The sequence below is a fragment of the Amblyomma americanum genome, chromosome 1, assembly GCF_052857255.1.
Source record: "Amblyomma americanum isolate KBUSLIRL-KWMA chromosome 1, ASM5285725v1, whole genome shotgun sequence".
NCBI lineage: Eukaryota > Metazoa > Arthropoda > Arachnida > Ixodida > Ixodidae > Amblyomma > Amblyomma americanum.
The window spans coordinates 487,410,905-487,482,826 of NC_135497.1; the positions used below are offsets into that span (position 1 = coordinate 487,410,905).

The 71,922-nt window shown below is 48.7% G+C and overlaps 1 protein-coding gene across 1 annotated transcript; it reads right to left on the reverse strand.

Moving 5' to 3' along the window:
- Positions 1 to 19,529: 19,529 nt before the first annotated feature.
- LOC144127482 (E3 ubiquitin-protein ligase Siah1-like) lies at positions 19,530 to 55,360 on the reverse strand. Its single transcript, XM_077660479.1, has 8 exons — positions 55,303 to 55,360; positions 36,818 to 36,949; positions 34,624 to 34,727; positions 28,441 to 28,804; positions 24,685 to 24,744; positions 23,540 to 23,702; positions 20,981 to 21,109; positions 19,530 to 19,631 (listed from the first exon to the last, which is right to left on the reverse strand). Exons 2-8 carry the CDS (start codon positions 36,928 to 36,930, stop codon positions 19,530 to 19,532), a joined length of 1,035 nt encoding a protein of 344 aa, XP_077516605.1. The 5' UTR covers positions 36,931 to 36,949; positions 55,303 to 55,360.
- Between the last annotated feature and the right edge of the window lie 16,562 nt (positions 55,361 to 71,922).

Consider the following 71,922-nt stretch of genomic DNA (forward strand, 5'->3'; position numbering starts at 1 on the left):
GCAGCAGGCAGAACATTGACAACAGCAAGGAAACACTTTGTGGGGGAAAATGTGTCTGTGGAAGTGCCGCGTAGTTCTCAGCGGCAACGGACAGTGCCCGTGTGGTACCGGGGACTATGTAACCTGCATTGCTTGTTGTGTCTTATTTTTTCTGCTTGCCTGAAACAGTTTGGAAATTTTAGCTTTGATTTCTTTTGCTCGTCATTTAGGGGAGGAAAGATATTGTGTACAGAAGGCGCTACTGTTAGTAAGTATCAAGAGCACCATCTACATTCATCTGTATATATGCATCGTTGGTTGGAATAAACGAGGGAATTTGATGGCACGCCGCCGCCCATGGAACATCGCGTGTTTCCTCACTCTGGCGTCAATAACTCGACGCCACCACAGCCTAGTACACGAATTTTTTTTATTTTTAACAGTACGTGGTTGTTGCTACGCAAATGTTCATTATTGAGAGCAACAATCTTGATTACCCGCCCGTATGTACTTCAATTAGCCAGAACATAAGAGTTCTTCCTTCGCGATATGTCTACAGAACTTACGTAGTACGTGAAAGGGCCTATACCCATACAAAAAAGTCCTATAGGCGTCTACGGAAAAAGCTATGTCCGTCAATGGCTTTTTATGAACGTCTATAAGCACCCACAGAGGAAAATCTATGCCACTAAAGCTATAGCTTTGGAACCATACAATTGTCTTAAGCTCTCTATAGAAAAATATATCAGCCTGTATAGACAGCTATAGACAGAAATAGGAAAGGTCTATAGCTATTTGGGCCAAAATTCTATAGCCGGCCATAGGACATTTTTGTATGGGTAGTGGCTTTCTCGTACATTGTTCTGCCTACATCGACATTCCCTTTTCCGTGGAGCACTACCATGCCATTCTGGGAGCAATTCTTTCTTAAATTATTGCCTTTAATCAAAGGGCGCACAAAAACACTGACATCGTCATGCTTTGATTGTATCGCAGGCAGGACTTGTGAAAGGCTTTGAAGGATGCAGAATTTCTCAACAATTTAGGAATGTGCATACCGCGTTCCATCCACAAAGCGCACCAGTCTACCAATCATTGATTCGAAAGGGAAAGCCGAGAAACCCCACAGGAGTCCCCACTGCTTTACATGATCCACCATGTGTAAAAGATCTGTATTGTATGACATGTAGTGCTTTTCGTAAAAATTTTAGTATTTATACAAGAATGCCACCATTTGTTTGTTCACATGTTCTACTTTCTCGATCGGAACCGAAGATTGGAAGCAAAAATGCATTATTTTAGCAAACTTTATGAAAATTCTTATAACATTTTCAGAGACAGGAACTCTCTTAAAACAACCGGATAATAAAACAAGAGCCAGTATCTTCATTCCGATGCTTTCCAAAATTTGAATTCCGACAATGGTCGCGGAAGTCTACTTATTTCCCTGAATTGAGCGATCTGCCTCAGCCTGCCATTTATTTGGTGTAAATGACGACAAAGAGAGTATTCGGAGCGTGTTTTGTGACTTACACAAATATATTTTGTGGTTCTAACGAAGCCGTTGCACAAAGCATGCGTGTAATCCACGAAAAAAACTAGGAAAGCAGAATTATGCTAGAAAAAAGAATACTAGCCCTATTTATGCCTTGACGAGGCTGGCCTGTCCTCTCGGCATCTGCGGCATGCTCAGCAAAGCAATATGCGTCCTCAGCTTTACCACAGGCTCTTGATGCGGGTACACCCTAGCGTGCCCGCTCCCTTTTTGCACCACTTCATCACCGTGCTCACACCATGCACATCCATACGCTCCATTAAACTACCGCATGTTCACTAACGAGCAACGTGCAACGCTGTCGACACTGCATGGGCCTGGAACGACGAGACACGTGTTAGTAACCCGATTCTCATTTTCTAGGTAATGTCTTCTGAAGAAAGGGTGTTCATTGTTTTCATGAACGGCTTAAAAATTATTCATATTCGGTTTTCCTGTTTCGAACCACAAACCACAAAGAATTAGATTCTGAAGCCTATCTTTATATGGTGACTCATTAACTTGCAGCAACAAAGGCGACATGCACTCCCCTGAAGTTTCAAGCAAAGGAACGCCATCTGTGTTCCATGTCACAGATAGATAGTTCTCAGTTAAAGGCAAGCTTCTGTAAAGTGCACTCTGTGTAATGTCGTCTACATCGAAGGAAGCCGCTGGACGGCGCTTGAGCAGTTTTTACCTAAAAGAAACTCCGTGATTTGTGTTGCAATATCTAGAGCATAAAAAAATTTCCCGTTTGCAAAAAAAGTGGGACACTATGACTGAGAGCACACTACTGAGAATCGACATCAGTATCTTTACACGGCAGTGTAAGAAGGTACCTGAAACACTCAGGACAATGCACGTGTTTAGTGCGTTTGCGCTAATGCAACGATGAAAATTTTTCAAAAAAAAACAAGTACTTCGTCTTCGAGAACCTTGTGTTTTGAGGCATGTGGACATCAATCACATTAAGGAGGCTTTCTCTGGCTTCCTTACAAGAATGATGCTTCAAGCTGTGGGCCAGGACCATGACGAGGCTCTAGGCTTTAGAAAGTTGGCCCTCAGGGTACAGCAGCTGTTCCTGCATAAAACAATTTTGAAGGAGACTTTATAAGTAAAAAGGGGGCTAGCGCTGATAATGGACAGCCAGACAACTGCCTGACAAAATACATCTGCACAAAATATATAAACTTAAGCGACAGAAAAAGTGTCCAGTAAAATACTGCATTGTTGTTATTTTACGAAAGATAGAGGATTGATATTTTGATATTGCTCAGGCTAGCACCAGCGCATTATAGGTAGAAGTGCGGTACCAGCCATATCATCAGACTGTGAAGCATCGACTTCGGCGTCTCTTGTCATCCTCATCAGAGGATGAATCCAGGCTTTCATTCGACGCGAACATTTCCATGATCTCGTTGTGAGGTGGCAAAACATCGACGCCACTGTCTTGTGAATTGGTTTCTTCTCCTTGTCCATCTCTGTGCTGGATTTCTTGCCTGTGGTCAAATAGTGGCGTGTCCGCAGTATTTTCCGTCTCGCCAGTGCTGTTAAAGTCGTTCTGCTCTGGCGCCGTAACAAAGTAGAAATGATCTATTCGTTCCTACACGGAACGTTTGAGAGCATTGCAATCGCGGCGCGCAAGTGGGCATGGCACGTGGTATGTTTTTGTATTTCGCGGGTATCTGCAGAGCGAAAAAAAGCCGATACGTAATAGATGGAAGGTTACAACCTGTTCAGTTGGACGTTTCGTAGACCGTTCCGCAACTTTCTCAATCGTACTTTCCGCCTATCTTCATTGCTAGCGAAGTTGGTTAATTAATCTCGACTAATTATGCTATTAAGCGCAGTACAAAATACTGTGACTTGCTCCATACAATACCCCGCAAAATGCATTTGGTCGCGTTGTCTTAGAGTGCTTCTGCATGTTTTTAAACACTGGCTAAAGTTATCTAGAACACCCTTTATGTATGCCCTGTATTTCTTCACAAAGTTGTTAGTGTGCATTTGGGAGTGTCTTGCCTTATCCTCGTCCTTGTCTCGGTAGAGCAGCTTTTTACGTCCACTCGGTGTCCGCCTGTCTGTCTCCCTTCCGTCCGATCTTTTTTCGGTCGCGTGAGCTTCTTTCTCTCCCCTTCGTTGTGGGGAGGCGTCCGGGGTCTTCTTTTTTTGTGAACAATCGGTGTCTTTGGCATGTCCGGATTCCTCAACTGGTTTCTCTTTTTTTTTTCGCAGGCGCGGTGCGCTCACATCGGAGTCAGCATTCCTGAGGCCACTAATTCGGAGAAAGTGCATTTTCTCCGAGGGTCGAATCAGTCAGCGCAACGAATCGAAGGAATGTTTTTATTTGGCTGGGCGAGCAATATGCTCGTCGGCGGCATGCTGACACTAGCTAGCGAGGCGCTGACACGTAATCTATGAAAAACACTTTCACCTTGTCTCTTCCACGCTGCATCACCATTGCAGTATTTCCCGCTGAACTTAATCTCAGCGCAAGAATATTTAAAAGCACTGCAACTCAATTTAATCTAGGCGCCACACAGATTAACCCAAGCGAGAGAGTGGCATTTTCCCACCACCGTCCCGCTCAGAGTTAATCCCGTTCTTCAAATTTCGAAGATGCGTTATCGACGATTGGTATTTAACGTAGCGAGACAAAATGATCACATGATAATTATGGTCATCACTTTTTTGGTCCACTACAAAGGGATGGGTATTTATACCACCGTAGCTAGCTGCCGTTAGGACCATACAATGGCGATATGCCACGGTGCGAGCTGCACGACAGTCCCGGTGCGTAATGGCTATCGCTTTCGCGCACTCTCACCAAGTGCCGGATGGTATAATAACCGGCCGACGTGTATTGGACACTGCTGTTCTCATCCGTACGTAGTGCAGAGGATGTCATAAAACTGGCGAACTCATGCTGTATATATGCCGTTTCGACATTTGTCTAGTTATTGTCTGTTTTTCATTTAACATTTAGAATAGGGCGATGCTACCGAATAGGCTCAAAACATTCATTATCATCATTATTTTAATAGGGTAATCGCGGGAAGCCAGTGCGCAGAAGCTGGATAATTACTGGAGGGGCGTTATTGTCCTACATCTGCGCACTGTGGCCCCCCGCTGTTCCTAGTGCTACTGCAATTATCGCCATGCAAAGGAGTGAAGTACGCTTCATGAATTTCGCGCTTTTTTATGACTAGCCGGTAGCGTCACCCTATTCTAAATATGTTTAGTCTCTAATGCATCTTTTTCTGCAAAACCCATTTTGTACATCGGATCTCGTTTTTCTTTGCGAGAATTCTCAGTAATATTAAAATATAGTTAATTTTACCGTGCGTTCAGGAAGAAGGAATCAAGACTCAGTAAACGATGAATATTCAGAAAATATCCACAAAAGATCACAACGTCCAATGTCCATTTATCGATATGTTCTGCATGTTTTGAGGACTATTCGATTCAGTTTTCAGGTAGAGGATATTCAGAATATATTCCAATATGCATGATGTTCATTCAGCCCATTGAAAGTTTTTTAAATGCGCTAACAACTTACCAGAACCAGACATATTTGCTTCTGGGGGCACGAGCATGCTGAAATTGTTACCTTTGGATTTTAATCATTCCTGCTTTCCCAGTCCTGCATTTTCAGCAATGAATTATTTGAAGCACTCAGCTATTGCACGCTTTCATGCTATTTTATGCATGCGAATTCATTTACGACACGATTATTTGAAGAAATTGCTCAAGTTAGACCGACAGCCACAAACCCCGCGATTTCAAAACCAGAACTATATTTAGAACTCTCTTGACTATGGGCAGCCTAACGGCCATGGGCATCGCCATTACCCGCGTCGTGACTCGTTAGCCCACCAGAACATCGGGAGAACAAACTCTGCAGAGCTGCGTATGCGCGCACAGAGCAGAGGTGGAAAGCAAGACCTACTGAACTAGAGACCTGCACACTTGGCGGTGTCCTATGGGGCTGCCTGCGCCAACTTTCGTTAACTTTTTGCCGTTGAGGGCTCTTGGTTGACCTGTTTGTTAGCCATGATCATCATCATCGTCTGCTTTTCAGAAATGATTTCTGTCCTCTCACTGCCTCCCTGTGCATTTGTCCTGTCTTAATATTTGGAAACCTAGTAATGAACGATGCAAATATGACATTTCTTTAAATCCTAGCGGTGAATATTCTGTTTGCGCGCATGCATACGTGAGATTTTCATGCATCTTTGCTAAGGCAATGGATGAATAATGAATACTCATAACGTAGACGAATGACAAAACTATTACATCCTTGAAGTAAAATAACCGACACCATCTTGCTCAACAGGTTAATTGTAGCGCCACGCCGCCCGTAGCTGCCCTTCCCTAGCGGCAAAAGGCATGAACTAGCTGGTGCGCGCTTGAACAGTTCCAAGTGTGCAGGTCTCTTGTTCAGTAGGTCTTGGTGGAAAGGAGGACACAGAGGACGAGTGTTTTTGGTAGACGGATGTGACGCCACAGTTTTTCTTATTTTGTTTTTCCCCGCCAATAACTCTCTAACCTCTCAAACCCAGACGAATAACGAGCACTCCGAGAGTCTGGCGCGCTTTTCAGAGAACGTGTCTATGCGCTAGCTGCATTTTCGTTTTTCTCTCGTGGATGTGCCCGCTGCTCTTTGACCGAGCTCTCCTGGTAGGTGCGAGCTCGGCGAATTTTACTTTCAGTTTATGGTTTAGACAGTCCTACCTTCAGCCTTCTCCATACTGAGGTGGGTGCTGTGACAATACTTTGTTGTGCACACGCGATGTTGTTGCGTACTTGCCCGCCAACTCTAGTTAATTTGTTCTCCGTCGCTCCCTCATCGCCCAGCAGCTTGTTGACAGAGTTGGTGCACGACAGCGCAAGTGTACGATTCCCTTGATGCGGCGCCTTTGGGTGTAACGATTTTGCGACAGCCTCCGGGTGGCGTGTTTCCGTTTGCTAGCCGCTGCAGACAAGCCCAATGTTGCCCACGCCTGTTTCCGACAAATGCAGTGTTGTCCAGCTGTTGCCTGCTGTTGGAAACATACGCTGCAGACGCCTCACGTCTGGCAGGCCCAAGTTGTATTGTAGCAACGCTAGCCTGGCCTGCATTTGTGCGAATAGGTGAGTGTCACCGGAAGTGTGTGAAATTCCTGGCCTTTCACAATAAGCAAGCCGACATTCCTGCTGGCACTATTGTTTTATTGACGGTGATGTTTCTGCGTAACCGTCGTTTTGTGGAGTCTTTACTTTTAGTCCCTGTAAAGTGCCTGCTGGAGTGGTTTTTGTATGATGCAGGTTTTCAACGTATAATTTTGTGGCTTCCTGCAAAAATTTCCACGACAGTCCGTACTCATTTCGCCGATTATTCGTCTTAGATTGTGCCACATTTTTTTTAGAATTGCTGAATCGTCAAACGTTCATATCTATCTCACACCTCTCATGAAAGCTGCCGTTACGGGTGACGTTGTCGCATGATTGATTAGCCGAAACAGAAATAAAGGAGCTGAATTGACAATTGTGTCAGGTAACCTAGAATAGTGCATTGGGCTGTAAGATCATTTCTTTAGACACTGTTGCAGTTTCATGATGGCATATACTTGCTGTCTTATCTTAACATTGGACACAGGAATGGAAAAATCCCACTAAGCACAACTTCCCCTAACTGAACTGTTCATAGTGCAAACAGTAGTCATTATTATTAATGCATCCACTGATCTGTGTATAATATGAGCTTGATGGGGCATCCACATATATTCTGTAATCTGTGATCTGGTAGGTCCTAAACATAGGTGATAGTGCTTCCGAAAGTGCAAGCTTTTCTCACTTAGAGACCTGCTTTCCATGCTTGGTTTATGTGCTTGCTCCTTTTCTCCAATGCATAATGACTCTTTTGCTGTTGTGTACAGTGAGTCCGCTTTGATTGCCTGGAGCTTATCTAGTGTCCTCAGAATAAAAAAAAGGTGGCTACTTCTCTGAACATCAATAATTTTTTATTTAAGAGTTACTTGCACCACTCCATAGGGCATTGCAGCAAGGAGTTAAAAAAGTTAAAAAGGGAACAGACTACTCATTGAAATCGTGGAAGAAAGCACCATTGCATAAAGTATGAACAGTACTCGAAACAAAGCTGTTCTACTCTGGGATAGGTAAAAGGAGAAGTATGGAAAACATCAGCCTTTAAGGAAAGCTCTTTTACCTTGAAATGCTTCAATATGTGATTAAGTGGTTGGATGAGTGTATTTCTCATAGTTTACAGCAGTTTTAGAAAGTAAATATTGTAGATAGACTTTAATTCAAGATTTTTTCTCGTGGTCGCTCTGCTGCTTCTATATTAGTGTGCGTTTGCTCTGTCTTTCTGAGTTGCTCTCTTTAATTTCCTGGTGGAAATCAAGCCGCAGTGTTGTGACTTTTTTGCTGTTTACTAATAAGTGGTCATGTATGCAAGCCCAAAAAACACATCCATATTCTAGTATTGATCAAACTTGACTGTCAGCTGTATTCTGAAATCAATTTGCAAATGGTCTAATCTCTACTGTAATAAACCCAGAACTGATGGCTGCCTTGTTCCCAATGTAATTCACATGCTTACTAAAGGCCTGAGATAAAAAGCACACTTAAACATAATTTTCCTGCTCGCTCCTAAAGTAATGTAATTAACTCTGTACCTATCGAAGTGATTACAACACGTCCTTGTAAAGGTGATGCGAACAGTTTGCAAAGCTTTTAGCAAAGTTAATGAATCACAGGCAATTTTTGAATTACACAATTGGAATATCATCAGCACCAAATACCTTGCCCTGATTAACATCTTGGAATAATATACCAATCCAGTTAACACAAAATTTGACCTCCAGCATGCGGTCTAGCTTAGCAGGCAGCCTAAATCTAACAGTATGTGAGCAAGACGGCATGCAGATGACGAATAACCACTGCAAAGTTTTGTTAGACATACGTTATTGTTTTATCAACGACTAGTGCAGGTGTGTGGTAAATAAATTAGTAGAGGAGGAGGACCCAAGTAGAAACTGTCGGGGGCATCTCTTGTTATTAAATGTACATATGACGCATATTAAACATATGATAGATAGCAACTACATATCAGAAAACAGGTGCAGTGGGAATTAAAAATTACAGCAAAAATTTGATTAAACATGCTCAGTTTTACAAACTCTTTAAGGAACATGGAAAAAAGAGAACACAATACTATGCAAAATCACTCAAGCATGAAAGCCCTACACAATAAATACAGGGTTCATTAGTATGGCAAATGAAAGTATTGAAAAAGTACACTTTTTCAACCTTTTATGGAATGATGCTTCTGTACTAGATGATGTGATGATTGTTAGTAGAGAGTTGCAGGCAGTGATTGCTGAGATAAATGAATAGAGAGGAAACTTTAGAATATCATCACTTTTCAAGTCAGGTATAGAGCTGTGGTCCTCACCAAAAAAAAAAACTTCCGGGCGTAGTGTACAGTATACTGTGCAGAGACTGTAACCATGTGTATGTGGGTGAAGTTGGAAACTTCGTTGAAAGGTTGAAACAACACAAGTATGTTGCAAACATGAAAGCTTCGTCAAATGCACGCGCCGAAAATACTGAAAGCAAGCAGCATCATATAGGTTAAGCAACGCGTGCATTTTTAAAGCAGAAAACAATCTCCAGAGCAATCCATATCTAGAATCCTTAATGATTCAGACAACCAAGCACACTGTTAATTGCTCTGACGGGGCACTTACTAGTGCATACGCCCGCTGCCTAGGGCACATTTTCAAGCTTAAATAGCCAGCCTTTCAGGTCTGCACCTGTTTGTGAACAAGGCTCTCTTGTGGGAGCCGAAATGTCATTTAACATTTCAGTTTATTTTGTCCGGTGTTATGCCTTCTCCATGTACAGCCCCGACCAGACAGGCTTCCGTCCAACCCTCGACTTCATGCGGCAAGCATGTAGTTTCTAGAAAGCCCAACAGGGAACCTAAACTCAAGCCTCAGCATATGTGAGTTCATGCTCTAGGTCATCCTGCTAGGATTGCAGCCACTGCAAAAATACGAAGTTGCTTCCATACATGATGTATAAAGCATTATCTAACATAATCTCTAATCCTATGTTTCAGTGTACTCCAGAAATGCAGAAACAGGACCCCGAGAGACTGCCATAAACTACATGTTAGGTCCAACAGGTTTGAAGCTTAAGAATCCAGTTATCTAAATGCTTCCTGCTACATTTTATTCCATTGCAAGGAAAGTAACCTCAAACACTATGTGGACTGCAGCTACTAGCCTGCTAAATATGCCTATTAACTGAAACAGGTGCAATCAGACTTCACAGCCTTGGCAAAAGAAAAATAGAAAATTGGAAACGGGTAGGTAATGCAGGCAGCACTGCAGCAGAAACTCTCTTATAACCAAAGAGTAAACATGAACGTTCATCTTGAGAGGCACTGAATGGAACTGTAAAGTGAGAGTGGGATTGATTTGGGTCCTAAGTCTGTGTACACAATGCTGTATCAAAAGTATCGTTACAATAGGATGCATATATTCTCAAAGACCGAATAGAAAATTCCTGTTGACAGTGCGAGCATAGAGCCTCTTGTTTTGTGTTGAGTTTCAGATTGCTAACTGTTTTGGGGCAAGGAGAATGTTGGGGAATGGAAGAATCTCTTGGAATGCACATTCACAATGTAGTCCAAAGTGTTTAATGGAAACACTCAAGACGAAGTGCTTTTCAATTAGGCAGTAATTACTTTTGAGTTTCTACTTGATCGCAGTTATACGGTTGCATAGCAAAGCTAGACATCTTTCTCAGAAGCTTTGAAGCTGAACGGAAAATCGTCTTAGTCTGGGGATTGAAGCAGGAACCACTGCCTGCCTGGGCAGTCACTCTACATTTAAGCTAACCAGGACGCCTAGCAGATGCCATGGTGTGGTCGAATTAATCAACAACCTGAAGTAAGAACGGTGTTAGTCTCGCTCTGAGCTGTTGATCAGTTAGCTCGCTTTACCAAAATGGTTTTGAAGCTTCATACACCATGAGACACTACGCAGGAAATAGTTCGGGATAGCCCTCTGCCTTTCGCTTCTGACAGCCTATGCAAAAGTTCTCGAGGCAGCATGGTCACATTGCGTTAAGTGTATGTCTATTGAGTCTTCTTTACGTGCTTTAAATTAATCAGGAGCCCTCCACTAAGGCGGCCCTTGTATCCGGCAGGTTGTTTTGGGATGTTAAACTCTACAATTTCCAAATTTTCTACGCGCGGTACGCTGGAGCCGTAGATGGAGCAGAAAGAAAGTCAAGAACAGAGGAAATGCATTGATCATTACGCTGATCAGAAGGCATGTCGTAGATGGTGAGCGAAGGCGCAGCGGATTCGAGAGCAGAGAGGCTGGCAAGCTTGGCCGGTAGCGGGGATCGGGACAAGGCATCAGCGTCATGGTGCTTGTGGCCCGCCCTACATACGACGCCTATGTTATATTCTTGGAGACGGAGAGCACACCGAGCCAGACGACCGGAGGTATCTTTTAGAGAAGAAAGCCAACATAGGGCATGTAGCTGGTTACCACGTCAAAAGGACAGCCATTATGATAAAGTCTAAACTTGCCAAGGGCCCAGACATGACCAAGCTAAGACACCTTAGCCAAGCCCTCTTTAGTAAACTTCATATACTATCTGGTGTCTGACTAGCGAGGTGGAGCTGCAATAAACGTTTTTCCAAGCACTTTCGTCCTTCAAACTTTTGTCACCGATACTACATATGTGAATAGTGGCGTGTGGCGTCCGCGAAATATACGGTGCAGCACTGCTGTATTCTTGTAAACGCGCCTTATCTCAGCCTGAATTCTTAACCCGTCCTTGTGAAACGTGATATGACGCCTGGAGAAAAGGGGTTGAGACTGCACAATTAATAGCTTCGCCATATCTTCCATTTACCTCCATGAATGCCAGCACCTCCGTTCAGCCGCTGCAGTACTTATTGTGCTCGGCTTCTGACACGAAAGACGCGGTTTTGATCCCGCGGCGGCTGTCGCATTTCGATGGAGGCGTTAATGCTAGAGGGCCGTTTACTGTCTTATGGCAGTGCACGCTAAGCAACCGAAACCAATCTTGTTTCGGGTAGGAGAGAGCATTTGATTGGAGGAAGAGTAACTAGACCTACGGTATACATATGTAGCTTGTAAATTTCTGCTTGAAATATTTCTCATGCCTGCAGATCTGCTACTGCCGGGATGCAGGCGCTGTTGCGACTCCGACAGAAAAAAATGGTGCCGGTTTTAGGAATAACATTTTCATGCTTCAAAATTGAGACTGAAGTTGGCGCACTTGCAGGACAACGCACTTCGATGACAAAAAAATTGATAAAGTCGCCTGCAAATTGCATTCTTTGCAGAGTTTCGGTTTTGATTTTGCAGTTGGCAGTTTTGTCTAAAATCTGTATTATATTTACTTTTGCTGTCAGCTTTCATTGTTTCATGGTGCTATTGTGGTGTCCTTCTTTAATAATTCTGAGCCATGCTTCCAGCGCATTTCGTATCAGTTGCAGAAGTTCATTTCGTAGGTAGCGTTGTAGCGCCATCTGCCTGCGAAGGCCTGCCCATCGACATCAGCATCATTCTTCTGCGTGCCGCGGGTCGTTTGTATCTGTGGCTGGATTGGTGCGGTTCTTGCGTTTGTTGTAACACTAAGTGCATTTTTAAGCGCAAGCAAAAAGTTATGCTGCAGTGTTCAAGTATGACACGTTGGAGCCAGTTCCGCTGAGCTCCCTGTGCTGCGTAGCTACCTACACAGCCTTCGTTGGTACTGTACTAATTTTTGGTAAAACAGCAGTTGAGGTACCTTAAGGTGACTTTTCCTTTCAGGGGCTTTCACTGTTGAGTAATCCTATCGGACAGAGTCGAGTTCATACCGCGTAAATGTATGTACCACCAGCAGCAACGGTTATTTGGGTGCGTGTTCTCAGGAAAGAAAAGATTTATTTATTTATTTCAATACCCTAAAGGCCCAATGCGGGCATTACATAGGGGGGGGGGGGGGGGGTTCATCAAAGAAAACTTGACAAATATACAACACAGCATATAAACGGCTGAAGACAGAAATAAACAAGTCAAGAAGCCAGGTACAAGTTAATTCGAGGGGGGGGGGGGGGTGGAATGGCTAAGAGCAGGTGCTGAAAAAATGCACATGTAGCAAATCCCACAAAACAAGAAAAAACTCGCGCCTTCAGAAGTTACAAAACATGGCATCTAACATTTCACGGAACGTTACGGCCGACACGCACACACTGAAGCAAACGAAAAAAACACATCATTCTATATTGAAATTTTCTCAGTATGACCAAAGAGCTGTTCGAAATGATGATGTTCTATCGATAGCCGCAATGCTAAACGGAAGCGAATTCCACTTTTCAATAGCTAGTACCAAAGGTGAGTATTTGTGTCGTTCTGCCCGAGTGAAAATGAGTTTAGTCTTCTTCATATGATCTACACGAGCCGATGTGTGTGGTGCCGGGAGAAGATGTGAACTTGCAAATGGTGTGTTGCTTTGGTAAAGATTATGAAAAAAGATAAACGGCTCAATTTTCTGCGCATGACCAGAGGCGGGAGATGGAGCGATATTTTCAGTGCTGTTACACTTTGATACCGAGAGTAACGGGAAAGGATGAATCGAGCAGCCTTGTTTCACACAGATTCCAACATGTTAACAAGATAGCTATACTGATGGTTCCAGCTCACTGATGCGGGGGGCTTCCTCGAGAACTAGTGTTTTTAAAATGCTACCAGCGTGTGGCGAATGCAAGTCCCCTCGTTCAGACACTTCGAACGGTTGGCTTACGTGGCGCTTGGATACTGTGCCTGAGTTCCCGTGTTCGAACTCGACCGCGGCGGCCACGTCATCGATGGAGGCGAAACGCAAAGGCGCCCGTGTGCTGCGCGATGTGAGTGCACGCTAAACATCCCCAGGTGGTCGAAATTATTCCGGAGCCCGCCACTACGGCACACCTTTCTTTCTTCTCTCAGTCCCTTCTTTATCCCATCCCTTACGGCACAGTTCAGTTGTCCGCCAAGATGCGAGACAGATACTGCGCCATTTCTTTTCCCCAAAAACTATTGTTCTTCCCGGTACACTCCCACCTCGCAAATTTTGCCTGCCGAAAGTACCGCCGTATGACGCCATTCAGACTTGATCACTTCAGGCCTCACCTGTTCAATTAAGTGAGTTCACACACTTAATTTTTTTAGAAATACTGAGCGCAGTGCACGAGCTCAGCCACTGTGTCCCTCTGTAGTAAACGGCTACCGCACAAGGGGGAAGAAATCGAAGGATTTTAACGTAGTTAAACTAAGTATATGTGCGAAAGCACGTGTTTAGCCTGTTTTTGTCTCATGGTTCTGCTTTTCTAGGTTGTCGGCACTTCTGGCGACGAGATTAGTTCTAGAGTAGTGTTAGTTGATGGAAGACGACGACATGCAATGCAGAGCGTGAGTATGTGTTTTAACGCGAGCCGTCGTCGTCTGCAGCAGCAGCATAGTGCTGTCGTGCACAGGCCAGCGAAATTAATCTGCTCGCTCCGCCGCGGGTTCGAATGCCAGTCGTGGCAATATTTATTTTATTATTATGTTATCAAGGTCATTCTCAGGGTCAAGCTTCACACTAACTCTGTGAGCCAGTTAGACCTCGTGAAGTAGTTCTTTCACACTAAAATATTAGCCCTCATGAGCCAAAATGACAGCGACAACGTTTACAATTGCTGTACAGTTGACGCCTCCATAACCGTAAAAAGACACTCCATAAGCACGATTCTGACCAGTTCTGCTCGATTCAGCACCTCAAATGAGTATGAGCGCGGCTACCAGTTCAGTTTTACATAACTAGTGTTAACAGAGGTCATCAACATGCTTCAGCAAAACATATGTACTTGATAACCTCTTCTCTCGCTTTCTTTTATTTACTGTAAGTATTTTTCACCACCACTGCCTGCTCATAATGACAAATGCTACAACTGGTTAACATGTCTTGTATTTGGCAACAGCAAAGCAAGACAGACTATTACAATTGTAGCGATGTCTGCCAAGCAAGTTGTGGTACTATGTATTGCTAAACTTGGCATCACCGTTTGCTGATATTGTGAAATAACATTGAGTGGCATTTAAGTCTTGTTGCGATTTTTTCAGATCTGTCTTCTGTACATTAAAGTTTGGGCACATGAGTGCAAAACAGAATTGTTGAAAATGCTTTTCATGTTAAACAATTACTTATTGTACTGAGTACTGTGTAACAAAAAACTACCTGCTGAGACTGTGTACAACTGTAGAAAAATGTCTGAACAGTGAAAAGTAAATCACTCATAGTGTCGTGGCGCAGGGTTTCACTTGAACCCGGGATCCGTTGGTTAGTGTGTCCGATCCTTCGGGTTGAAGAAATATGCAACTTGATGCTTGGGAAAACGAAAAGCAAATGGGTTTACTAGCAATTTTCAAGAAACTTGATTGCATAATTTAGAAGGAAACAGAAAGAGCAAATAGTCGAGAATTATAAGTTCATAGCGTCGAGCAACTGGATGAGCCTTGTCGTCAGGACCCAGAGCGATCGTTCGTATTCAGGACACTAGTTAAATACACTGAGGCTCCACCCCTTTCATCACACGATTCGATCGGAAGAGTCGCCACACATAGCGCGCTGAACCCAGTGGGAATGGGCGCGGAGGACATGGAGGTCCGCTGCTACTTCGTCCAAAGCAGTCAGTCACGGTAGTTTCGGGAATGCGCTTTTGCCCGCTTCCTTTCGTCGTCTTGTCCATCGTGGGTCGTATCTCGCGGTCCGACACAAGAGGAGTGTGCGTGGGAAAGATTCCGCTGGTAGTTTTCCCGGTACATCTTTTGTTTTCTTTTCCGTAAGGTCAACGAGGGGTCAAACAATGTGCCCCAATCATAGTACTAACAATGCTTAACAGCAAATTAAGAATAAGAAAAGGAAGATTAAAAAAAAACTGTTTACTTTTAAGAACAGACAACACAGTGTCCCTAAAAATATCTGGGAGAAATGTACGCAAAACGACGTAGAAAACCTTTTTGAAGTTTTCTGCCAGCATCTCGCCTTCCCCCTCCCCCACTACACAAAAAACAAAATTTGAATCATGTTACGAGTAATTCAAAAATGGGTACAAGTGTTTAAGTTCGTTCTAAATATAGATTTTTTTAAGTATTTGCAAGATACCAAGTTATCATGAGAAGTACTGAATATAAAATATTCAGTCTGTGGTCGAAGAAGCACCAAAAGATATTGACACAAGAACTAGGGGGATGTGCTGATCCTGTGCCATTGTCTTGTGGTGATGCTGGCGCCATGAAATACCAACAACTCACCAATGTAAGATTCCTCTCTCTTGTATGTTAGTTCTGTGCATGTTTGACAGAGAGTTTTTCATGGCCACTTTTGTTATATCCTATCATCCAGAAATCTGGAGTCACACTCATGACCTTGTGCTGCACTGCAATTTTCTGTTTTGTCAGCCTCAAAGGTTTGCAGATTGTGGCTGTGTAGAAAAAACTGCATTCGTGTGCTGCTGCCTTTGGTACCAATTGCCTGGCATTACGCCACTGAATGGAGCGTGCATGTTCCCTCATGATTGCCTTGGAAATGTTGTTATGGGTTATGGCGCATGTATATGGGTTTTTGTGCGCACTCAAATTTCGTTGAGTGTTGTCAGGATCATAAATGCCAGAAGGGCGGGTAGTTATTATATCAGAGCAGTGTGAATGTGAAAAAACGTACTGCAGTGGTTAAATGAAAACTAAAAAACTGGTACGATTCAAAGCTGCCAAAACCGCTCACCAGTTCTTGAAACAAAATGAACATACCACAACTAAATAAAGCTTCTGTTTGGGCGAGTTGGTAAGGATCTATTCGGTTCAGTGGTTGTGTTGCTTTTTTTCCTTTCATGTGTCCCGTCTTCCCGCACTGTTAAACAATAGCATAACTACTACACTTCACAATTTTTTACCTAATGTGTTTGTCTTAAGTGGCTTACAGAAATGGCTCAAGCTTGCACATCTACAATGTCAACAGGCAGGCATATCAAGCTCCACAGAATGTTAAATTATGCAATAACTTGAACGGTGTTCTGCGAGCATTGCAAAATAGAAAATTTCAAAAATAACTGCTTAACTATGTTGTTGACTTGGTTGTATTCAAATCAAATGCTGTGTAGCCCACCCCGGTTATGCCTCTAAGAGAAGAGACAGCAGTATGTGTAAATAAATAAAAATACTCGAATGCTTCCTTCACAAAAATTGATGCCATGCAATGACACCATTTGTTAGACATCAACTGATAATCCTTATCCCATGCTTTGTAGCATTTCCAGCCTTTGCAGCGTTTCCATTAGTCAGCCAGTTTGTAAAGGCGTTTTTGTTATTGTTTAGGCCATGTAGGTGCCGATTAAATCAAGGTACTGTGTTAGTGCATGAATCTGTCAATAAAAGACGCATGCTTATTACTGAACAGGTTCCATTTGATCTCCACTTAACGTGTTGAAAAAAATTACAAGAAAGTGCTCAGTAAAATCTGTCAACTTAGCATTTATGTCGGCCACGTTTGCTCGGTTGTAGCACTTTATTTGTTTGTTACGAGTTGCTTTTTTGTGGGGCTTGAAATTGAGCTTTCCCGTTATTATGCAATGATCAGAAAGGCCTTCTAAGATCGTAATATTGGAGGAAAGGTTTACTGGTTAAGATAAGATCACGAACATTGGCAGAACAACACGTGGGTTCAGAAATATGTTGCAATCAGAAAACACGGCAATTCTGAGCTTAAGTATCATTAACTGAAGCTGTTAATGAGGACCAAGTTGGAAATTTAAAATCCTCTAGTAATAGTAAGCCTAAATTAGGAAATCGAACAGTAACTTCGCTTAACACTCTACAGAATTCTCTTGAAAATCAATTGTTCATGTCAGGAGGGCGGTAAACACCAATGATGACATCCGTAGGACCGCCTTTCATACGAACCCACACTGACTCCAGGCACGACATTTCGACACTGACTCCAGGCACGTCTTTCCTACGGGCATTGTCGTTCGGCGCCGCAGGAGAGAGCGATCAAACACTTGAGGACGTAGTACGTGGCGTCTCCAGACAGCCGTTCAGTGTTTTGTTTCGTGCACTCTTGTGTTCCGTTGGCGCACGAGACGCTTTGTCCTCCTCGCGAGTACAAAGGTGGTTGCACTACAATGCGTATTTCTCATGAATGTAAATACGTGTAAATACAAGCAAATAGACTTAAATTCTGTAAATTAAAACGGCTACAAATACAAAGAGTTATATCTAAACAGCAGCAGATACGTGCAAGTAAGGTATATGGTATTGCTGCAAATATTTGTAAATATATGCAAATAAACGTCCCCTGCTTTTCTATAATTATTGCAGCGAAGTTCCTCAGGTCGACATAAACCAGCTTAAAATTCCTAACACTTCACAAAGAACAGTAAGTAGCAGCCGTACTGGACATAATTAATCGGTGCCATTTTAGTGCTGCTGCGACGACACCTAGTCTGCGTCACGGACCACATCATTTACCCGTGCAAAGCAATTTTCGCTAACTTAACCATGGTGCCACGAAACGAACGAACGTAACAACTTACAACAATCTATTCGTCTGGCAAGGAACCGCATTAAGCGGCGCAAAAACTGAAGCCCCGCCTCAATTCTGCCAGCCGTCATCAAGTGATAGGCGGAGCGAACACCTCGGCCCACATCTGCAAACGGCGAGCAAAGCTGCTGCTCCAGCCGATTGTCGTAGGAAAAAGCACCGCGACGCGGGTGAAGCTCGAGTTACTCAAGAAAGGGTAGGAAGCAAAAGTCTGACAGACGCGGGTTAATGAGTAGGAGAGAGCTATCATCAGAGCTCCAGCACGCGCGATCATGCGCAAAAATGGACGCAAACAGGCGTACCATCTGGGTTGCGCCGCATTGCGGCAACTGAAATCAGGCCTACTGGCGGCTCCCATTTCGAAGCAGGCGATGTGGCTGGCATTGTACCCTGCGCATGCGATTCCAGCAGACACTTTTCCCGCTACGCTAGGTCAAGGTGTGTGACGTCACGGAGGGAGTAGGCAGCACCTGGGATGCCTCCTTTCCTCCTCTCTGCAACGGCCGTGACAGAGCGCACATCTGCTGCTCTCCACGCCAGGCATTGCATCGATCACACGTAGCGTTCCGCTGAACGCATCAAAGGGGCACCGGCATTTTATGCAGAACCCACATTCATGACCGGCGCATGCGATGCCGGCAGACGCCTTTCCGTTCGACCAAGGGTCAAGGTCAAAGTCAAGACAGTGGCTGTAACAGCCGCTGGTGTCGCGAACGTCATGTATGGAACCTGAATACCCCCAGCTATGCTCATGGTTTGACCTCTAGCTACATTCAAGGTCAAACTTGCGGCCCCGCTGACGGCTCGAAAAAGCTGGCGTAGTGAAGCTTTTCGATTGAAAAGTATTTTAAAGCAAATGCTTCATTAATGCATGCTCTGCGACTTTCGGCGACCGCTTGGCATGTGAAGCTGCGCCAAAATTGCTGAAGAGCAGGACCTTCGAAAGCAGGGGAAAGGTGCCTAACTGGCCCCCTGGGAAAGTAGACACCTCAGTAGCGCTTTAAGATACGTGGCGTGGCGGTGGTCACAGATGTGGGCTGCATGCGTTGGCATTGACAAGGTTGTGGCATAAACGCGGCACTGAGGCTATAGACCGTCCGCGTTCATTGGCGTTGGCAACGTTCAATAATGATTTTTAGGAAAGAGCACAAAAACTGGCTCCCTGGGTCAGTGGACGCCTCAATCATGCTTTGATGTACGTGGCCGTGGTGAGAGAAAGAGATGTGGGCTGCATGCATTAGCGCTGCGACGTTGTGGCAGATGCGTGGTGGTGGTGTAAAACACTTATTTTACTATTTACAAAAGAGCTATTGCTTGGACCGGGTCTGAGGTTCCCGGCCTTCACAATCACTTGGAGAGATCTCTAGTCCGGCACCACTGTGGCCTCCGCAGCGGCCCGCGCTTCTGACACCAGGGCTCGTTGGTCCAGGACAGTTGAGCAGCCGAGCAGGGCAGCCTCCCAGTCCTTTTGGGTGGGGTTGGAAAGTAGGATTGGCAGGGCAAGCCCACACCATGTGATACTCGCCAGCAAACACTTCCCCACAGTGTGGACACTCGCCCGAAAAGGCCGAATTTAAATGTTTAAGCACTGCCCGGCACAGTACCGTGCTGCTGTAGAGGAGAAGCCAGCGCTCCTCCGCCTACTTGAGGACTTCACAAGAGGGTGGGTATCCGCCGTGAGTGGTTTGATACAGGAGAGAGATCTCCGGAAAAGTAATAGCCGGATTTAAATCAGGAGCCGGATCAGACAGCTAGAGCAGCGATGCCCGGTGGTTAAGTGCGCGGGAAATAGCGTCCAATACCTTATTTCCCTCTATCCCCGCATGTACGGGGTCCCAGATGATGGTGTGCCTGGTTGGGAAACCCCGGTACTCACATCTATGTAAAATTTGGAAGGCACGATCTGGAATTGGTCCCTGTTCAAAATTGCGGCAAGCCCCCCTTGGGTCGGTGATAGTGACTCGGAACGCTGGATCCGCGGGTGCAAGCGCGATAGCAACTTCACGAAAGACAGGGGTGTTTCGGTGGACGACGACCGCCGGATACCAAACCCCATGGAGTGAACCAGCCGTGTCCGTGTACGCGGTCGAGCACCATACTGATCGCAAACGGCCTTCATGGGCATCCTTTTTCATGTTATTGCGGAGGGGGCGAACCTGCAGGGCGAAGCGCCAGGTCACGGGCCGGGCAACCCGCTTCTCCTGTTGGGTTGTGTAACTGATGTGGAGGCGGGTCAGAAGGCGGCTACCCGCACCTGTTTTTCTTAACCGCATGTATGATTGTTGAGATGAGCCTCGTGCAGCTCCTCAAAGGTGTTCGTCATTCGCAGGCCTAGGAGACGTTGGTTGGAAGTTGCAATTGGTAGGTCGAGAGCTCTCTTATAGATTCTGCGGTGAATCACTTCGAGAGTGTTCTCATCGCATATGCGCAGTGGAGATACGGTGCCGAATACAGGATTCGGCTGGTTACGAATGCATTGGCCAGCCGCTGGGCGTCTTTACATCGCAACTCCCTCCCCTCGTTTGTTTGATACCCGGCGGACTATACAGCCCACCTGAACCCCCACTTTGCGGACCTTTTTCAGCGCGGTGTCAATCTTGTGGTTCCTGTGTATGTATAGTCCCAATACTCTGATTTCCTCGTGTTCAGGTATCGGGCGACCAATCAGGGAGAGGGCAATTTTGCTTTTGCACTTTAAATTGGGACGTATGTGCACGAATTCGGATTTGCTCGCGGAGCACTCAAGGCCGTAGCGGCGTGTAAAATCGTCCACAATAGCCGCTGCTTGCGGAGGTTGGCCTCGATTTCTCTAACCGATCCATGTGTTCCCCAGAAGGTGATGTCGTCCGCGTACAGGGCATGCTGCACACCGGGGACTTCACCCAGCAGAGTAGGGTGCTTCTTCATGGCCAAAGTGAAGAGAAGAGCCGAGAGGACTGCTCCCTGTCGAGTCCGTCGCGTACCAAGTTGATACAGGCCATGTTCACTGTCTTAGAGGCGGATATATGATTGCCAACCTGTGAGGAATTGCTTAACGTATTGGAATGTGTGGCTTCAACAGTCCACTTGTGGCAGGTGGGAGAGGATAATATCATGCATCATATTGTTGAAAGCACCCCGCTAGTGCAGTGCGAGGACCACCCTGTTGTCACTAGGTTGCTTGACAGGATCAAGAATCTCCCTTGAGAAGTTGCAGCAGCGCATATTGTGCGGACCGGTGCGGGAGGAACCCGTACATGGTGTCTGCAAAAGCGTTGTGCGTTTCTTGGTAGGTGGACAATCTGCCAAGGATTATGGCCTCCATCAGCTTCCCCCCACAAGTGATAGAGATGAGCCGGAGGTTGTCGGTGTTGTGAGCTTTGCCTGGTTTAGGTATGAATGTGACGAGAGCAGTCTTCCAATCCACCAGGAAGGCGTATGTCCCGTCCAGATGGTAATGAAATATTCGAGCAGCCGCTCGTAGGCTGGTTTGTGGAGGTTATTTAGAAGTTTCGCCGTCACCTTCTCCCTGCCTGGGGCTGTCCCTCGGTTCATTTTGGCCAGGGCCGCTTTGAGGTCGTGAAGCTGGAACGTTTTATCCAACTGTGCGTTCTCAGAACCTCTATACGAGTACGCCGGACCACGCGAATCCTGGTCTGTGTACAGATATTTATGTCGGAGCGCGTCAGCCAGTTTGGCTGTGTCTCCGTTAAAGGTGTGAATTGTTCGTTGAAGATTTTTGGGGGTTTCGGTGCGGGTTTCGGTCGGATCAATGCACGTGCTCCGGTTCGACATTTGTCGAGCAGTGGTCTACGCAGTTCGAGTCGGCAGTTTGGCCGCATATCTGCTGCTTGTTAGGTGAATTCCGCGTTGCGGATTTTGAGTTGCCGATTATGCTTCTGCAGGCATCATCGGCGGACGAGGCCGTGCCGGGCCTCCCAGAGGTGGAGGTTGTTCTCCACCGCCGGATTCGCCTCTGACAGCTGAACGTGCTGTTCGGTATCGTTGAATTGGCAGATGAGGTGCGGAGACCAGGTAGCGCAATGTTGGTCCGCTGTAGGGGTAGGGTTATTGCAGTTGGATCTGAATTTGGTTCAGTCAAGAAAGGTTGTTTTAGTGTGAGGTCTTGTAAAGGCTTTGGTGCGGATTGTGCTCGCAAGAATGCAGTGGTCGCTACCCAGGGTTTTCACGGTGTTGTGCCAATCTGCATATCTAATATTTCTGCTAAATATGAGATATGAGCATGTGTCGCGTGCCACAGAGTGTCCAATGCGAGTGCGTTGTGCAGGGTCCGTGTGAAGAGTAAGGCACAAAGTTGACGCAAGTTCCGCTAGCTTGCGTCCTCATTTTTATTCACGCATGTACCCCCATAAGAGGCTGAATCATTGAAGTCCCCAATGATTATGAGCGGGTCCCTGTTCACCACCTTTAACGCGCGACTGAGTAAGTCTGCAAATGTGACGTTTGGAAGTTTGGGAGAGCTGTAAACGTTGAGTGCGTGTAATGGGGGTCCTGTTTGAGTAGCGGAAGGATCGTCACCATCACATACGAGAAACTCGCTTTGAAATGCAGGTCCACCGGGGAAGCTGTATAATTTTTATATACGCAGAGGCAGCTCTGCTCATCCTGCTGATATACTGAGCAACTTGTGAAGATGGCTGCGTCCCCCGGCTCTTGGAGGCCCACTACACCAGGAAGACTTAGGAACGTTGTTAGGAAAAGCCGGAGGTCGGCCCCCTAATGCGGGCCTTGAAACCTCTGCAGTTCTACAGCAAAATTTGTACGAGTGCCAAATTTCTGCGTGAGTATACCAAAGCGATTTCGCAGTGCCCGCCATGATCATAACTAGAATATATGCTTAACAGGAAGGGGCCCGCCTCTGAGCCGGGTGCCCCAATGACAGCAGGTTCTGTCACATTGGGCAGGTTGAGGGCTGGCTCCCATTCCTTTTGGGTTACTTTTGGTCTACCAGTCTTAATATTGCAGATCCATATACGCTTGAGTGGGCCGGAGCACGTGGTAGTTAGTTTGGTCATGTGTTCGACTATAAAGGACAGAATTTTGTGTGGAGCCGCCTGTATGGTGGCTGTGATTCGAATTTCTAAGGCGGAGAATGCGGAGTTCGTTTGGGGCTCCAGTGCGCTAACCCTCGCCTCAAGAGAACACTACGTGGTTGCAGTCAGCGCGTTTGCCGGTGTGTCGCTATGCATATCCTCCACCGCGGTGGGAGTGGGCCTCTGGGCAACAAAATTTTGACGCGCCTTAGTCAGGGCAAGACGCTTCTGTAGGCTAGCGATTTCCTCTTTGAGGGCTGAAATTTCGCATTGCTCGGCCGTTTTTGTTGGCGGTTTAGAAGGGGGGATGAGGAGGGGCTTCCCTGCCCTTGCCGCTCACCTGGGATCCCTGGATCATGGCTTGCGTCCACGTCCGCGAAGAACCTGGTGGGGGAGCACCCGTTCGTTTCTCCACGTCGGCTCGGGGCGGCGGTGGTACTGTCAGAGGCAACTCCGGCTTGCGGGTAGATGGACCGCCTGGCTTGCTCGGGGGCTTGTCCTTGCTTTGGCGGGCCGCCGTTTCCGACGTTTACGCCAGCCCTTCTTGGGCGTCGGTGCCTGCTTCGGGCGCAGCGGCTGGGGGGTTCGGTACTTTGCAACACACGCGCGGGCCCCCGTAGTATGGAATCAGCCATACAAAGAGCATTTCAAAACACACTCGTGAGGGACCCGTACCCCCTCAGCGAGCTAGCCTTGCTGGACGCACACTCAACATCTGTCCTGTCTTTCGCCGGGACAGGCGTCCCTGAGGTGACCGACAACACCGCAGTGACCGCAGGCCCGGATGGTGCGCGAATATTCACGGGCTTGAACGAGCATCGACTCGTAATGAACGTAGCGCGGCTCCTGCTTTCTGGAAAAGGTGCTTCGCGCTTTTTTCAACGTCCCTATCTTGGTACCTCCAGAATTTCGCCATGGCACCACTGGAGAGTTCAGCGGACGGGTTCCGCTGTGTCTGTGTTGCGTACGGTGACCACGCCGTAGCAAACGTTGCCGCCGTCTTGCGTCAGGTGGCCCGTAAGTGGGACTCTATTATTCTGCATACAGATCTCGAAGTCCCCGATAATCTTGTCTGCAATTTCAGCTTTTTCATTTTTATGAGATTCAAGTTCTGGTCCCGTACCGGCAGAACTGTGATGAATTGCGAAGAGTCCGGTCCGAGGTAGGCTATGAACGCCCTCCCGTATCCGTTCTCCTGAAATACCTCGTTCAAAGGTACTCGAGTTCTCGGCTTGATGCCAAACACTAAGTCTTCGGGTGCCGGTTTGGGTAATGCCTGCGACCTCCACGTCTTAAGAAGCCGGTCTGTGCGGCCCCCTGAGCGTTGAGCGGACGCCGGCGAGTTGTCGGATCGGGAGCCGGCGGCGGGAGTGGCAGGGAGGCCGCGTCGACGGACGCCGGTTTTAGGGCATGGCCCTGCGCTCGGCAAGCTACCGCGGCAGCGAGCGTGGCGTACTTCCAGCTTGCTCCTGTCGGCTCACCCACGTTCTGGGGATGAACGGTGGTCCATGCCTCCGGGTCATGGCATCTCTGGCTGGGGACTTGCTGCAAGGCCATATGGCCGCAGAGCAGGGGCTCCGCCCAGCGTTGTCCAAACTTCGCTGGGCGAGAATTCGTAAAAGGTTGATCCCACCTCGGAAAAAAAGATATTCGCTGATCCCCTGTGTCTTCCGGCGGACGCAGGTGCAGGTCTTGTTGGCCTGGGGTGGAAAAAATCCGCGGCTCCAGCCCGCAATCGCCAGAGCCGATGTGCACCTGCTGAGCGCTCCCCAGGAACTTTTATACTCGCGCGCGCTGCAACAATAGGCCGCAGCGTTCATTGGTGACCTACCACTCGCGATCAACCATCAACTGCCAGGGCAAACGCGCTGCCTAGCCAGTGTGCAGCACGCAATCAATTTAGAGACGCCAATTCGCCTCAACATTCCTGATACACCACAGCTATCGCTCTCTATCTACTTTCAGCAGTAGTTAAATTGCAGTGTTTCGCCTAATCTGTTTTTTTGGTCTAAAGCGAAGTAGGTGTACCGGCTGGCACCTGTTTCAGTGGATCAGTGGTGACAGCGCTCGGTTACTGATCCGGAGCTCCCAGGTTTGAACACCAGTCGCGGCGCCTGCATTTCTGTGGAGGCGAAACGCATGGGCGCCCGTGTGTAGCGCAATCTCAGTGCACGTTAAAGATCTTCAGGTGGCCGAAATTATTCCAGAGCCCTCCATTACGGCATCTTTTTCTCCCTTTATCCCTTCCCTTAGGGCGCGGTTGAGGTGTCCCTCGATATGTGATGCAGATACTGCGCCATTTCCTTTCCTCAAAAACCGATTTCCTTATTTTCTTCCCTGTGAGCACCTCCTGCGCAACCGCAGTAATGACGAACTGCTTGCTGACATGTCATCTTTCACCGTTCATGGGCACGATAAGGAACGTCGCAGGGTCGTGTGGGTTTCTCGTGCTGATAAATTCGGGCTCATCTTCCTTCACTGTTCATATTGGCTATCACCGTGAAATCCTTTGTGTAAATTCTTCGCCTCCCGTAAGCACGAATATACTGACTGCCCGTTACCACCCACCAGAATGTGATACCTCTTTTACCCACAGTCTGCACTAGGTCCTCCTTCAATATAATTTCCGCCCTCCCCACTTCAACTATTTACGTTGTGGCGATTTTTGCTTTCCCGATGTTGATTGGATCAGCTTATCTGCCTCCTCCTGCCTGTCCAAAAATATTTTGACCTGTCTCTTATGTTTAACACTGCCCAAACAGTCAGCATGCCAACTCGCAATAATCACACACGGGATCCATTTTTTCCACCTATGCAAATTTGATACAGTCAGTGCAAAAGGTCAGTGGTGTGAGCGATCACCAAATGCTGTATTCGACTTTTCCTTCCCCACCCCTGTCAGACAATCATCCATCAAGTACATACGAGACTACACACTGGCCGGCATTTCTGGTATCAACAAACAAAAATATTTTGTTATCGTTTTCGCGAATCTGCCACTCTAAAATCTGTGACCAAAAATTGGTTGTTATACACGGACGAACTTTTATCTCTGATTAACATGTCCCTCACGTTTCTATTCGTTTCAATACAGGAAACACTGGTATTCCAACGTTTTAAGAAAGCTATCCTGAAACAAGTTAAAGTGCCTTTTTCTTGCAGCCATTCTGAACATAACTGGGAAAAATACTTTAATTTCCTGAAGCAGAACACAAACATTTTAAGACGCTCAAAGAGAAAGTTTCATCAGCAGGACCTACTCTGCATCCCCCGTGCCAACCCACAAAAATTTTGAAATATATTTTCCTCGGCTGCGTTTTTATGGAGAAAAAACGCTAAGGCGCCCATGTGCTGTGCGATGTCAGTGCACGTCAAAAGATTCCCAGGTGGTCGAAATTATTCCGGAGCCCTCCACTACGGCACCTCTTCTTCCTTTCTTCTTTCACTCCCTCCTTTATCCCTTCCCTTACGGCGCGGTTCCGGTGTCCAACGATATATGAGACAGATACTGCGCCATTTCCTTTCCCCCCAAAACCAATTAATATTATTACTCCTCGCGAAGTTAAAGGCACAACATTTCCTTATTTAATCATGACAGCTCCCCTGTGCCGACTCAACAGCGGTCCGGTGTCATGAATTTATACTTCTCTTATATTTTAACATGTATGCCTGCCTTCAGCACACCTACGCTAGCTCCTGTAAACTTGTCCAAATTCCTCCCATTCATATAAGTCCCGAAGGAGTCGTAAAACTCATTTAGAACCTGAAACTGTCAAGTAGCCCTGGCCCCGACAATATACCTGCAAAGGTACTTCAGTCCATTAAAATTATTTCCAGCCGTCTCTGAAAGAATATATTCACCCTGTCCTTAGCTAGCAGTTCGATACCTGTTGGCTGGAAATTAGGCAGAGTAGCCCCAGTGTTCAAATCAGGAAACCGCTCCAATCCATCCAATCATCACCCCATTTCATTAACTTGCCTGTAAGGTCACAGAACACGTCATTTACTCAAGCCAACTTGATAATTTTTTTCGAGTCAGCATGGTTTCCACTCTGGCCTTTCATGCGACCCCAACTTTTTGAATTCACTTCTGACCTTCACTTTTACTTTAACTCATCTTTCCAAACCGAAGTCGTTTTACTGGATTTCTCCAAGGCATTCAGTCACGTCCCCCACCAAAGAGTAATGTTTCAATTGCCTGTGTATTCTTTAAATGCCTGTGTATTGGTGCACTGAACGTATCCTGAATTAAGTGTTTCCCCATAAACCGCTTTCAATATACAGTCATCGGAGGGTATCATTCCGCCACTCACCAAGTAACCTCGACCGTTGCTTTTCCTAATCTTCATAAATGACCTCCCCTCTGCCATAGCATCACCCATTTCTCTGTTCGCCGACGACTGCATGTTTACCATGCATTTCTTCTCACGATGACCAGCTAACCCTTCAAAACGAATTCCGCAAAATTGAAAAATGGTGCTCAGATTGGATGGTGAAACTGAGCATAAATAAATGCAACTTCATGCACGTATCACGTGGTTCCGACATTTCCTATGCATATTCTCTAAACTCAACTATCATATCACAACTTGAGTCTAGGTGACCTGCTGATCAATAAACTAACATGGAATGAGCGTGTCACAAAACTAGCTGCTGACACTTCAAGAACGCCGGGCTTCACTAGAAGGTAACTTTCACTATCACCGCCATCCATTGGTAAACTTGGTACGAAACATTAATTCGCCCGAAGCTCGAATACGCATCGGCAATTTCGTCCTCTCATCAGGTGTACCTATTAACGAAATTGAATCCTTCCAGAAACGCACTGTCTGTTTTATACCTTCAAATTATGACTTTTGCTACAGCATGCAGTATTAATTAAAGATATTTCTCGGTATCAGACAACTAGCCCTTAGATGCAAAATTTCCCGCATTTGTCTGTTCGTTACCACAACTGCCCCAATCTCCGTGATTCTCTACTAGTGCCACCATGCACACATCATCTTGTCTGTTCAACTTTATCACCATCCGGAGCTTACATGTATCTACTAATGCATTTAACGAATCTTTTTTAACAGCTGCAATTGGCGAGTGTGAAGAGTTTCCTGGACATATTGTAATCGAGCGTGATCCTGTTAGATTTAAACAATGTCTGACATGTCATTTGACTTCATAAATTCTTACTTCCTCTTCTTTTTATTCTTGGAGCCTGTATCATTAAATGTGTGATTTTATACAGACAGGAAGATGGTCACTTCGATGACCAGGTTCCCGCTCTCGGCGAAACGCTGGGCCATGCTGGTGTCGAAGACGAGGCAGTCGCTTCTCATGCTGGTAGCCTGGACACCCTCGTGTGTGCTGCGTGTTGAGGCCTCCCAGGCGAGCCGCCGCTTGTGGCCGATGAGCTCGAGCCGGTAGGTGAAGTTTTCGGCCTGTCTGCGGGATCCAATCAGCTGCACATCGGCAAAGAACTGCTGGTGGCCGTCGTACCTCTCCTTCTTCTCCAGCACCAGGATAAAGTGGTGGCCAAAACATGACTGCACTACAATCCAACTGGCGGAGCACGGTATGTTGATGCTTTCCATCAAGAATGCAAGGTGCTCCCCTGGCAGAAAGATGGAAAGGAGAACACTTTGTGGTGCATCATATTCTCTGAATTTCGGACTTGTTAACAAACGGTTCAGATCTCATGGGTATTCACAGACTGAAGCCTATCTTGTAGAGCAAAACATTTTTCAGTATCCACATTAGAGCACTGCACGGGCCACATTGCGGGGCCCGAGCTGGAAACTCAAAGCTTGAGCCCGGTCCGGGCCCATGGCATCAAGCCCGGGCCCAGGCCAGGCCCGCTACATTAACACTTTAGTGAGCCTGGGCCCGGGCCACCATGCTCGATGCAAGGCCCGGCCAAGCCCGGGCCCGTTCTCTGAGCAGTTCAAGTCGTAAATTGTTCACCGAGTACAGATAGTAGACATTGGTAGCGTGGCCAGGCAGCCATCCGGTGAATCCAGCAAAGCGTTGACGTTGCTACCTTTGTCACGCTTGCCTAGCCTCATTTGGCGTACGGTAGCAGTTGCCATGTTTACCGTACTGTGGTCTTAAACTTCGCCTATCTCAAGCTTCGCAAGTAAAAAAGCGGCCAGCAAAGGTGCTCAAGCCGCAGTAACACTGGAAAACATTGCCTAGGCAAATACAAAAAGAGAACATAAGGCGGGCTCGGCCGCTTTCTTTATTGAAGAGTGATCTTGTCTGTGAATAGCCCCGAACTTAAGAGAGTCAAATGAAAATGGTTGCACAAACGCGCAATAAACTTTGCGTTATCTCTATATCTTTCATGTCATTTTTTAACTGCCCGCTTTGTCTAAATAATCAAACGAACTCAAAGCCGTAACCATGACATTTCCTTTTTTAATGAGCACGATTTCGGGTGCTGAATTAAGGCCACACTGTTCACTTTTCTATGGTGAAGAGAAGTAATAAAAGCGCCTCTTTACTGGGTAGTAGATTTGTAGAGCCGATTTTCCCTAAAGCAATATGCTCTTCTCAACGGCGTTTCTCGTAGGGTAGAGATGTGGTTTTTGGGAGGCGACAATCAAAGATCATCTTGGGACAGCTGCCCGTCGACAGTCGAACGAAGGCCCTTCTCCAGCGCTTCTTATGAGGCTTCATTTGTTCAGACGTGAGCGGTAACACAAAAATGAACAGATGGAGAGCACCTTCTGAAAGATGTGATGGCGTGTGCTACTGATAGCTGAAACAGCAAAGTCAGCGGTACTGTCTAGATTAGTAGGCGAGCGCACTCGTGCAATAAGCGGTCAGTCACGTGTTAAATAGCTTCAGTAAGAACGCCGCTTAGTGCAGCCCACTGCTGGATTTTGCAATTTATATTCTTACCTTTTATATCGTTCAATGCGGCAAGGCGTGCGCGTCCGAATTTCTTTAGGCATAACACAGTGAGTGACGCTGATTAAAGTCTGTCTACAAATGAGCTGAGCTTTCTCTTCTTCCGCGTGGGCAAAAGAAAAAGGAAAAGCAGTGGTTTTTTAATAAATAAACCACTTAAAAATTTAAGCTCCAGGAGTCTTTCATATCAAAGATGTTTAGGGTAACAGTGGGAAAAAACATCGTCATTACTTGTACTTTTTTCTCCTGTGAGGAATATGCCTCTATAGCAGATGCCAAAAATAAATAATTGCAGAGTAATCTTCTGCTCATTGAACACAACCGCCCTATTTAATATGTGTCGTAACACTCTCGGTGTATTTCACCCTTCAATAATGAACCAAAAGCCGTACGCAGCTGCGGCCCAGTGGTTGAGAATCCGCCTCGCATGCGGGAGGTGCGGGGTTCGATCCCCAGTGCCACTGGGTACCTCCTGGTGATACAATCGGTATAAGCTTCCTCTGGCCTGGTGTTCTGCTTATTCAGGGTTAACTGATTGGGAAATCGGTCTTTGACCCCACCTTGAGGAAAGAAAAATATCTTCTGCCATGGCGCTCTTTGGCCGTAGATTCCCTTGCAGCATAAAATAAATCCCTATCATCATTGTACGCAGCCCCTCTATATACGAGCCCGAGCCCGGCCTGGCACGCGCTGTCAAGCCCGGGCCCGGCCCAGCAAGACAGCACATTTTCCGGGGCCAGCGCTGTAGTCCACATGCGCCACTTGTCGAAGTACAATTACACCTCGATGTAATGAAAATCGATATTACGAATTACTGGCGACATCAAAGCTCGTAAATATTTTTGATAAACACATGTAAGTGTTACCCTATACATCAAACTGCCCTGCGCTAAGCTGTGCCGGAGTTGAGTTGAATTGAGGTGTTGAATGCTACAGGTTGGAATGGTACAGCTGTGGGTGCTCGGATGGCAGGCAGCAGGTTTTGCCTCACAACACGTGACGTGGTGGTGCGACTAGCATTCCTGCCATAACAGCACTGTATCTGGAACTTCCCAACAGCGCCACAGAAGATGTAGTAGCCTGAGCATTTGATGGCCAGTCGGTCGGCACCTTTTGCATGTTTCGCATCGGTCAATAGAACCCGCTGTAGCTTTTGAGTAGCCATCCTACGCTCACATCGACTGGCGGTGAAGATGGTGACTGTTTGGGGGGGGGGGGGGGGGGGGGGGGATCTCAGAATATTGACAAGGAATCTGAAATCACCGTACTAGAATCCAGGAACTGCATGAATCCGAAGCAAGCAACCATCTTTTAATCTTCTAAGTGCGGTGGTTGAAACAATTTTTCTGTAGTTTCGAAAAATTCGCTGCGATTTTTGCTAAGAATCATTAATACGTTTTCTGAAACCAAGGACAGAGAAAGATACAAAGTTGAAAGCACAACACAAAGAGTGGAATAAAAAGGGAAACCTGTGCCCTCATAGCACGATCCCCATGTTCCTCACGATCCGCAAGCAATCCTCATGTTGCTTTTCCCATGCAACTTCTTGCAAAGCTAGCGTGACGCTCCACAGAACTTAATTTATTACCAAATAACCGATTTATCGAGTTACCGAGTAACTCAGGTAAGTGTCCACACTTTCGGTCAATGCCACGCATGAGCCAAATTATGCTTACGCTATAATAAAATAGAACTGGATGAAAACATTGTTACATAGTGACATTAAATTCACTCCAGCCTACCATCCACTCCTTAAAAGTTGTGCAAGCGCAAAACAAGACCCCTCCTGTGCGAGATAATGAGTGAACTGTGACACAAACGCTAGACACACCACCACTGGTCACACGTGTAATGAGGCAAACCTTGCAGCTTGTTAGCTGAGGAGGCACAGCGCTCGTCCACTTGTTTTATCGGTTTAACGAAAAACCGCGCCAGATATATAAATAAAGAATTGCATGTGTTTGTTACATCGAGGTTTGACTATACCTGGCTACAGCTTTTCTTCACAACGAAGGAAAGGCTACAGGGATGAAGCATTCGAACTGTGTCATTCCACCAAATAGTTCGGCCCCCAAAGGTGCCTGTGGCTGCCTGGGGCGTTTTTCTCTCCTCCGCGCTATTTTCACCTCATTGATGTGGCATCTGGCGACATCAATGGAGGCTTTTTGTAACTAGATATGCCTAGCAAATTTGCTAAGGTTTCCAAAAAATCTGTCTTCCTTGGCTTTCAGCATTGAAAGCTGGCAGTTGTGTTAGAAATGCCCTATAAACGCATGCAAGGGCCACACCCTGCTTTTCCGAAAGAAACATTAAAAAAAGATCCCTGTAAGGGCCACACCCTTTCCACAGCCCACACGGGAATAATTTTTGAAATGTACAGGCCATGGCCTCCGCGATCCGCTCGGCTGCGAGCAACGGTCCGCCCGCATTCTGGCCGCGAGCTCCCGCTATCTACTTGGCACAAATGCCACCAGATCCAGCTTTTTGTGGTTGTAAAAGGCATGGAAGTTGTGGTAAAATGTTAGTTCAACGTAGTTGTGGCTTTTGCATGCAGCCGCCGAACGTCACAATTTTAGCACGATAGGCAAGCACCTCAATAGCTACATGGCGGTAAGTTCGCTCTCGAACACGGCAAGCGTGCGGCGGGCAGGAAATTCAACGTGGCCGAGAAGTGCGTCCGACGATGGTGCAATCAAAAGGATGCATTGAGGAATACAAGCTGCTAATAATAATAATTGGTTCTGGGGGAAAGATAATGGCGCAGCATCTGTCTGATATATCATTGGACACCTGAACCGCGCCGTAAGGGAAGGGATAAAGGAGAGAGTGAAAGAAGAAAGGAAGAGGTGCCGTAGTGGTGGGCTGCGGAATAATTTCGACCACCTGGGGATTTTTAACGCGCACTGACATCGCACAGCACACGGGCGCCTTAGCGTTTCGCCTCCACTGAAACGCAGCCGCCGCGGTCGGGTTCGAACCCGGGAATTCCAGATCAGTAGCCGAGCGCCCTAACCACTGAGCCACCGCGGCGGGTCGAACTCAAACTGCTAAGAATGCACTTTCCGTGGCAAGCCATTGCAAGTTTCTCGAAATGGAAGAAACAGCTACGAGTTGACAAGGGACATGCTGCGGGACTTCTTGTGGGATGAGCGTGCACCAGAGGACAACACCAGCTCAGTCTGAAGACTCCACGCGCGACGACTGAACGTAGAATAAATGCTGCTCATTCCTCGATTGGTGCATTTTTACTCCATAAAAAAAATTCTTAACATCGCGCGTATGGGTCGCACCCCAAAAACTGGCCCTCGAATCTAGGAAAACGAAAGAGCGGCCCTTACATGCGTTTGTACGGTAAGCATTAAATAATGAGCATTGACAATATAGTGCAATCCACTTATAACGATACCACATATAATGATATAGAACGTCATGAGAGAAGGAGCGCGAACACAACACGACGACGAAAACACAACACACAGCACGAGCTCTCGTGCTGTGTGTTCTGTCTTCGTCTGTCGTGTTGTGTTCGCGCTCCTTTTCTCGTGGATTGATACCTACTCGCCCAACTTTCCACCCTTGTCAGATATGCCACTGATAAAATCAAAGTTTTAGATTTATCAATTCTCCCATTGCCCCTATGTAAAAATAAACCGTATATAAAGATACAATTAGTGGCGAAATAACGGATACAAAGATAGGATTCTGGCCGGCCTGATAGTGTTTACCGCTAAAATTTGTCTGAATTAACGCTTGATAAAAATAAACTATTTTGAAGCAAATGAGGCAAAAAGTTCGCGAACGAACTGGCGTTGCGAAATCCGTGCGGGAGCGTTGCAGACGGCCTTGGGAACCAATCGATGTCGTAGTCACAATTGCTAGAGGGAGTAGCTTGCTTGGCCATCGCTGCGCAGCCGTCGGACACAAACGTACTAGTTTATGGCCGAGATGACTGAGAATTTATTTTTTTAGGTGTTCGCTTTTCTTGCGCGTTCCCGCGCTTCGCTCTGTCCGCAGCGCTGTCCTTGGCAGTGCGCCAAGATGCTCTAGGCCGATAATACCGCGGCCTAGTTATATCTGTTGATGGGAGCTCCGGAGGTGGCTCCCTCGCCGAACTTGGCAGAGTGCCAAGACGCTGTGCGCCCTTGACAGGAGCACAGGTGGTGGTGACTACATGCTTGGGGTAATGCCTATATGCATGGAGGAATACACGGGTGTGTTCTTTTTGCTTTTTTTGGCTGGTCCAGATAAAACGATGATCGGTTACAACGATCGGATTTTCCGGTTTTCCCATTATCGTTGTTAGTGTATTGCACTCTATACTGTCCTAAAAGGGGAGCAATAAGCAAGCATTATATTTCGCTCCGTAGGAAGAGAAAATTAATTTTTGCTCCATAGTTCCCACTCCATAGCCAGAAAAAGTGGAGCAAAGCTGCCGTAGCCTGCCACTAAGCAAGTGACAAACCTAGCCAAAAGTTTCTAGCCATGCAGGCATGATGACGACAGCTGCTTCTACTCACTCACCTTCACATATCGTGCACCCGTGCCAGTGGACGAAGTGTGACATCATCTGGCGGACGGAGCCCCGCCACTGACATGTCACACCGGGGAAGGGGCACACGTACGGCCTACGTCCGCATCAGGGCGGAAACAAGAAGAAAGAACATGATCGGACTAATGCCAAAGATGAGTCTGTGCAAGTTGTGAATGGGCTGTCATGTGCTGCAGCATGGGTAAATGCAACTCTACCACAGTGATGCAGAGAAAGCAGCCTTATAAAAAAATTCCGCAGAGCAGAAAACAGCAGTGCCTTGCCATTAGGAACATTTCATTTTTTTGTGTTCAACAGTGAAATAGTATCAGGCCACTAATGAAATCAAAATGTTTGACATTTCAAATTACATACCAGTAAATAATTTGCAATAACAACAAAAAGAAACAAATATTCAATGCTCAATGTTGACAAAGTAGAAAATGTAAACGTTCTCCACTGTGAACTTTAAAAAAAACATATGCAGGTTTAGAAACATCAAGCAATGTGCTGACTTGGTGACGTAAGATTTTACTATCATGTTAGCATCTGAGCAGGATGAAAGGAAGGGGAGAAGGGCGACCAAAATGCAGTAGAGTGATGTGATTGGATGAGGTCACTTTGGATCAGCTTTTGGAGCAAGCAAAAGTGCGTTTTGGCGCAGAAAAAATTGAGCATTTGGCGCAAATATATGCCGTAATCTGCGGTGTATGTAAGTTGCGTTATTTGTTAGTGCGACTCACGTGCAGTGAAAAATGACGCGCACTGTATTTTGCCGTTCAGTATCTGTGTTTGGAAAGAAAATTGATCTGTAAAAAAGAAGAAGCATCGAGTTGTTAGTTTTAGCACGCCGCAATTCGTTATCGTGAACCGCTTCCACGGTGAGTTGGGGACCCAAATATGTGCAACGGCCGGTGTGTGTTCAGGGCCATCTGCGCATGTGCAGGTAGCTTACCGTGGATGCTGTTAACCGTAGTAAAACGCGGATTGCGATATGCTAAAATATTTTTAGGTATTATCCTACGGCTAGAATCACATAATTTCGCAACATCCGGACAGAATTTGGCAGGGCAACAAAGTGCAAGGCAGTAATTACTCATTCGCCTCCACCGCAGTGCAGCCATACAGGTACAAAGGAAAGGTAGTCAGCTTTCTCAGACACTTCCGAGTCAAAAAAATTTGTCCTGGTCCGGGACTCGAACCTGGGACCACCACTTCACCGGAGCATTCGCTCTACGAACTGAGCTAACCGGGACGGCAAGCTTACGGTACGGCCAGAGCGAATTGGTCAATAACTCGAAGTCGGAACAGAGTTTCAAATCTGCTCCACCTAGGAGGATACCCATAAACATTTGACCAGAACGAAGTGCGTGCTGCTGCGGTATCTAGTCGAGTTACAGTCGCATACTTTTCGAATTCAGTGTCGCATCCGCGTGGCTTCGCGCACATCAGGCATTGTTCTTACTCAACACGATGCTGCCTGTGAGGCAAATAAGTTACGATACAAAACTGAAGTTGAGTGCCGTTGATTAAGAGAACCACGCAGCTGGGAGACAGTTTGACGTGAGTGAGAAAAAAATTGTGCCGGACTATCCGCCTCTTTTAGAGAGAGCAACGAAGCGGACCCCAAAATCAACGCCCACTGAGAACTCCGCGGTAGCGTGCTGCTTCCCCACTTCAACGAGCGTGGAAGTCAAGACCGGCGCTGTTAGTGCATGTTTCTGCCATGCTCATTTTCAACACGGCCTCCACACCACAGGGTAACCAGAGTAAATTCTTGCTAGCTGCAGGCCTATATCGCTTCTCTGTTGGCCTGGCCAGCATCACATGCAGCATGTGTACGTTCACGAAGGATAACACGTGGCGCCATATAATTTTGTTCTTAAGGAAATACGGACTTTTGGCACAAGCTAGGCGCAGATTACTCGTATTTTGTCATAATGTAGCAGCATGTAGCAGGCTTTGCATTTCAGCACAATTAGCACAGCAATCACGCCACTGATGGTATGCCTACCAGCTGTTGGCTGCCTCAGCTCACCAACAGATGCCGCGCAGTCTGGCAGCAGTTTCCGTCACTCAAACCTTAACCAAGAGCCTGGTTACCACATGTGTGCACAGGTCAAGGCAAACATGCATTCCTGGAGAACAATGGCAGCCACAAGAACAAAAAGTAAAAGGAAAACAGACCTGAACTCGCAGGCCTGCTCGTGCTCGGCCTCATTAGTGTGGCAGAGCAGGGCGTCGCAGCCCCTCATGAAGAATTGGCAAGGAAAAAACACAGTCCCTTCACATCCGTTCATAGCCAGGTCGAGATATTGCCTGCACAGAAAACAGGGAGAGAGAAAAAGAGGCACAATTTTATATAATTATTTATTTTTTTTTCAAGATACCCCTAAAGGCCCTCTTCACGATTGTATTACTTAGGGGGATGAAAAAACTTCGAACATGAAGACACACGAAGAACATCTAACGTGAGGAACAGAACAAAAAAAACAAAAGAAAAACGCAATAACTGATAGTCAGCAAGTATCCAAATGTGGCAGAACAACAAAAAGCAAAATGAATATAGTGAATAAAACAACGTAATAAAGAGAACGAAAACCCAAACCTCAAACACATTACGTAGAGCAGAACAGAACTAGAAGAAAACTGCACATCGCTTTCATTTTTTAAAACTTCATGAAATGATGTCGTATTCGGCTCAGTTGCGATTGTGGATGCTAGCCTGTTCCAATTAATAATGGTTTTGGGTATGAATGATTTGGCAAGACTTGAAGTGCGACATGTAATGCGTTTGATCTTGAAAGGATGGTCACACGTTGAAACACTGCTGAAATTGAGTGAAAGAAGTCGTCGTGAGGCAACATATGATGATAAATGTTGTGGAAAAATAGTTAAGCCAGCGAGTTTGCGACAATGGAAAATGTTGTCAAATCCAGCACGAGCTTTTAACGCCGGGACACTAGTAAAACGTGAGTGTTCAGAATAAATGAAACGAGCAGCATGGTTTCGCAGGGATTCGATGTTATCTTTGAGGGAGGCATGATGTGGGTCCTATATGGCTGAAGCTACTCAATTTTATCTCGTATTAATTTAATATAAGCAAGATTACGCACGTGCGCCGGAGCATGTCGAAGGTTACGTTTTAAAAGGCGAAGAGAGCGGATAGCAGGTGCTAGAATCAAGTTAATATGACAGTTCCAGGTTAAGTCTGATTGAAGGTAAACTCCCAGATACTTGTAAATCGAAGCTGTCTCAACTGTTAAGTGATTAAGAGAGTATCCGGCATAGATTCCCTGCAGCACTTCTTGACTGAGCAAACCCCAGATGTGCCCACTTTTTGAAGCAAATTTCACCTTCATTAAAGCTCTTTTTACGCTCTCAACCAATCCAGCGTGCATGAAGATACACTCAGAGGGAGGACCAGCGCCGAAAACGCTAGGTCAACAGCATGTTATCCAACAGCGCCGACTTGCCTTCCAGCGAATAATATACGCGTCCACATTCTCCTCTAGTACAAGCAAAACATGAAATGGTTTCCTTTTCTAAGATAAGCAACAAAAGTTACCCTGACAGAACAGAAGAAACAGATGACTGCAAGTAACTGATATAACCACATGAAAGTAGCAAAATATCTGCTCTGTAGCCCCTTTGAAGTGTTCCCCACGTCTCGCTTGCTTCAAAACATGCACTTGACTGCATCGCTTGTCTTAATCAAAACCCCTTATGTGAAGCAGGCAAACCATAAGGCAGTTGACAAGCTACATCTTTATTTTTAATGCAAGCGAAATGGTTATATGCGAGTTCTGATAGCTATGATAACACTAAAGCAACAAGCCTGCCTTTATGTGATATGCTTCAGGGTTTGTCATCAGTTCTTCAATAGACGTTTACGTAACTACAGGTCTTATTCCGTCCACTGTAAGAAGTCACAAGCTGCATTACTCTTAGTATCTCCGCATGCTTGTGCACTCCGGTGGTCTATATTTCGAGACTGGTAAAGGTGTGGGTGCAAGTCACAAGAGCTATAAGTTCCCTTGTAGCAAGTAACGAGTCTAGCGTGATCAAAAGTCATATGAAGGTACCGCAAAAGCTTGTTAATTCAAATTCCACGGGGGCACCGATGTAGTTAGATTTAACCAATGTTCAAACTCAAGAAAGTGAACTGACTATGCGGTACACTGCAATCGAGAAGCAGTTGGGTAGTGAGATTACATAATTTTATTGTTCTAAAATATTGTCATCACCATTTGCGTTATTTTTCGTCGAAGACGACGGCTCATGCCTTCCGTTTTAAAGCCCGAACTTAAATGAAGGCCCCCTCTTCGCCTTCGAAACTGAAGAAGAGGCGGGCAGCGTTCAGCGCGAAGGGCGTGTGACCACCTATGAGAATAATTGTAAGGCTAGAAACTCTAGCAACAGGTGACCATCACATAACCGCTGCTTTTCTTGGAAAAAAATGGCAAACTATATGACTCGCGAATTCATGCTTACGAATCGCAGACATTGCGCGATCGTTTAGGCTAAGAAGCGAATAGTTTCCAGGATTGCCGCACATACGTTCCCAGATTTCCAAGCCTTCCAACCCAGTGTCACAAACTGTCAAACCTACCCTGTTTCGATAGGACATGCGCGTCGACTTCACGCATGGTTTCAATCTTCTCCTGAAGTATACCGACGAGATAATTACCGCAAACAGATTATATTTCTAACCCACTACGCCGTGTCACACTGTATAGGTTGACCGTTATGGCTGCAAACCAATTCACGGAACGTGACGCCAAGGGTATCGAAGGGAAAACAAAAAAGATGCGCAGCAAATATCAGCAAAAGCTCTAACTCCTTCGTTTTACAAATATTGCCTTTTTTATTTAGAGCGCCAGAGACGCTAACAAGCACCTCGTTTTATGTATTATGTATCTTGCCGCTGGTCACATCGTCCATCGTTCAACAACAAAAGCTAACAGAGCGAGTGAGTGAAGCCTTTGAGAATGGCGTTCACAAGCAGCAGCCGGACACAAATCTGAGGCCATGCATAGCTGCCGTCGCCATGCTGCTGCTAACACGGAGAGAGCCCCCTCCACGTTTATTCGACTTCCCACCTCACCGTGTTGTGGCAGAAAGTGGGCAGTGTATGCAGTGTTTGCCGAAAGTATGTGGGCCAAGAAGCGTGACAAAAGACTTGTCGCTGGGCGTTATTTTGTCTCCCCAATGGCAGATAAACGATGCCTAGTGACAAGTCACTGTGAAGCACTTGCTTTTCTCCTGCAAGAACTGCCGTGCGCACACACTAAAACATACATGTACAGCCTTTGTCAAAAGTAAACGAGCCATGATGAAAAAAGAAACAGCCGTCTCGGCGTGTTACAGCGGGTCTCCTACTGCATTTTCGGGCCCCATATTGCGAGAAAACGGCTGCTCTCTGCACGTAAAGTCCTCCATACACACAGATGGCAGCCACCAAAAGTGGACAGAGCACATGGTATACGCGCAAAATCAAAGCTATCACTAGGCCTAGCAGTGGGTGTGCGGCTGCGTTTCTGCACTGCACAGACAACGAACAGTCTCTGTATAGAGCGCTGCAGCAACACAGCCCAGCATAACAATCATGCGATGCTTACTAAACGGGCATGCTGTATATGTGGCGGCCAGGGTGGGTGTAGTTCTCGTCACCATGCTTTCAGCCTTGAGCAGCACTAAGACCACACTGTGGTTTAAATGCAGAGCATTGTCTGAAAACTTTCAAAGCACTGCTACAAGAACGAAATAGGCAGACAATGTCTCGTGTACAATTTCCGTCGTTAAAAACTCATCTAAAAAGGAGTCCATAATTGCGTATCCTCTGCCTATGCAGATTGAAGCCATCGTTACTGAGAAAAACACATTTCCATCCACAGTTGCCAATGGACTTCTGTGAAGAAATACAATTACTGGCGTTCTCTCGGGCAGGGCAGTGTAGGTAAACATGCGATGGTATTGGTATATTAAGCACCTTCAGTCGAACGGATGTTTAGCCTTCACTAAAGCACTACACGCCATCACATGCAGATGAAACTAGTCAGAAGTAAATGCAGAACTATTTATAACATACAAGCTCACAAAAAAACAGCTTCGCCAACATTTAACCTCATTAACATAAGTAACGAACAAAGCAAAAGACAACTCGGCACCATGACCTTTATTTTTGAAGTTATTTCTTAGCTGCTTTAGGGGATCTATACATACGAAACAATTAATGCGAAACATTACCTACTCACTCTACAAAAACTTTTTCATTGTCTTTGCTCTATTCGGGACTCTCTTTGGGGCACGAAACGATGTCACGAGTGTTAACTGAAAACACAAGGTGCTACGTTTCACCCAGAGGCATCATTGTGCAGGCTTGAGATAGATACAGTTTACAGATAGAAGTGCCTAGAGATAGGTACAAGACTAGAGATGGAAGAATGATCGATCCGACAGCGACGGCCACCTGTACGCCTGGACTTGAAAGAGGGGGAGAGGCGATATATCTACAATTTCATCTACTCAATCGCGGCCTCATCGGTAATGTCATTGTACCACGTCAGTGGCTGGGTAGTATAAAATCCAGCCCGCAATAAAGCGTTCGTTCTGGTGGCATCGTGCCAGACTGATGTCAGTGTGTCTAAGACCCAGTGCGACATAGCAGTAGTCGGGCTGATGATGATGATGATTTCCTGATAATCTGCCCAAGCATGTCTATGTATTAATGACAAATGCTCCCACTTTTGGGTTAGATGATGTCTTTTTATTGATTCACGTGTAAGAGCAGCAAGCTCAATGTCAATATCTGCGAACTTATTTCAGTCTACTGAATCATGTCAACTTGAGTGGTAATAGCGCCTCAGACCCATTCGCAAGGAATGAATAGTCTTCTGCAGATATGTTCTGTTATGCGACATACCAAAGCTATTCGGTTATGCGGCTTACCAAAGCGAATCGGGCTACGTGAGACGCGAATAGGGCCTCTGATAATTATTAACCACGAGGGGTCTTTAATGTGCACGCACATCGCACAGCCCTTAGGCATACCTGCATTTCATCATACATCGAAATGCGGTACCCACGCGCCGATCAGCAACCCCAGTTTCGGTGACTTCTCGCTTCGCCCTTTTATATTATCGGGAATCAGAGCGGATCCAGCACCATAAAAAGCAACCAGCGTGGCAGGCTATTACAACGCGCTACGAACAGGGTCCTGTGAGCGGTCGCTTGAGCTTCCAAATGGATTGTCGCACAGCCTGCTCAATGCTAGAATCAATGACATCGATATAAACCAAAATTCCGTGATGAGTTAAACGTATTATGACTTCTTTCAAACTCACGCCAAGTGTTGTTGATGTTTATCAGTTCTTTAATAAAATTCGATGTAAATTGGCGCAGTCTATACTTTCGCGCGAGACTTATTATGAGAGAACTGTGGCCAAGAAGAATTAAGTTGATTTCATCGGTCCGCACAGAGATTAGCAGCTGGTACAAAGTATCTCATCCGCCTCACACAGCACGCACATAAAATGATGTCGTTCTCCGCTATCCACCTCACTTGCATGGGGGTCAATCCACGCCCAACATTCCTGATGTTGCGCTCCACCATCTCTAATCTGCTTAAAAAATTTCATAGAAACTTATCCTAATTTGCGTAATCAAAGCCTGAAATACTTTTGCCGAAAAAAAAATCTCGTGAGGTGAGGGCGTGTGAATATTTATAAAAGACGACAAACCACGCACTGCTCAATAATTACTAAAAAATTCACATTTTTAGAAAATACTTCACAATTTCTTTCATTTACATTTATACGGATTCTGGCTTTCGATATAATTCAAAGCGTGCAGTTTTATACGGTAAAAGTATTTTAAAAAATCGAAGAAAAGTATCAAAATGTACCATTTTTGTCTGTTTTTTTTAAATATCAGGTTGCTCTCGAAAATTCAGAAACAGCCGTTTTCTCTAGCTGTCTAGTATGTATAATAAATGTTACAAGGAATGAAACTGCGTACGTCGAAGTAAAAAAAATATAAAGTTGCGAAAAGTGCGTTTTGCGCCAAAAACAGTCGTTATTTTAACCCTGAGGTGTTCGAAATAAAAACACAAACAATAGCGGTTTACGTAGAACAGTTTATTGCCTTTCATTTCTGAATATTTATTGAGGTAATTTTTGTTTAAAGCGGGAAAGGAATTTTTGAATTTGAGCTCTCGCGCTGCCATTTGCTTCGTCTTTCAACGCGTCTTCACCGCAGAGCACGCCACTTGGCATGGCACGACACTTATCACCAGAAAACAGCTTCAGTTTTCCGTCGTTTGCTGTCACGCATTTTTAGGGCTGGAGGTAATGAAGATATCTGGCGACATTCGGCCAATGGTATGCAATAGACGACATTGTTTGTGCTTTCGAAGTTCGAACAGACCTGGTTTGGCGCGGGGCTGCTGTCACAAAATTCGGTGCATATTCGAGAAAAAAAACGGCGCTGCGAGTACGCAATCGCGCCCGCGCGCGGTAAAATAAAACAAAAAACAACAGCGGTGAAGGACACCCGGAGAGAGCGTAAACCTTGCGTGGGCTTTTCACTCAGCTCGCCGGCGCGGCGTCAAAGTCAACATAGCCACGCGCGACGCCGATTTCTCTAGAATGTCGGAGAAGTTTCTGCTCGTTGTCGACGGAAAGGGGGTGACCTTGTCCGCGCTAAATTGATACCCTCTCCCCTTCGCTCCTGCGCCGCTGACTCCGCGTGGCGAGAATGACCTAGATTTTTCTGGACGGTGATTTCCGCGCACGACCAATGGGGCCGCGCGCCCGGCGCGAGAGAGAGAAGGAGCTTGTGCAGTTGATACTGCGTGTATGTGCGCGCCTGAATGACCTAGATTTTTCTGGACGGTGATTTCCGCGCACGACCAATGGGGCCGCGCGCCCGGCGCGAGAGAGAGAAGGAGCTTGTGCAGTTGATACTGCGTGTATGTGCGCGCCTGAATGACCTAGATTTTTCTGGACGGTGATTTCCGCGCACGACCAATGGGGCCGCGCGCCCGGCGCGAGAGAGAGAAGGAGCTTGTGCAGTTGATACTGCGTGTATGTGCGCGCCTGAATGACCTAGATTTTTCTGGACGGTGATTTCCGCGCACGACCAATGGGGCCGCGCGCCCGGCGCGAGAGAGAGAAGGAGCTTGTGCAGTTGATACTGCGTGTATGTGCGCGCCTGAATGACCTAGATTTTTCTGGACGGTGATTTCCGCGCACGACCAATGGGGCCGCGCGCCCGGCGCGAGAGAGAGAAGGAGCTTGTGCAGTTGATACTGCGTGTATGTGCGCGCCTGAATGACCTAGATTTTTCTGGACGGTGATTTCCGCGCACGACCAATGGGGCCGCGCGCCCGGCGCGAGAGAGAGAAGGAGCTTGTGCAGTTGATACTGCGTGTATGTGCGCGCCTGAATGACCTAGATTTTTCTGGACGGTGATTTCCGCGCACGACCAATGGGGCCGCGCGCCCGGCGCGAGAGAGAGAAGGAGCTTGTGCAGTTGATACTGCGTGTATGTGCGCGCCTGAATGACCTAGATTTTTCTGGACGGTGATTTCCGCGCACGACCAATGGGGCCGCGCGCCCGGCGCGAGAGAGAGAAGGAGCTTGTGCAGTTGATACTGCGTGTATGTGCGCGCCTGAATGACCTAGATTTTTCTGGACGGTGATTTCCGCGCACGACCAATGGGGCCGCGCGCCCGGCGCGAGAGAGAGAAGGAGCTTGTGCAGTTGATACTGCGTGTATGTGCGCGCCTGAATGACCTAGATTTTTCTGGACGGTGATTTCCGCGCACGACCAATGGGGTCGCGCGCCCGGCGCGAGAGAGAGAAGGAGCTTGTGCAGTTGATACTGCGTGTATGTGCGCGCCTGAATGACCTAGATTTTTCTGGACGGTGATTTCCGCGCACGACCAATGGGGCCGCGCGCCCGGCGCGAGAGAGAGAAGGAGCTTGTGCAGTTGATACTGCGTGTATGTGCGCGCCTGAATGACCTAGATTTTTCTGGACGGTGATTTCCGCGCACGACCAATGGGGCCGCGCGCCCGGCGCGAGAGAGAGAAGGAGCTTGTGCAGTTGATACTGCGTGTATGTGCGCGCCTGAATGACCTAGATTTTTCTGGACGGTGATTTCCGCGCACGACCAATGGGGCCGCGCGCCCGGCGCGAGAGAGAGAAGGAGCTTGTGCAGTTGATACTGCGTGTATGTGCGCGCCTGAATGACCTAGATTTTTCTGGACGGTGATTTCCGCGCACGACCAATGGGGTCGCGCGCCCGGCGCGAGAGAGAGAAGGAGCTTGTGCAGTTGATACTGCGTGTATGTGCGCGCCTGAATGACCTAGATTTTTCTGGACGGTGATTTCCGCGCACGACCAATGGGGCCGCGCGCCCGGCGCGAGAGAGAGAAGGAGCTTGTGCAGTTGATACTGCGTGTATGTGCGCGCCTGAATGACCTAGATTTTTCTGGACGGTGATTTCCGCGCACGACCAATGGGGCCGCGCGCCCGGCGCGAGAGAGAGAAGGAGCTTGTGCAGTTGATACTGCGTGTATGTGCGCGCCTGAATGACCTAGATTTTTCTGGACAGTGATTTCCGCGCACGACCAATGGGGCCGCGCGCCCGGCGCGAGAGAGAGAAGGAGCTTGTGCAGTTGATACTGCGTGTATGTGCGCGCCTGAATGACCTAGATTTTTCTGGACGGTGATTTCCGCGCACGACCAATGGGGCCGCGCGCCCGGCGCGAGAGAGAGAAGGAGCTTGCGCAGTTGATACTGCGTGTATGTGCGCGCCTGAATGACCTAGATTTTTCTGGACGGTGATTTCCGCGCACGACCAATGGGGCCGCGCGCCCGGCGCGAGAGAGAGAAGGAGCTTGTGCAGTTGATACTGCGTGTATGTGCGCGCCTGAATGACCTAGATTTTTCTGGACAGTGATTTCCGCGCACGACCAATGGGGCCGCGCGCCCGGCGCGAGAGAGAGAAGGAGCTTGTGCAGTTGATACTGCGTGTATGTGCGCGCCTGAATGACCTAGATTTTTCTGGACGGTGATTTCCGCGCACGACCAATGGGGCCGCGCGCCCGGCGCGAGAGAGAGAAGGAGCTTGTGCAGTTGATACTGCGTGTATGTGCGCGCCTGCCTTGGCGCGAACAACAGACGCCGGCTGCGCCTATAAAGGGGCTGCAGCCGCTCTCTGTCTGCCCGAGCCGCCGTTTAATCTTCCGCGAAGCGCGCCCGCTCGACACCCGGGAGAACACCACTCGCCCAGTCACGGACAAGCGAGGCAACGTGCGCCAGTCTGCGGGTCGGCCCCGTCGTGCTCCTCAGGTCGTCGGATGTCGCAGTGCCCGGTGAACAAATTCTGTTCTCATTATTTGTCTCTCTATGTGTTAGTGCACATCATGTGCTAAGTTGTTGAATTGTTATCTCTTTATATTGTTACTTTGCACGAGTGCATTGTATTTCTGAATCACTTCGTATCTGCTCGTACGAGTGGTTGTGAAATACTCTGCATCGTCTCTTAGCTGTACAAACTTTGTTTTGTTTTGTGAACCTTTGGCTCCGACCCATTCTCTGGCTTGCGATTGGCGAAAGCTGGGCACCAAACGACCAACCCCCTTGTCACTTGGTAGCTGGTCTCCGGCTGAGCTTGTCACACTGAGAAGAGGGAATCTCCTTTGTGACCGAGACCGCTGCCCCCACACGCTCTAAGGGTGTCTGGGAGCGCACGCCAAAGTGCGCGAAGTGGTGACAGCTGCCAAGAAAGGAAAAAAAAAATTGCTGGTAGTTTAACTCCGCTTAACCCTGGTCGAAAGCGAAAAGGTGCATCTCCCTGGCTACGTTTGTAGTCGAGCGACTAGCGGTTTCCACATTTTTTTATTTGTTGAACATCTTGTTTTCATCGTACTGACATTGAAGGCGCTCATACAAAATAGTATATATATATTTAATATAGCTTCGTTGATACTTACAACTTTACTATTGCTCGTTGTGTGCTGAGATATGAAACCAATTCCGTTTCCAAACGACGCCCGAACCCCGCCGATAATTTCAGAAAGCTAAATTGAAAAATTCGTTTTTTGGGGGGGAGGGGAAGAAATGGCGCAATGAGCGCCAGGCGTCACTTCCTTTTCTTAAAACCAACTTTGATTTTACTTCGCTTCCGGCGCGGTTCGGGTGTCCACCGAGAATACGTGAAACAGTCGTACTTTCCTTGAAACCAACTTCCATGTCTGCTTCCTTACGGCGCGATTCGGGTGTGCACTGAGATATGCGAGACAAGAGTAATTTCCTTTCCTTCAAACCAATTTTCATTTCATTTTCCTTTTTTTAATTCCTCTAAAATGAACTAATCACGCGCACAACCTGGACACATTTCTTATTGTGTGAATAGTTTGTACATATTACTTCTCCCCCTATCCTCTCTACCTGTCCCCTCACCTCTTTCATTTCATTTCTCCATTCTGCCTGCTATCCTTTATTTCCGCTGCCCCAGCTCAGGTGCTTCAGTATCCATGGCAGATGCCGGGGCTAGCAAAAATCTTTTCCTTCTTTTTACTATTATGTTTTAATAAAACCACTACCACACCCATTTTCCTTTCCTTACGGTCACGGTGCGGGTGTCCACCAAGATATATGAGACAGGCGTCATTTCCTTGTTTGGCATCTAGCTACGTTCAAGGCCAAATTTGCGTCCCCGCTGACGGCTCGATAATCGGGCGTAGTGAAGCACTTCGCTTCAAAACAAGGGCATTCAGCCTGCTGTCTCGCATGGACCACGAGGAGGGATGACCAGCTGGCATGGCAGGCGTATCACAAGTCATTTATTTATATCCGAATAATATCGCGAAGAGCGCGCTCCTCGGATCGGAGTGCACGCGAACGAGCGTAGAGCACAGCTGCGGCGACTAACGCGAGACGCGCTGGCGGTGGACGCGGCCCGCTCGCGCGTAGGTGCGTCGCTCGCATGAAGGCGCTTCGCCAGCAGTGGCCCGTCCACAGTTGTCGCTGGAGTATTACTGCAGAAATTACGCTGAATAACTCAAATACAACCAATACATCGCATCGGAAACAAGCGGGCATGAGCCTCAGTGAGGTAAAGCTCGGAGGTGGCCTCGCCGCGCTGGCTCAATCGAGCATGCGCGACTGCAGTATTGGGGCACCCGAGATATATCTCAGCTGCGGAGACCCCGTCTGATAGGAAGTCAAACGTGCAGCAGCTGTTTAATTTTCAGTGTCAGTGCAGGTTACGCCCCTCCTCACGGTCGTCATCGTTCGGGGCCCTATCGGCGTCCCAAGAGGTCCGATTCGCTTTGAAGTCGCGTAACCGAACAAAAGCAGAGCTTATCCTTTCCGGCCTTCTCCAGACCAACGTGTGAGTAAACAAAATAATTTATTCTGGCTCCTTTGCACACGCCACACACATTTCAGCCCAACCATCACATTTATGGCGGTTTCCCTGAATTAACAAATCTGGCTGGTTCGCAAACGAGCCTCCAGGGCACCACTGCTGCATTTTCAAAATGGCGCAATCCACTGGAGCAAGCGGCCGCCGGCACCGAGACGTAAGTAGCAGATAATATTGAAAATTTGCGTTTGGAAGGCAATGCAATTTTAAAATGTGCCTCCTGATTCATCAAAGAATACATTTGTAAAATAAATAGGCTTCATTGCGCGGAAAGAAATTAGCGAGGTCTTCGCGAACTGCCACCCACACATACTTTGGTTGGCCAGATGTGACGTCGATGTCCTCGTTGGCGTTCCGAAACCCCTCTCCCAGCGCCGACTGTTCTGCACCGCTGCCCTCCTCCTCTTTGGTTCTTCCTTCTCTTCTATTTTCTCTCCCCCTCCTCTGCTTTTCTTTACATCCTCGGCTAGTCTTTCTCCTCTTATTTTCTTTCACAGCTCTTCGCCTCATTCCTTTTTTTTCGCCTATGTGACCAGGAACGCAAGCTGCATGGTAGCTCTAGAACGCAGCCATCGAAGGCAAGCCGCTAGCGCTTTGACGTTTTTTTGCTAAGAGCAATGTTGGTGCCTGCTAATATTGTTTAAAAGAAGCTAATGAAGCTAGTAGATGTTCGCCTCGCATTCGTTGAATCACTTAATTGTCCATCAGCAAAACGGTGCAAGTCTGGTATTGGTGATGGAGATTGCCTTGATGACGCGCACACTGACAAAGCCATTATTTTACGTAGCAAGAAATAATTCCTGGTGTCGACAAGCATACAGATAAATAGTTTTGACTATTTTTCAATGGTTTAAACCATCAAGAATGCTAGGTGTTGCAGGGTGGCAGGAAGCTTGTCAAGAAGTCGCACGCACTGTATCGCTGTCTGAAAAGCGATAGGAATTGCTGTAAAGCTTTCCATACCAGAGTTTAGGGGTGTAAATTCGCATGCACTCACTTCTTTTACTATATTGAAAGTCGTACTAATAAAAGCCCAGCCCACACATATGTATGGGTTCATTTTGAACATAACGAAGTAAATATTTTCATTCTTTGATGATGGAGGTTAGTTCAAGGCCCATACTAAAAATAATCGCAGGAAATAAATGCCATTTTTCCGGCTGTTTGTGCAGGGTCAGGAAGGAGTTATAAATTTCCAGCAACGCATATATTTGACCGGCATCATGGCACTGAGAAAACAGGCCAGTGAGTTGCAAGCCGAAGCAAAGACAACGCGCTGCAATGAGAGAAGTGCGCTTTCCCGCATCGCCGTATCGGTGGTGGGGTGGTGGAAACATTTAGTGCCAAATACCAAGGGGCAAACCCCCTAACATGGCACGAGGCAACCCTTAGGGGCTGCCCTTACAGGGCAAAGGACAGCCCTTGGAGGGCTATCCGCTTCAGGGCGTCGGTAATTATCCGGCGCTGGTCAGCAGCAGCGGAGCCGGCCAGGAGAGTCTCCCAGTATGACTCCGCCGTGATGGGGGATGGAGGGTTTGGGAAAGCAGGACATGTGCGGAAGACATGAAGGAAGTCTCCCGGTTTCCCGCAGAGCTTACAAGAAGAAAGGAATTGATCGGGGTAGCGGGCAAGAAGGAGAATAGGGTAGGGAGCAGTTCGGGTCTGGAGTCGGCGCCGGTGGGAGGCCTCGATTAAGGTTAGGGAGGAAGCCCGCGGTGCGTAAACGCGCCGGGTATCTCGGTAGTAGGCAAGAATATCGCTGAACGTAAGCAGACGCTCTTGGGATGGCGGAGGAGGTCCAACTCCAGCCCGGAAAGTGAGACCTCGGGCGAGGGAGTGGACCTCCTCGTTACCCGGGAGGCCTGCGTGTGCGGGGGTCCAGATAAGGGTTACGGGGTGGGCGGGGTGCCAGAAGCGTAGAAGCCGAACCGCAGTGCGGGATATCAAGCCTTTGGCGAAATTGGATAGGGCGGATTTTGAGTCGGAGATAATTTTGGTGGCAGAGGTGGAGGCGAGAGCGAGTGCAATGGCCGCTTCCTCTGCAATTTCTGATGAGTCTGTGGTGACGAAACCTGATGCGATTAGTCGGGCCTGAGAATTAGCGACGGCGAGAACCATGCGGGAACCTGACGAGTACGCTGCCGCGCCCACGTAGGCTACCTCGGGACTCTTGCCGTAGACCTTAGGCAGGGCTTTGCCGCGGGCTGTCCTGCGTTCTCCGTCGTGCTCGGGGTGCATGTTCTTGTGGATTGGAAGGATGATGAGATGGGAGCGTAGGTCTGGAGGTATGGGAACCCACTCGGTAGGATGGGTGATCGGGGTGATGCCTAGCTGACAGAGTAGAGTGCGGGCTGCTGCGGTACTCCACAGGCGAGTCAGCTGTGCTATTAGGGTGGCTTCTGCCAGCTCCTCAAACGTGTTGTGGGTACCGAGGTTGAGCAGCCGGGTAGGAGAGGTGCTGGGGGGTAGGCGGAAGGCAACCTTCGTGCAGCTCCTGAGGAGCGCGTTGATGCGGTCCCGCTCCTTCTGTTAGGGGGAGGTAGGGTAATGAGTACGCCGTGCGGCTCGTGATGTAAGCTTGGGTGAGGCGGAGAGTGTTCCGCTCTCGCAGACCCGCGCTCCGGTTCGCCACGCGCCGAATGAGGCGGATGGCTTGTTGGGCTTGGGTCTGGAGAGTTTGGATGGCATTGCCATGCGCGCCGTGGGAGTGAAGGACGAGGCCCAGGATGCGAATCTTGGAGACCAGGGGAATGGGGTGGTTTCCAAGAGTGAGTGAGATGGGAGGGTTGGCGGGGTCGTGCGGCCTGGGGCGGTAGAAGAAGAGTTTTGATTTAGAAGGGGAGCAGGCTAGGCCGCGCGCGCGAGCGTATGAGTCGGATGATGTTGAGGGCCGACTGTAGGTTGCGTTCCATGTCGGCATCGCTGCCTCGATTAGCCCAGATAGTGATGTCGTCAGCATAGAGGCTGAAATGTATGTCGGGTATTTGGGCGAGGTTTTGGGGGAGTTGGAGAAGGGCTATATTAAAGAGGATAGGAGACTACAGCACCCTGAGGGGTTCCCCGTGCTCCCAGTGAGACACCGAACAGCCGGTGGTCGCCCATGGGGAGTGTGGCTGTTCGTTTGGACAAGAAATCGCGGACGTAACTGTACATCCGCGCGCCTACACCTAGGGCGTGGAGGCCCTCCAGGATGGCTGCGTGAGTAACATTATCGAAAGCTTTTGTTAGGTCGACACCGAGGATAGCCTTGGTGTCGCCCGCGAGGGAGTCAAGGATGTGGTGTTTGAGCTGTAGAAAGACGTCCTGAGTGGACAAGCCCGGGCGGAAACCAAACATGCACGAATGCATAAGGTTGTTGTTCTCCAAATACCGGCTGAGCCAGGTCTGGAGAACGCGCTCCATGAGCTTGCCCACACACGACGTAAGAGAGATGGGACGGAGGTTAGCGGGGAGAAGTGGTTTGCCGGATTTGGGAATAAAGACTACTTTGGCGTCTTTCCACTGAGGTGGGAGGGCGCCGCGCAGCCAGCACTCGTTGAAGTAGTCGGTTAGGACTTTCACGGAGGGGGAATCGAGGTTGCGGAGTGCCTTGTTGTGCCCTCCGTCGGGACCAGGAGCTGAGGACGCGTTGAGGCGCTGAAGTTCTGCCCTTACTTCCGCCTCGGGGATTGGTTGGTCGGGAAGGTCGTTGGAGGAGCCTGTGTAGTCAGGGTGGTCTGCGGAGGAATATTCCGGGAAGTAGAGATCACGAAGCTCCTCGAGAAGTTCCTGCGTGGAGGCCTCGGATGTGTGTATGAGCTTCATGAGGTTGTGTTTCTGGTCTGTCTTGGACTGAGTCGAATCAATGAGATGGCGGAATAGGTTCCAGGTCTGGGGCAGACTCATGTTGCCGTCCAGCTTGTTACAGAGAGATTCCAAAATTTGGCGGGACAGAGTTGCAGCATGCGTCTCAATCTCCTTGTTGAGCAGGGCCAGTCGGCGTCTGAGTGTTCTATTCCAGCGCTGACGCCGCCATCTCCGTTCGAGACCCGCCTTGGCGTCCCATAGGTGCAGGAGATGGGAATCCATTGTGTCTGCAGGACAGTCCTCTGGGAGTTGGCGACTCACGGCGCGGACGTCACGCTGGAGTTGGTCGCACCAAGTGGCTATGTCTGAGATGGTGTGTAGAGTGCGGGCTGCTCTGGAGGAGCGGAACGAGTTCCACTTCTTGATGGTAGCATCACGAGAGGGTCTACGTGTTGGGCCTGCTTGTAGGAGAATCCCGATAATGTAGTGATCACTACACAAATTCTCCTGGGTGTTACACCACGCAGCATGAAGGAGGCGGTGGGTGAAGGTGAGGTCAGGAGTAGTGTCTGCGCAGACGCTGTTCCCGGTGATAGTAGGGGTGGTGGGGTCTGTGAGAAGAGAGAAGCCGGCCTGCTGAGCTGCGAGCCATACCCTGCGCCCCTTGGGGGTGTCGGCTGTGTAGCCCCAGGACGAGTGCGGGGCGTTGAAGTCCTCTACAATCAGAAGGGGACATTTGTGTGCGGTTCTCTTAGCAAGCGTGAATATTCGGTCGAAGTCGTGCCGCGGGCACTTCGGGTGGCTGTATAGGTTGAGGATGATGAGACCAGTATCCCGAGCGCGCTGCCGCACGAGTTCGATGAGGAGATGTTCTATTTCCGGGACGTCTAAGGCGTGGGAGATAGTACTGAGCGCACGGAGTACAAGAAATCCAACCCGAGGTGGTGTAGAAGAAAAGGGGACGACGGGCACGTAGCTGCTTAGGGTGAGGGGATTGGAGGGCTCTTGCAGGGCGAGCACGTCGGGGCCGTCTGCCCGAACAAGGAACTGGTGAAGCAGCTCTCGCTTGGAACCATAGCCTCGACAGTTCCACTGCCAGATGGTTAGGCTAGTGCGTGGTCTCGCCATCACTGAAGCTTTCGTTTGCAGTGTAGGAGTTGGAGACGTTGTGGAGCCGGGCTTTCTTTTTAGGCCGCACGGCAGCACAGGCTGTCGCGTGGCGACTCTTGCTCCGTAAATCGCTCGTCAATTTGGCGAGCAAATTCGTCTAGACGGGTAGTGAGGTTGGCGAACTGATTTGTGAAGGCCTGGATGGCCGTCTGCACCGCGGCCTGAATTGTCGCCTCCATGAGTTGTTCGAAATTGGGAGGCAGGGCTGGCGTTCCCTCTGTCGGGGTTGCTGTGGTCAGGGAGGTAGTGGGAGTTGCGGCCCGCTTCTTGGCCGGCTGTTCGCGAGTAGGGAGAGTTAGCGGTGGAAGAGTGGGGGTAGGAGCGGCCGGGGCCGCTGGTGCCGGGGTAGGGGTTTGTGCCTGCTGGTGGGCATGCAGCTGTGCCTGGAGGCGGTGGTTGGTGGTTTGGAGGGAGGCGAGCTGCGCGCAGACACGCAGCAGCCCTTCATAGAGGGGGTTGGCGGAGCCCTGGGAAACTATGCCTGCCCAGCTCACCTCATTGGGGCAGCGGCCGGGTGCCTAGGCAGGTGGTCTCGGTGGGACTGGAGGTGGTGGTGGCCTGGTTCCAGTCCAGGAGCGGGACCGGGCCTTTGGCTTGTGAGTGGTGGACGGCTGTTTTGGTGCGGCAGGCTGCAGCACCGGAAAGGACTTCGATGTGAGCTGCGGGGTCTGGGGCTTGCGGGTCGTGGAGCGGCTGCGGTGTTGGGGTGGAGCCTGACTGATTGGAGTCTGGCTGGCGTTTGCCTCGGCGGCTCGCGTAGCATCCCAGTACCTCTTTTTGACGAGGTATGGCGTGCGGAAGCGCACCTTGCACGTTTTGTCCGACGTCAGGTGTACTTTACCGCAGACCTTGCACTGCGGCGTCCAGGAGTGGTCCTCAGGGGGTTCGACTTGGTAGCAGCCGGGACAGCGGCGTTGCTTGGGAGCCGGGCACACATCCGCACGGTGGCCGAGTGCGCCGCAGTTGCGGCAGTGCTCGATCTTCTTTTTGAAGATGTAGCACCTATAAAGTACATAAGAGTAGTAGATGTGCTTGGGCACCCAGTCTTGTTCGAAGAGGATGATGATGGACTCTGTCGAGCCCATGCGTCTAAAGTCAATGATAGGAGGGTTCCGTTCGTGACTGAGACGGTCCTTGATGTCTTCGTATGAGTGGTCAAGAGGGACCCCGTGGACCACGCCGCGGGCGCAGTCCTCCGGTGCCGCTTGGTAGGAGTATATGTCGTAGGAGGTGCCTTTGATCATAATGGACTTGATTTCGAGGTAGCGGAATCTGCGCTGCGGGTCCAGAATGTTTATGAGGATGAGATGTTGGAGGGTGTTGATGACTGTGTCGGGCTTGGCCTCTTGATATCCGAGGCGGGCTGCTTGCAGAATGGTATCGCGAAGCATAACGCCGTTCACGGTCGGAAGGTTTAGGCCGCCACGGGGACGGAGGATGATCTTGTGGTCGTCGATGGGGAGCTCAGGGTGGAGTAGGAAAGACAGTTGCGGTGGCCGGGGCCGGCGCCCGGCCAGGGCTTGAGGCAGATTCGGAGTAACGGTGGGAGGCGATTTGCGATTAGAGCTTCGCTTGTGGTGCGCTGACTGCTAGCCGTTAGTAGAGGTAAGTTCCGAGGGTGATATGCCTTCTCCCTCTACTACAATGGGTTCCATGCCGCCGTCGAGGCGCCGACGCGCCGGTGGTCCGAGCTGCGTCTCTAGCGGCGCAGGCGGCTGCTGCGCCGCGAGGCATAGCCTCAGCGCAGTGGGGCGATGAAAAGATAAGCACTTGCCTCTTAATGGGGTAGTCAAAATCGGGAAAGGTTGGTATCAGCAGAATCCTGACGAGAAGCGGAGGCTGATGACACTAGTTTCAGACGGCTGGGATGAGTAAATCCGGTCGTAAAGGACAAAGTTTGCGGAGCGCATGTGAAGCGCGTCCGCTGGCCTCCGAACGCCGGTAGTCGCCGTATCGGTGGGTTCGGACGCTGTCAGCACACAGTCTGGTGCACTTCACTGCAATGCAAGCAAAGTGCGCTTGTGCACCGCAGCAGACGACACGAAGCACCGCCTCTGGGCCCCTGATCGCCTGCGCCGCTTTGTTTCGATGCGTGCGCTGATGCTCCGCAGAGCACAGCCACGCTGAGCCGTGTTGGCAAATATTTTGGACGACCCTGTGCAACAAATGCACACCTTGTGCCGGCGTCTCTACTACCGAACATTACTACAACACATTGACACAAAGCACTGAGGGTCTCTTTGCACAAGATGAAAATTACGTTGACAATAGCTTACCTTCTAAAAGTAGGGAACTTGAGCTTGGTAATAGGTATCCTCGACAGGCACACAAATTCACGCGGTCGGCGAGTACTACCACCAAACGCTACCTTCACGGCCTTTTTATAGCCACGGGCAAGGGGGGAGGAGGTTTGCACTGAACGCCAACAGCAACGCGGGCAGAAACGCGAGCGCTGCAACCGGCGTCGCATAGAACGCACAGTAGCGTTCCACAGAACGCGAGTAGACCGAAATGCACAGATGCAGCAGATATAGCGCAGCACAAACTCGTGCACCTGCTCGTGGTTCTGCAAGAGACCACCACGGTGGAGAAACGGAACATTAGAGCACACGCCATATATACCCACCGTCTCTCTATGCCGTCTCTGTGTGCGTTCGCCGAGCACGCAGTGAGCTCGTATATTTGTAAATATGATCCCTGTGCTGTCCTTTCTTACTGTCAAAGCTCCTTCTTTCTCTTTCCAGGCTAATAATAATCAGCGGATATATTTGGGCTTTAATAGTGAAAAATTGCCAATTGTATTTTTAGAACCGACTGACAACTGCAGTTTTGTAGATAACAAATTGGATCAGCCAACTGGAGCTAGAAAATCATGCGAACGAACCTATTAAATGTACGAGCCTTACTGGCTGGCTTATTTGGTAATTTTTTTTTCTAATTCAATTCCGATTGGTGTCAGCGGATTTTTTGTTATCCCTTGGTGCCCCCCCCCCCCGGCCATGGCTACGCATCAAGTGTGGGAGGAGACGGCCGGCATCTGTATCATTATTCATTTTTATTATTTTATTAAAAGCGCCACCACCAATGCTGCTGCTACGAACTTTGACCTCTCTCTCCACAATTTCGAGATGCTACTCGAGTTTTCTGTTCGCTGGCCCGCCGCATCTCCAAAGTCGCCGAGAGAGGAGGGTTCGGATCAAGCACCGAAGTCATGGCTGCGCTCGGGTGCCTTCCAAGCAAATATTGTTGCTTGGTGGAAACGATCCGCTTAGCTGCAGCGGTGTAATCTGCTCACCGCGTGATACAGCAGGAGGGAAAGCGAGTAACTGTACGAAAGCCACGCTACAAACATTGTTCAAGACTCGTACTGATTCAGTACATAGTCTTTCACAGTCAGCCCAGCAAGAAGGCTCTTTCACGCCCACGAGCAACGCCGACTCCACCGTATCAGCACTCAAGGCGCATACCTACAAAACGATGAGATTCAAGCAACCAATTGCGAAGTGCTTCGGACGATTAAAACCAGAACACAACCAGCGAACGCTGCAGCTTGAAGTATATACAAAGAAAAAGTACATGTGCGGCGAAGGCAGGCATGTTGTGCAAACGGGGAAGGAACAGGGGAAAAAATTGGCTTCGGTTTTATTCCCGCCGCGGTGGCTCAGTGGTTAGGGCGCTCCGCTACTGATTCGGAGTTCCCGGTTTCAAACCCGACAGCGGCGGCTGCGTTTCAATAGAAGCGAAACGCTAAGTCACCCGTATGCTGTGCGATGTCAGTGCACGTTAAAGATCCCCGGGTGGTCAAAATTATTCCGGAGCCCTCCACTACGGCACCTCTTTCTTCCTTTCTTCTCTCAGTCCCTCCTTTATCCCTTACCCTATGGCATGGTTCAGATGCCAGCCAATATGTGAGGGAGATACTGCTTCATTTCCTTTCCCCAAAAACCTATTTAATTTGTCTTTACTGTTCAACGTGGTTAGAAAGCGAAAGCTATGATGTATTGGGCAAGCAGACGCGGCTTGGCGTCTGAAACGTTGTGTTCCGCACACTGAATAGGCAGCACGCCCACCCTGCCAGGTGGCAGTTAGTGGCTGATCGCGAGAGGTTGGCCTCCCAATGAACACTGCGGCCTGTTGCTGCAATGTCGCGTGTCTGACACAACGTTCTCAGCGCTAATGCATGCAGCCCACATCTCTCTCTCTCTCTCTCACCACTGCCACGCCACGTAAATCAAAGCGCGATTGGGGCGTCCACTGACCCAGGGAGCCAGTTTTCTGCCCTTCCTTTCCTCAAAATCATTGGAGTCTAGGGTGTTGTCAACGCCAACGCCAGTGAACACAATAAATGCAAACGGCCTGCGGAAACAAGAAAAAATGTATGTGTAGTGGTTTATTAAAATATTAATAAAGAGGAAGGATAAGAGTTTTGCTAGCCCCGGAATCTGAGCTGAGTTTTGCTAGCCCCGGAAACACCTGAGCTGGGGCAGCGGAAGTAAAGGACAACTTTCAGAATGGAGGCATGGAATGATAAAAATGAGGGGGCAGGAAGAGAGTATTGAAGAAAAAATTGAAAAATGAAATTTTTTTAGGGGAGAAGAAATGGCGCAGTATCTGTCTGACATATCGGCGTGCATTATAAGGGAATAGATAAAGGAGAGACTAAGAGAAGAAAGGAAAAAGAGGTGCAGTAGTGGAGGGCTCCGGAATAATTACGACCACCTGGAGATCTTCACCGGGAACTGGCATCGCACAGCACATGGGCGCCTTTGCGTTTCGTTTCGATCGAAACGCAGCCGCCGCGGTCCAGTTCGAGCCCTGGCACTCCGGATCAGTAGCTGAGCGCCCAAACCACTGGCCACCGCAGCGGGTAGAAACAAAGGCGAGCGCTCGTTTTCGGCGGCTGAGTAATGTCATAGCTGTCACGTGGTTTCTCATCGGTTCAATGTCAAACTCACGCACAAGGCGAATAAGCTACGGAGGAGAGTAGTAAAGCTTTCGCTATAAAACGTATCACATGTCGGGAATAAATAGGAAGGAGGGAAGCGGGAGGCAAAAATTTTAAAGCGATAGCTTTACTACGCCAGCCAGCGAGCCATTTCTGCTCGTCGCGCCGCATGTCGTATGTAGGGAGCCGTATGTCGTAATGCCGTATAAAGAGGCCGACGAACCACCTTTATCCGCCGTTGCCTAGCAACGCCACAGCAGCGCTCCAACAGATGGCGTCGCCGTCGCCGCCGCTCGCTCCACCAGATGTACTCTGCTGGAGTAGAGAGAGTTGGTGTTGCCTTGAGGGGTGTGTATATATATATATATATATATATATATATATATATATATATATATATATATATATATATATATATATATATATATATTAGCAGACAAGTTAAAGGAAATGAGGGGCCCGTTTGACAAATTTATGAAGGGAGCCAACAGTCACCGAAAGCAAGGTGCATAGGGGAACGTCATTTTTTTTAATGTGTTATGCTGATTAGTGGGATTATAATACTTAGATTAATAAATCACTTTAAGTGATATATATATATATATATATATATATATATATATATATATATATATATATATATATATATATATATATATATATATATATATATATATATATATATATATATATATATATGCGCTTCGCGTCAGTGTATTGTAGTCGTTATGGAGAGCGCGAGAGACCGGACAACGACAGAACGCTGCGAAGAAGACACAACGCGCTCAAGAGACGCCAGAAGAACGCGCCACACGGCTCGAGGGCTCGAGAAGCGTCGTAACGAACATGCGTCTAGAATTCGTGCCACGTCCCGGAGTGACTCAACTGCGGAAGAGACCGTTTTGAGTTCTCGGTATCGTCGGAATGGGACGCTGCGGAGACGGCGTGCCGAGAAACGAAGCTTTCGCAATTCAACTAGGGTGAACCAGAGCTAAACCATAGCCATAGGCTGGACGCAGGTTGAGCAGTTTCGCGTGATTCCCGGAGAGCCGTGGTGCACATGCGCGAGGAGCAGTGACGACACAAGGTGCATTTCTCTCGCTCACTCCCTACTCACTACTGTGCATGCGCCACAATTAGCACCGAGCCTCAGGTGTTCCGCCGCTGCGCAGCGCCGCGGCTTTACTCAAAATGCAACTTTCAATATTCAGTTTTCCCTTTCTTCTTTCCCACTCTCCTTTAACCCTTCCTTTACGGCGTGGTTCGGGCGTCCACCGAGATATGTGAGACGGTTACTGTGCCATTTCCTTTCCTCTAATACCAAACAAAACAAGTGAGCCGGCGGCGTTCATTGAGTTCATTGGCGTTGGCAACTTTGCAAGGACCGTTCATTTTCCCGAAAGGAAAGGCGCACAACCGGCTCTGTGATACAGTGGAGACCTCAATCTGACTTTCGCTTTGTATATCCTGGATTAGCTGGGCTAATCGACATTAATATATGTAAAACTACTTTTTGCAACATTAATAACCGCTTTTGCAACATTAATAAAAGCTCTGCAAAGACGGTACCATAAACTAAGAATTTTGCTTTAGCATGAATCTTGACGCGCAAGTAAACAGCACTTTTACAGACAATTTGTCAACTACTTTCTGCAGGACTGCCTGTTTGAGAACATTATGACGGCAGCTTCCGCAAGTAGAGCGTCAGAGGCCAACAGTGCGACGAGTAACGACTGTGTTATGTGGCAGCTCTATGTCGTCCGTTTAGCAACGCTGTGGTAGTAATGCCGTTTCCGAAGGAGGTATCCCAGTGGAGGTGAGCGGGCTTATTTTTTGTTCAATTTCGAAATGTGCGCCCTTGTGGTGTGCAATGTAAGTGCACGTTAAAGATCCCCAGGTGGTCGACATTACATAAAAGCCCTTCATTACAGCACCTCTTTCTTCCTTTCGTCTTTCCCTGCCTCATTTATTGCTTCTTAACTGCGCAAATAAGCTACCCGAGCCGGGTCTCATGCTGGGAGCGAGTTCCGCGCCATCTATTAGCTGGGCGAAAAAAGCAATTGCTCTCCCGCCTTTCGTGGTAAGAGTCGCCACCACCTCCTGGGCTTCGGCTGTCTTTTGAACCGCTCATTTCGAAGAACGAGTGAGCGGCGGTTCTATTGGAGAGCCGGTTCTCTCTCTCGTTCAGTGAGCCGTGCCGAACTGTTCAGTCAGAGTCGGGTCTTCTGGCAAAGTGTGTATTGCTGGGCGAATAGGTTGAAATACATTTTGAGCAAAACAGCGCTCTGCGAGCGCTGTATGTGTTCTCCTCGCTTTGTCTTGTGCTCCGGTGTTCTGTGTCCTTGTTCCCGTCAGTTGTCTGCGTGCGCTGTTTTGCTCATAATGTGTCTTCTGGCAAAACATTGGAAAAGGATGGCGCCGTTCATTGACCGCTGCTGTTCGAGCGATGTCTCACGACTGGCTTGTTACGGCCCTAGCAGGAAGGTGCTACTTCTGCGTGCGCCGCCGCGGTGGCTGTGTGGTTTTGGCACTCGGCTGCCGTCCCGAAAGGCGCGGGTTCCATCCCGGCCATTGCGGTCAAATTTCGATGGAGGCGAAATTCTAGAGATCCGTGTACTGTGCGATGTCAATGCACGTTGAATAACAATAGGTAGTCGATATTTCCGGAGCCTTTCACTATGGCGTCCGTCATAGCATGTGTTGCTTTGGGACGTTAAATCCCCATAAACCATAAACCACTTCAGCGTGCGCCTTTTGCGTTCCGCCTCCATGAAAACGCGGCCGCCGTGTGGAAAATGGAAAATTGGCTTTTGGGGGAATGCAATGGCGTAGTATCTGTCTCACATATCGGCGGACACTAACCACGCTGAATGGGAAGAGATAAAAGAGGGACTGAGAGAAAAAAGGGGCTGTAGTGGAGGTTTCCGGCGAAATTTCGGCCACCTGGGGATCTTTAACGTCAATTGACATCGCACAGCACACAGGCGCCTTTGCGTTTCGCCTCCATCAAAACACGGCCGCCGCGGTCGGGATCGAACCCGGGTGCCGCGCGGCTGGGTTTGAATCCGGGCATACAGGCTCAGCAGCCCAGCACCCTAACCCCTGAGCCAGGACTTAAATTCTGCTATTCAAATGTGCCCCACCAGGGCAGTAGTGAAAGTTCATCGTGCAATCAAATTAATTTTAATAACTTTTAATAATACCCTCTCTGGAAACTCATTAACGAGTTCTTCTACTTCCTAGTCGCTGCTGGTGTACCCAGCTCAACTGTAGGAAGCTAGCTCAGCCTGGCTTTCCTAAATGTGTCAGCATTAAAACATTCCTGCGAACGAAATCCCGTCTAGCAGCTTGTGTACGGCGTCGCTGAAAGTGGTAAGCAGGAGGCGCGCGCAGCGCCGCAGTGCAATAGGGGACACAACCTGGGCCAGAAGGCGCGGCAGACACCAGTGAACAGCGTCCTCTCCGAGCGATTCTTCGTAATTGTTCAGGCAGGGCGACGAGCTTCAGCAAGGATTTCTGTGCGTCTGCCTCGCCCGCACGTGGAGGAGACTAGTTTTGCGCCGGCGGGCTCGTTCTTTCCGGCTCGCGCTTCGGCACCGTGAGAGGTGCTTGCTTCGCGCACGCTATGCTCTCTTCTCCCGTGCATGGACGCTGTTGTGAGAGAACATCGCGCCCGCTCGAGGGCTGTGCTCGCGCTTTGACACTGTTGCGAATATATTTTGCGTGCGCTCTCGTGTTTTAGAGAGGGAGCATCTCGTGTGCGCAGCGTCAGGCAAATAGTCCAAATGGGCGCGCTTTTCGTCACGCCCTAGGTTTGTGCCCAGTGTGCATAACCACGTGGTGTACGAAGTGAAACTGAAAGTAAAGCCTACCTTCGAACGAAACTGCGGCACGAATGCGTTTCGCGTTTTTTTTTCTTCGTGTATTTAAACTGTGCCAGCTCAGCTCGATCTGGTTGCTTCCGCCGTGAGTGCTCGTGACACGTTTCTGTCACCTGGCACTAGGCTGTTCACCCCAGTATCACAGGTCGAATTGCGCCCCGTTCAGATTTGTGCGAAATACGAAAGCGCATTTTGCGATTTCGGTGCGCAATAATGAATCCCCCTCTGAAAAGATATGAGAGTTTTAACATGCGCGTTCGGCTGATGCGACCAATATGGTAACGCATTGCAGTTCCTACCGGTGTCGCGCTTGCCTAGCCGCTCCTGCGTTATGGTCGTATTTACAGCATATGGCGTATTTACCATACGGATATCTAAAAATAATATCTGTTAATCCGGAGCTCTTCAAAAACGGCTTAGCGCAAAATCTACGTACAGCCTTAGGACGTTAAATTCGCAAACCACTGGCACAACTCAGTTCTGATGCGCATCGACGGGGCACCTAACACTATTGCGCGGCCGCCCGAGGTCTACAGTCCGTGGTCTGTAATCTGCAGAGCCGCCCTGCTACCGCGTGGGTACGACAGACACACAAGGTTAGTTCACATGTGGAATCGTGTCTGACATTTTCGTCTTCGCAGTTGTATGCGCTGCCAGTTTTCATGGTGTCGGCCGAGTAAGTGCACATATATTAAGTGCCCGCCAACGCTCTCTCCTGTTGCCGCAGGTGATGGATCATTAGTACTATTTTTTCATCAATACTGCAGCGCCATATACTGCACCGGTACTTCGCATTGAACGATGTCTGCCACTTGGGTAATTTCTGTTGAGCACACACGGCAGTAAGCAGATGCGTCAGTCCAGGGAAGCGCACAAGTCAAGCAAGAGGCTTCCCCGCCTTTAGGCAACCACGTTGCCGTGTGCAGTTGCGGCAGTGCTCGATCTTCTTTTTGAAGATGTAGCACCTATAAAGTATAGAAGAGTAGTAGATGTGCTTGGGCACCCAGTCTTGTTCGAAGAGGATGATGATGGACTCTGTCGAGCCCATGCGTCTAAAGTCAATGATAGGAGGGTTCCGTTCGTGACTGAGACGGTCCTTGATGTCTTCGTATGAGTGGTCAAGAGGGACCCCGTGGACCACGCCGCGGGCGCAGTCCTCCGGTGCCGCTTGGTTGGAGTATATGTCGTAGGAGGTGCCTTTGATCATAATGGACTTGATTTCGAGGTAGCGGAATCTGCGCTGCGGGTCCAGAATGTTTATGAGGATGAGATGTTGGAGGGTGTTGATGACTTTGTCGGGCTTGGCCTCTTGATATCCGAGGCGGGCTGCTTGCAGAATGGCATCGCGAAGCATAACGCCGCTCACGGTCGGAAGGTTTAGGCCGCCACGGGGACGGAGGATGATCTTGTGGTCGTCGATGGGGAGCTCAGGGTGGAGTAGGAAAGACAGTTGCGGTGGCCGGGGCCGGCGCCCGGCCAGGGCTTGAGGCAGATTCGGAGTAACGGTGGGAGGCGATTTGTGATTAGAGCTTCGCTTGTCGTGCGCTGACTGCTAGCCGTTAGTAGAGGTAAGTTCCGAGGGTGATATGTCTTCTCCCTCTACTACAATGGGTTCCATGCCGCCGTCGAGGCGCCGACGCGCCGGTGGTCCGAGCTGCGTCTCTAGCGGCGCAGGCGGCTGCTGCGCCGCGAGGCTTAGCCTCAGCGCAGTGGGGTGATGAAAAGATATGCACTTGCCTCTTAATGGGGTAGTCAAAATCGGGAAATGTTGGTATCGGCAGAATCCTGACGAGAAGCGGAGGCTGATGACACTAGTTTCAGACGGCTGGGATGAGTAAATCCGGTCGTAAAGGACAAAGTTTGCGGAGCGCATGTGAAGCGCGTCCGCTGGCCTCCGAACGCCGGTAGTCGCCGTATCGGTGGGTTCGGACGCTGTCAGCACACAGTCTGGTGCACTTCACTGCAATGCAAGCACAGTGCGCTTGTGCACCGTAGCAGACGACACGAAGCACCGCCTCTGGGCCCCTGAGCGCCTGCGCCGCTTTGTTTCGATGCGTGCGCTGATGCTCCGCAGAGCACAGCCACGCTGAGCCGTGTTGGCAAATATTTTGGACGACCCTGTGCAGCAAATGCACACCTTGTGCCGGCGTCTCTACTACAGAACATTACTACAACACATTGACACAAAGCACTGAGGGTCTCTTTGCACAAGATGAAAATTACGTTGACAATAGCTTACCTTCTAAAAGTAGGGAACTTGAGCTTGGTAATAGGTATCCTCGACAGGCACACAAATTCACGCGGTCGGCGAGTACTACCACCAAACGCTACCTTCACGGCCTTTTTATAGCCACGGGCAAGGGGGGAGGAGGTTTGCACTGAACGCCAACAGCAACGCGGGCAGAAACGCGAGCGCTGCAACCGGCGTCGCATAGAACGCACAGTAGCGTTCCACAGAACGCGAGTAGACCGCAATGCACAGATGCAGCAGATATAGCGCAGCACAAACTCGTGCACCTGCTCGTGGTTCTGCAAGAGACCACCACGGTGGAGAAACGGAACATTAGAGCACACGCCATATATACCCACCGTCTCTCTATGCCGTCTCTGTGTGCGTTCGCCGAGCACGCAGTGAGCTCGTATATTTGTAAATATGATCCCTGTGCTGTCCTTTCTTACTGTCAAAGCTCCTTCTTTCTCTTTCCAGGCTAATAATAATCAGCGGATATATTTGGGCTTTAATAGTGAAAAATAATAATAATAATTGGTTTTTTGGGGAAAGGAAATGGCGCAGTATCTGTCTCATATATCGTTGGACACCTGAACCGCGCCGTAAGGGAAGGGATAAAGGAGGGAGTGAAAGAAGAAAGGAAGAATAGGTGCCGTAGTGGAGGGCTCCGGCATGATTTCGACCACCTGGGGATCTTTAACGTGCACTGACATCGCACAGCACACGGGCGCCTTAGCGTTTTTCCTCCATAAAAACGCAGCCGCCGCGATCGGGTTCGAACCCGGCAACTCCGGATCAGTAGTCGAGCGCCCTAACCACTGAGCCACCGCGGCGGGGCAAGTGAAAAATTGCCAATTGTATTTTTAGAACCGACTGACAACTGCAGTTTTGTAGATAACAAATTGGATCAGCCAACTGGAGCTAGAAAATCATGCGAACGAACCTATTAAATGTACGAGCCTTACTGGCTGGCTTATTTGGTAATTTTTTTTTCTAATTCAATTCCCATTGGTGTCAGCGGATTTTTTGTTATCCCTTGGTGCCCCCCCCCCCCCCCCCCCCGGCCATGGCTACGCATCAAGTGTGGGAGGAGACGGCCGGCATCTGTATCATTATTCATTTTTATTATTTTATTAAAAGCGCCACCACCAATGCTGCTGCTACGAACTTTGACCTCTCTCTCCACAATTTCGAGATGCTACTCGAGTTTTCTGTTCGCTGGCCCGCCGCATCTCCAAAGTCGCCGAGAGAGGAGGGTTCGGATCAAGCACCGAAGTCATGGCTGCGCTCGGGTGCCTTCCAAGCAAATATTGTTGCTTGGTGGAAACGATCCGCTTAGCTGCAGCGGTGTAATCTGCTCACCGCGTGATACAGCAGGAGGGAAAGCGAGTAACTGTACGAAAGCCACGCTACAAACATTGTTCAAGACTCGTACTGATTCAGTACATAGTCTTTCACAGTCAGCCCAGCAAGAAGGCTCTTTCACGCCCACGAGCAACGCCGACTCCACCGTATCAGCACTCAAGGCGCATACCTACAAAACGATGAGATTCAAGCAACCAATTGCGAAGTGCTTCGGACGATTAAAACCAGAACACAACCAGCGAACGCTGCAGCTTGAAGTATATACAAAGAAAAAGTACATGTGCGGCGAAGGCAGGCATGTTGTGCAAACGGGGAAGGAACAGGGGAAAAAATTGGCTTCGGTTTTATTCCCGCCGCGGTGGCTCAGTGGTTAGGGCGCTCCGCTACTGATTCGGAGTTCCCGGTTTCAAACCCGACAGCGGCGGCTGCGTTTCAATAGAAGCGAAACGCTAAGTCACCCGTATGCTGTGCGATGTCAGTGCACGTTAAAGATCCCCGGGTGGTCAAAATTATTCCGGAGCCCTCCACTACGGCACCTCTTTCTTCCTTTCTTCTCTCAGTCCCTCCTTTATCCCTTACCCTATGGCATGGTTCAGATGCCAGCCAATATGTGAGGGAGATACTGCTTCATTTCCTTTCCCCAAAAACCTATTTAATTTGTCTTTACTGTTCAACGTGGTTAGAAAGCGAAAGCTATGATGTATTGGGCAAGCAGACGCGGCTTGGCGTCTGAAACGTTGTGTTCCGCACACTGAATAGGCAGCACGCCCACCCTGCCAGGTGGCAGTTAGTGGCTGATCGCGAGAGGTTGGCCTCCCAATGAACACTGCGGCCTGTTGCTGCAATGTCGCGTGTCTGACACAACGTTCTCGGCGCTAATGCATGCAGCCCACATCTCTCTCTCTCTCTCTCTCTCTCTCTCTCTCTCACCACTGCCACGTAAATCAAAGCGCGATTGAGGCGTCCACTGACCCAGGGAGCCAGTTTTCTGCCCTTCCTTTCCTCAAAATCATCGGAGTCTAGGGTGTTGTCAACGCCAACGCCAGTGAACACAATAAATGCAAACGGCCTGCGGAAACAAGAAAAAATGTATGTGTAGTGGTTTATTAAAATATTAATAAAGAGGAAGGATAAGAGTTTTGCTAGCCCCGGAATCTGCCATCGATACTGAAACACCTGAGCTGGGGCAGCGGAAATAAAGGACAACTTTCAGAATGGAGGCATGGAATGATAAAAATGAGGGGGCAGGAAGAGAGTATTGAAGAAAAAATTGAAAAATGAAATTTTTTTAGGGGAGAAGAAATGGCGCAGTATCTGTCTGACATATCGGCGTGCATTATAAGGGAATAGATAAAGGAGAGACTAAGAGAAGAAAGGAAAAAGAGGTGCAGTAGTGGAGGGCTCCGGAATAATTACGACCACCTGGAGATCTTCACCGGGAACTGGCATCGCACCGCACATGGGCGCCTTTGCGTTTCGTTTCGATCGAAACGCAGCCGCCGCGGTCCAGTTCGAGCCCTGGCACTCCGGATCAGTAGCTGAGCGCCCAAACCACTGGCCACCGCAGCGGGTAGAAACAAAGGCGAGCGCTCGTTTTCGGCGGCTGAGTAATGTCATAGCTGTCACGTGGTTTCTCATCGGTTCAATGTCAAACTCACGCACAAGGCGAATAAGCTACGGAGGAGAGTAGTAAAGCTTTCGCTATAAAACGTATCACCATGTCGGGAATAAATAGGAAGGAGGGAAGCGGGAGGCAAAAATTTTAAAGCGATAGCTTTACTACGCCAGCCAGCGAGACATTTCGGCTCGTCGCGCCGCATGCCGTATGTAGGGAGCCGTATGTCGTAATGCCGTATAAAGTGGCCGACGAACCACCTTTAGCCGCCGTTGCCTAGCAACGCCACAGCAGCGCTCCAACAGATGGCGTCGCCGTCGCCGCCGCTCGCTCCACCAGATGTGCTCTGCTGGGGTAGAGAGAGTTGGTGTTGCCTTGAGGGGTGTATATATATATATATATATATATATATATATATATATATATATATATATATATATATATATATATATATATATATATATATATATATATATATATATATATATATATATATATGCGCTTCGCGTCAGTGTATTGTAGTCGTTATGGAGAGCGCGAGAGACCGGACAACGACAGAACGCTGCGAAGAAGACACAACGCGCTCAAGAGACGCCGTCATCGGTGGCGTGCCAAAGATCTGCCACTACCTGACAGGTGCCCTCACTGTGGCGCTGCACCGGACATATGTGATGTGCGGCACTTGTTGTGGACGTGCCCAGCGACGGCTGCTATCAGAAAACGGCTCCTCAGGGAGGTGGGCCTGCGGTGGAACCGCGAAAGTGACTTCGTGAAGTGGACAATGGACAACCGTTTCATTAACAACCTCTGCGACTACCTCAGCGCAACGGTTCTTCACTCCTTCTTTTAACTTTCAATCCCGTGCATTCCTTCCCCCCTTTCCTTTTCAACTTATGCCTCATGGCACACTTCTCGAATAAAAAAAAAAAAGACGCCAGAAGAACGCGCCACACGGCTCGAGGGCTCGAGAAGCGTCGCAACGAACATGCGTCTAGAATTCGTGCCACGTCCCGGAGTGACTCAACTGCGGAAGAGACCGTTTTGAGTTCTCGGTATCGTCGGAATGGGACGCTGCGGAGACGGCGTGCCGAGAAACGAAGCTTTCGCAATTCAACTAGGGTGAACCAGAGCTAAACCATAGCCATAGGCTGGACGCAGGTTGAGCAGTTTCGCGTGATTCCCGGAGAGCCGTGGTGCGCATGCGCGAGGAGCAGTGACGACACAAGGTGCATTTCTCTCTCTCACTCCCTACTCACTACTGTGCATGCGCCACAATTAGCACCGAGCCTCAGGTGTTCCGCCGCTGCGCAGCGCCGCGGCTTTCCTCAAAATGCAACTTTCAATATTCAGTTTTCTCTTTCTTCTTTCCCACCCTCCTTTATCCCTTCCTTTACGGCGTGGTTCGGGCGTCCACCGAGATATGTGAGACGGTTACTGTGCCATTTTCTTTCCTCTAATACCAAACAAAACAAGTGAGCCGGCGGCGTTCATTGAGTTCATTGGCGTTGGCAACTTTGCAAGGACCGTTCATTTTCCCGAAAGGAAAGGCGCACAACCGGCTCTGTGATTCAGTGGAGACCTCAATCTGACTTTCGCTTTGTATATCCTGGATTAGCTGGGCTAATCGACATTAATATTTGTAAAACTACTTTTTGCAACATTAATAACCGCTTTTGCAACATTAATAAAAGCTCTGCAAAGACGGTACCATAAACTAAGAATTTTGCTTTAGCATGAATCTTGACGCGCAAGTAAACAGCACTTTTACAGACAATTTGTCAACTACTTTCTGCAGGACTGCCTGTTTGAGAACATTATGACGGCAGCTTCCGCAAGTAGAGCGTCAGAGGCCAACAGTGCGACGAGTAACGACTGTGTTATGTGGCAGCTCTATGTCGTCCGTTTAGCAACGCTGTGGTAGTAATGCCGTTTCCGAAGGAGGTATCCCAGTGGAGGTGAGCGGGCTTATTTTTTGTTCAATTTCGAAATGTGCGCCCTTGTGGTGTGCAATGTAAGTGCACGTTAAAGATCCCCAGGTGGTCGACATTACATAAAAGCCCTTCAATACAGCACCTCTTTCTTCCTTTCGTCTTTCCCTGCCTCATTTATTGCTTCTTAACTGCGCAAATAAGCTACCCGAGCCGGGTCTCATGCTGGGAGCGAGGTCCGCGCCATCTATTAGCTGGGCGAAAAAAGCAGTTGCTCTCCCGCCTTTCGTGGTAAGAGTCGCCACCACCTCCTGGGCTTCGGCTGTCTTTTGAACCGCTCATTTCGAAGAACGAGTGAGCGGCGGTTCTATTGGAGAGCCGGTTCTCTCTCTCGTTCAGTGAGCCGTGCCGAACTGTTCAGTCAGAGTCGGGTCTTCTGGCAAAGTGTGTATTGCTGGGCGAATAGGTTGAAATACATTTTGAGCAAAGCAGCGCTCTGCGAGCGCTGTATGTGTTCTCCTCGCTTTGTGTTGTGCTCCGCTGTTCTGTGTCCTCGTTCCCGTCAGTTGTCTGCGTGCGCTGTTTTGCTCATAATGTGTCTTCTGGCAAAACATTGGAAAAGGATGGCGCCGTTCATTGACCGCTGCTGTTCGAGCGATGTCTCACGACTGGCTTGTTACGGCCCTAGCAGGAAGGTGCTACTTCTGCGTGCGCCGCCGCGGTGGCTGTGTGGTTTTGGCACTCGGCTGCCGTCCCGAAAGGCGCGGGTTCCATCCCGGCCATTGCGGTCAAATTTCGATGGAGGCGAAATTCTAGAGATCCGTGTATTGTGCGATGTCAAGGCACGTTGAATAACAATAGGTAGTGGATATTTCCGGAGCATTTCACTATGGCGTCCGTCATACCATGTGTTGCTTTGGGACGTTAAATCCCCATAAACCATAAACCACTTTAGCGTGCGCCTTTTGCGTTCCGCCTCCATGAAAACGCGGCCGCCGTGTGGAAAATGGAAAATTGGCTTTTGGGGGAATGCAATGGCGCAGTATCTGTCTCACATATCGGCGGACACGAACCACGCTGTATGGGAAGAGATAAGAGAGGGACTGAGAGAAAAAAGGGGCTGTAGTGGAGGTTTCCGGCAAAATTTCGGCCACCTGGGGATCTTTAACGTCAATTGACATCGCACAGCACACAGGCGCCTTTGCGTTTCGCCTCCATCAAAACACGGCCGCCGCGGTCGGGATCGAACCCGGGTGCCGCGCGGCTGGGTTTGAATCCGGGCATACAGGCTCAGCAGCCCAGCACCCTAACCCCTGAGCCAGGACTTAAATTCTGCTATTCAAATGTGCCCCACCAGGGCAGTAGTGAAAGTTCATCGTGCAATCAAATTAATTTTAATAACTTTTAATAATATCCTCTCTGGAAACTCATTAACGAGTTCTTCTACTTCCTAGTCGCTGCTGGTGTACCCAGCTCAACTGTAGGAAGCTAGCTCAGCCTGGCTTTCTTTAATATGTCAGCATTAAAACATTCCTGCGAACGAAATCCCGTCTAGCAGCTTGTGTACGGCGTCGCTGAAAGTGGTAAGCAGGAGGCGCGCGCAGCGCCGCAGTGCAATAGGGGACACAACCTGGGCCAGAAGGCGCGGCAGACACCAGTGAACAGCGTCCTCTCCGAGCGATTCTTCGTAATTGTTCAGGCAGGGCGACGAGCTTCAGCAAGGATTTCTGTGCGTCTGCCTCGCCCGCACGTGGAGGAGACTAGTTTTGCGCCGGCGGGCTTGTTCTTTCCGGCTCGCGCTTCGGCACCGTGAGAGGTGCTTGCTTCGCGCACGCTATGCTCTCTTCTCCCGTGCATGGACGCTGTTGTGAGAGAACATCGCGCCCGCTCGAGGGCTGTGCTCGCGCTTTGACACTGTTGCGAATATATTTTGCGTGCGCTCTCGTGTTTTAGAGAGGGAGCATCTCGTGTGCGCAGCGTCAGGCAAATAGTCCAAATGGGCGCGCTTTTCGTCACGCCCTAGGTTTGTGCCCAGTGTGCATAACCACGTGGTGTACGAAGTGAAACTGAAAGTAAAGCCTACCTTCGAACGAAACTGCGGCACGAATGCGTTTCGCGTTTTTTTTTCTTCGTGTATTTAAACTGTGCCAGCTCAGCTCGATCTGGTTGCTTCCGCCGTGAGTGCTGGTGACACGTTTCTGCCACCTGGCACTAGGCTGTTCACCCCAGTATCACAGGTCGAATTGCGCCCCGTTCAGATTTGTGCGAAATACGAAAGCGCATTTTGCGATTTCGGTGCGCAATAATGAATCCCCCTCTGAAAAGATATGAGAGTTTTAACATGCGCGTTCGGCTGATGCGACCAATATGGTAACGCATTGCAGTTCCTACCGGTGTCGCGCTTGCCTAGCCGCTCCTGCGTTATGGTCGTATTTACAGCATATGGCGTATTTACCATACGGATATCTAAAAATAATATCTGTTAATCCGGAGCTCTTCAAAAACGGCTTAGCGCAAAATCTACGTACAGCCTTAGGACGTTAAATTCGCAAACCACTGGCACAACTCAGTTCTGATGCGCATCGACGGGGCACCTAACACTATTGCGCGGCCGCCCGAGGTCTACAGTCCGTGGTCTGTAATCTGCAGAGCCGCACTGCTACCGCGTGGGTACGACAGACACACAAGGTTAGTTCACATGTGGAATCGTGTCTGACATCTTCGTCTTCGCAGTTGTATGCGCTGCCAGTTTTCATGGTGTCGGCCGAGTAAGTGCACATATATTAAGTGCCCGCCAACGCTCTCTCCTGTTGCCGCAGGTGATGGATCATTAGTACTATTTTTTCATCAATACTGCAGCGCCATATACTGCACCGGTACTTCGCATTGAACGATGTCTGCCACTTGGGTAATTTCTGTTGAGCACACACGG

What these genes read in the sequence shown, in the direction of transcription:
- LOC144127482 (XM_077660479.1), bottom strand. Translation starts at nt 36,930, where the DNA reads ATGAACGGATGTGAAGGGACTGTGTTTTTTCCTTGCCAATTCTTCATG. An exon ending in GAGCAGGCCTGCGAGTTCAG is followed by an intron (nt 34,728 to 36,817) that starts GTCTGTTTTCCT and finishes ATGCGGACGTAG; the next exon opens with GCCGTACGTGTGCCCCTTCC. An exon ending in CCACCGTTCATCCCCAGAAC is followed by an intron (nt 23,703 to 24,684) that starts GTGGGTGAGCCG and finishes GGCCCGCCAAAG; the next exon opens with CAAGGACAAGCCCCCGAGCA.